Raw genomic sequence first — 60,948 nt, forward strand, 5'->3', positions numbered from 1 at the left:
AGCAGGCCTTTTCATGGTAAAAAGAGATTTACTTGATCTCTAGAGTCATAAATTATATAGTACCTGTTTGGGGTTGTGGGGGGAGGCAATAAGGGCATTCTACATTTGTGGTCTGTGCTCTAAAAGGACTTTGAAAACTCTATTCCATCCATAATCAGCTCTATTCTTGAGGTTTTATTCCAGCCTTTTCAGGCCTTGTGGTCTGAGGGTACTTACTGAAGCAGAAATTGCAGGATGAGACTTTTCAGAGTATCAGATCTATTATAGCTTTTCTGGAATAAAAAGATAGTTTGAAACAATGCAGTTGGTAAAAACCTCCCTCTAATATTTTTTAGACATTTATTTGAGAGAGGAAAAGGAACAGGGGTATCTAATCCACTGGTTCGCTCTCTCAATGCCCACAATAACTAGGCCTTCGCTAGCCTGAAATCAGGATTTGGAGACCCAATCTGAGTGTCCCATGTGGACAACAGGGAGCCAAGTACTTGAGCCTTCATCTGCTGCCTCTCAGGGTGCTGAGAATCAAGATTGGAGCTGGAACTTGAACTCATACACCTTGATACCAGATTGAGTGCCCCAAATGATGTTTTAGCCACTATACCAAGTGCCGCAGACACACATTTAACCTTCATGTGTTCCTCCTCCTCACCAAACAAGGTTTGATAATCTCAGGGACTTCCATGTTAGTTTTAATTGGTCATTAACTTCTGTCCATCCTGGGAGAAGGGAAGAGGTAGCCATCAGTGTACAACGTGGAGGTGTTGCTGCATAGGCAAGGAAATGAACAGGTCTGAGGAGGAAAAAAAAAATGCTGGATTGGATCAGGTGTAAATAACTGGAGGTATTCGATCAGAAATACCACAGTTGATATCTTCACCAGTGGATCCTGCAAGTCTCTATTATTGCGCACAGCTTTTGAGGAAGAGGGGATCGGATAAGGATCAGGGTGCAGACAAGGAGAGGGCGAGGAAGAGACACGGGAATGGGGAGTTAATTAGTTTATGGTCATATTTTACCAGGAAGAAGAGCCCTGCTTTCATCAGGAGTCCATTTTTCCTAAGTGGCCAGGGTAAACTGTAAAAGTCTAATTCAGGTAAATCTCAGATTTATTCAGGGAAACTGTGGAACTCAGGTTTGTAAGGAACAACAATGATGGCAGTAGGTACTTACCAGGCATAATAACTCAGGGAAATGCTTCTGGATGACATTGTCCAAAACAAAGAAAAACAAAATAAAAATGAGGGAAAAGATTGAAGAGTCAGAATTACATAGCTTTTCTCTGTCTGCCCTTTTCTCCCTCTCCTACTCCCTGGGCAGCTTTCACCTAATGATACAATCTCTTTCTTCAAGGTCATAAAAGCCCCATTGGGAACCCAGGTTTCCTACCCCTCACTGTCTCCATTACTTTTCTCAAAGTCCCATCTGAAGGCTTCACAGGAAGTAGGGAATGGGATGGGAACCCCGGATTTGCTACTTTTCTGAATGTTCAGCATTCTGCCTGGCCTGAACACGACCAGCTCCTCCCCCAGGGAAGGCCCAGGAGAATGGGTCAGGAAGTGGAGTGAGGCAGGGCTCTGGTGGCAGGGAGAGAGAGGCATGGTGATGATGAGAGACAGGGTGTAAAGACAGACCAGGGAGAAGCAGGGGAGTCAAGGAGAGTGGAGTAAAGAAGGAGAGGATATAAAAGGAAGGGGAAGAGACTGGGCCATGGTGGTGAGAGTCATGGTGGGAGAGCAAGAAGTGATTCCCCTGCTGCAGCCCTTTCCTTCAGGAGTCCTTGGCTGGGTCTGAGGCCCAAGGTAGGCAGGAAACAGCTACTATTGCGCTGGAGCACCTGGAGACAGAATGAGCCTTTGTCACCTGTTTGAGCTGTCTTGTTGAGCATGGCCACTGGAGCAGCCTCAGGGGCAGGAGACTTTCCTCACAATAAGGGAGGGGTCAGGCATCAGCTCAACATGAGGTTGAGGGTCTGGGACCCCTTTTAGGATCACCACATTCTCTCTTCAGAATCTCCCTGCAGCTGTGTCTATGAGTCATTAGTGTCTTACCTGAGGAATCAGACACATCACAGGCTCCCAGGGATCCTCTGAGAGATGTGGTGAGGAGGAAAGAACATGTGCTTCCCTTTACAGGACTGCCCCTCAATATCTTCAAGCTCTTCCACCATTGGCCTTCCACTCTGCCTGGACAAGCCCTCTCTCACTGCAGGTAGCCAGCCTCTGACCCCTTGCCTCACGGAACCTGGGTTTCTCCTGAAGGATAGCGTTCTTCCCAGCATTGTGGCTGAACAGACAGCATCATGGCAGCCACCCAGGACCTCAGCCCTCAGTGTCAGGAAGGAAAGCTCCCATGTCATCCTGGGACTGGTAGGGGGCTCTTTCGGGTGCAATGGAAAGGGGCCCCTCTCAAAATAGGGACAGGAAGAAGTGAATCAGCTAGAAACCCTGGGCTGGAAGACCCACTTCAGTCCTATCACCAGGAGCTGGGTCAAGACTGAACATTCTATCCTGGGTCAGAGCAGGGAGCCCTGCTTCCTGAAACACACCTACGGGAGGGTGTGCTGGAAGAGGCCAGTATAGGGAGGGAAGAAGCATATTTTCAAGCAGGTGGAAAAGGGAGAAGGTCAGAAGAAGGAAAAGAGACTTCTAAGTGGAGTTGAAAGGCAGAGAGAGGAGAGGGTGGGGTCATGGTCTTCCCAGAGGGCCTGGGCTGCTTCTTCCTGCAGGTGACACTGTCAGGGGCAGCTCAGCCTCCCAGGAATAAGGAAGGTCCCTGGAAAGGTGGCAGCATGGTTAGGAAAAGTGACACACAAGAGGTTTTCTTGTAGGCACAGTTCTTTGAGCATCAGCTCTTTCACATTGTCCAGCTCCCATACTGACCCTCAGCTGAGAAACATACAGAGAAAAATGAAAAAGGAATCCCAGGAAAAGAGATACCCCGCCTCTGCTCCCTTCCTATCCCTGGGGTACCTTTAGTTTGCACATTGTCACTTGATGTGCACCTTCAACCCTGATTTCTTGTAGCTCCCTCTTCTCTCCTCATCGTCAGACAGGTCCAAGGTGTTGACTTTAGGGGGCTTCTTTGTAATGCTAAACAGGCCACCCAGCTGGTACAGTTTGTTCTTGTACATACTCAAGCATAACAGCTTTGGGGGAGGAAGAGTTAAAGAGATGGCAACCAGGACTCAGAAGAAAAAGTCTTTCCTCTGGCTGGTCTCTTCTATCCTTCTGTTTCTATATAATGAGTTTAAGGCTGCACCTCAGGAAAATTCCTTTCAATGATTTGTAGGGCAGCAGTCATGCAGTCTCTTTAATTCAGGATCATGTCAATATCAGGGCTAGCCAGGGCTTTAGGTAGCCAACAGAACAGCATCAGCAAGATGGGAGGGTTCTGACTTTACCAATCCTAGCCCAGTCCCTCGTCAAGTTGTCATCCCCACATCTCCCTAATAGACCCCTCTGTTTTCACCTGCCCTGGCATAACTAGGGTCCAAGCTGAGGATCTGAAGGTTGAGAGCTTCCTGGGAAATATCACATCGTTATTCATGGTCACCTGCAGAGAAAGAGCTCTGTGGCTAAATGTTGGTGGTGACAGGGAAATAAGAGTGTTGAAAAATAGTAAGTGGGTGCCAAATGTACCATAATTTGGCATTACCATTAGCACTTCCATTTGTTCTGGCTTCCAGTTTCTCTGCAGAGAATGAAGTTCAATAGAAGGATTTATATGAATAGGTATCTGCAGGAAGGAGAGGCAGAGTAAGTTTCAAGACTTCTAACCTGAAAGCATGAATCCAACCCTTGGCCAGTCTTCCTGCTTTGGAAATCAATACAAGGAATGACCTCAACCCATACCTTTTGATTTTCCTCATCACAAAGTTTGCAGTTTGTATTCTGCAAGGTGGAAGTAGTGCTGGCATCCTGGACAAAGAACTCTATTTAATTTTTGCTATACTGGAACTATAGGGAGTGAAGACCAAACAACAGTCTCAAGAGTTCACAGCCTCTGCTGACCCATTTCTCTACACCTCCATTCTTCCCACTCATGTGGCTTCACCATTTTTTCTTAAATTGATTAGGGAGAAGGGGACATGGCAGTAGCTCTGGATTGAATTGATTAGCCATATCTTCTCATACTTTATCCCACAAGAAATCTAAGTGTTAAAAGAAAGTCTGGGAAACAACATAAACAGTATGAAATTAGCCTGGAGAGTAGCTCCAACTAAGTGTTTCATTTTGTCCTATTAAGTTTTAGAAACTGGTAAGGTAGGAACATGCTTTCAATTGTCTATTCTTTTTTTTTTTTTTTTGCCAGACATGGATTTCCCAGTTGTCCCTCCTCTCTATTTCATCATGTATGTTTGAAGTAATGAACTTCAGATCTTAAAAATGACCTTTCTCTTTTATGAGATCCTAACTATTGAAGACTGTATCTGCTCCTCTGACAAAGACTAGAAACTGAAAACCCCCACCTGATGCTTGTACTAAACTGAGGCATCTGGTGGGGAAGTGCCTCATCTCCTTTGTTTCCACCTTTACCTTTGATATTCATGCAATAAGCCTGTTCTCTTATATATTTCTTCAGTATCTATACTTAAACGGCATCTTTCTCTGTCTTTTGCAAGTTCCCAGAATCTTTATGTATGATCATCAGAACTCTGGCTGATCTGCCTCTCCTGTAATTTCCCTATACTTTGTTAGGACACTTACCATTATCTTGAACAATATCCCCAGGGCTTCATTACTTGTGTTAGCCTTCATTTTTCTCTGGAGGAATTCTATCTTGGTAGTCATAGTGACATTCCATACTCCTATTGTTGGGTAGGAAGGTAAAGGCCCTGTTGTGATAAAATATAGAAGGAGGTATCTATAAATGTGTAGAAATGCCCCCAAGGTCTTCCACATAATCTCAACTCACTTGTAACAAGGCTTACAACTAGGATAGTCAACCATTACTTCACTTCTAGCATTCTTCAGCTTCCAGTGAGAAAAGAATACAAGACAGTGAGAGTTGCAGGATTCCAGAGGTCACTTCATGCAAACCAGGCTGCCTGGTTACTTATCTCAGTTGGGGAGACCTCATGGACAACCCTTATCACCCTGTTTCCAGTTTCCTGGAGGTGTGAAGACAAACTTGTTCCTAGCATCTTCATAATGAAGGTTCCCCTTGTCAAAATTCTCCTGCAAAGTACCTGCATCTTTACTGTTTCCTTGACACCCACCACCATTAATGGATTCTGAAATTTGGAACAATAATACAAATTTGAGAACACATCAGTAAATACACACTATACACCATGTCTTGGCATAACACCGTGGGGGCAATAAGACTACCGACTTGCCTTAATGAAATAATCATACAAAAGCAAGTAAGCAAACTGTTTTACCTGTCCAGATAGAAATCTTTTATCAGAGAGAGAGAGAGAAAGAGAGAGAGAGAGATCTTGAAGGAGGAAGAGGTAACTATGTGGAAATATTTACAAACAGGAGCAGTATTTATAAAGAAAATAACTACAAGCTGTTTAAGGGTTAGGCTGATTATTTGCCACATAACAGGAAGGCATCGAAATTTTGTCTCTGGGGCCAGCACATGGCACAACAGAATAATCCTTCACATGCAAGCACCAGCATCCCCTATAGGCGTTAAATCCTGTCCTGGCTGCTCCACTTCCAACCCCCTTCTCTGCTTATGACTTGGGAAACAATGGGAGAATAGCTAAGTTGAACTAAACTTTCAACTTAGAAAAAAATCAAAATACATAAGAAACAATTTAAAATTTAAAAAGATCATGTGAAAAAAAGTAGAAACACAAAAGATAATCTCAAGTCTTAAGAACTGCTAAAATGCCAAAATTCCAGTCACAAGTTAAAAGTATAACATTTGAATTTGGGCATCCCAAAGAGAGAAACCTGAAACAAACAAACAAACAAACAACAACAAAAAAAACCCCACTCAAGCTTATGTAAGAGCTACATCAAATATAATGAGAAATAGAAATGAAACCATACCTTCAAGGCACTAAAATCCACATTAATCATCTCAATTATCAGTGAAATTTAAGAGGTTTAGGGTTGTTATCTTGCTAACACACTGAGTAATATATATATGTATAATTCATTCCTGTATGAAAATAACTGCATGTTAAGAATAAAATAAATAAGGCCTGGGACAGTAGCCCAGAGGCTAAAGTTCTCAGCTTACACCAGGATCCCATATGGGCCCCAGTTCTAATCCTGGCAGTCCGTTTCCCATCCAACTCCTGCATGTGGCATGAGAAAGCAGTTGGGGATGTCCCAAAGCCTTGGGAACCTGCACCCTCGTGGGAGACCAAGAGGAGGCTCCAGGCTCCTGGTTTCAGATTGACGCAGCTCTGGCCACTGTGGCCACTTACAGAGTGAATCAATGGATGGAAGATCTTCCTCTCTGTCTCTCCTCCTCTCTGTATATCTTTCCAAGAAAACAAATAAAATTAATCAAAAAAGAATAAAATAAATAAATCTAGACATTACAATGTTTATTTCCCTCAAGAGAAATCAAAGACAGCTAGGTGAAAAGAAACATAAGACTGCAGTGGAAAATTAAGACGTGCTCCAGCCAGCAGAGCCAGTAACGTGGACGGGGAGAGGTTTCATCTGGGGATGAAACACAGGAGACCAATGATGGTAGAAGTCTCTCTGAAGCTTCCCTTTATTACTCCTTCGATACTCTTCCCCACAAGTCCTTTAGCCAAACAATAGGATGCCAATTAGTCTAGGTGCCTTCAGCTGCAAGCCCATTTCTTATTACTGCTCAGCTTAACGAGCACTAATTAACTCCTTAGCTCACAACAAAAAAGAAAACAAAAAATTAAAGACACAAAGAGATAACTATATATCATTCATATAACCCAGATAATGTCATGATTTCTAAAGATATGAACAATTCAAAAGTTAATCTAAAAACTGCAAACTTCAAGATCACAATATAATAGCTGAAATCAAGATCAAATAGGTGATTGGCAACAAACAAAACATATACACGTAAAGAGAGAAGTAAAAGGATTTCAAAAGAAAGGTCTGAAACATGGAAAGCAAATAATGAAGGATGCAAAAACAAAGTAACATCATGGTGAATGCAAACATAAACTATGAGTCCTGGAAAGATGATAGAATAGAGTAATTAACAAGGGTATTTTAAAAGCGTTGCTGAGATAACGAAATCAAAAGATGTTTATTTTGGTTCATAAACATGTTGAAATCTATGCATTATTTTTAGCATACACTTTCCTTGAACTTCATGAATATTCATTCTATGCATAGATTTCAAAATAATTTAGCACCAAAATAAACTTAATACCACTCTCCATAATGTTTGAAGTTCCCTTGTAGATACCAAGCATAGTGTGATATGAAGAAAACCAATTATAGATTCATCATAATAAAGCCATTGAAACCCAGAGGGAGAGGTGTGCTGGCACAGTGGGTTAAGCTGCTGCCTTTAAAGCCCATATCACATATGAGTGCAGGTTCCAGTCCTAGCTGCTCCACTCCTATTCCTTTTCTCTGCTAATGTCCCTGGAAAGACCATGAAAGATGGTCTTATTACTAGGCTTTTGCCACACATGTGGGGGACTCAGATGGAGCTCCCAGCTTTTGGCTTCAGGTCCCTGGGCCTTTGAAATGATTTATAGGAGGGAACCAGAAAGAACAAGTTCTCTCACACACTCTCTGCTTTCTTCCCTCCCTCTTTCTCTTTAAGCCTGCCTTTCAAATGAATAAATAAATCTTTTATCGAAAAGCAAAATATGTTTATGCATTCTCTTCTTAAAAAAGAAAGGTAACAGATTACTTTAATGTGAATCCAAGAAGTAAAGGCTATTAAAAATGACAGCTTAAATTGAAAAGCCAAGATTATAGGGGCGAGTGTTGTGGTACAGAAAGTGAAGCCACCTGCATCCCATATCAGAGTGCCTGGTTCAAATCTCCCCTCCCCTCTCTCCATCATTCTCCTTTCAAATAAATAAACATTTTAAAAAGCAGAGACTATACAACTAGATGGAAGTATCAATCTAGAGAAACGTTCTTTTTTATGATTTTTCATTTTGAATGGAAAGGCAGATCCAATTTGCAGAGAGACAAAGAGGAAGATCTTCCATCTGCTGCTTCATCCCTAAATGGCCACAATGGCTGGAGCTGAGCTGACCCAAAGCCAGGAGCCAGGAGCTTCTTCTGAGTTTCCCATATGGGTCCAAGGTCCCAAGGCTTTGGGCCACTCTCTACTGTTTTCCCAGGCTACAAACAGAAAGATGGATGAGAATCAGAGCAGAAGGGACACGAACTGGCACCCATGCAGGACTCTGGCACTTGCAAGCTAAGGATTTAGCTATAAACATGTAAAACATAATGCTATAAACAATTTGAAAAGAATGCCCAAAATATGCTATTAAAACCCTGACTAGGGTATAGTGCTGTTGCATATCAGGTTAAACCTGTGGCTTGTTTGAGTTCCAGCTGCTCCACAGCCAATCCAGGTCTTAGCTAATGCAATTGGAAAAAGAGTACAAAATTACCCAAGTTTTCAAGATAGCCCAAGTCATTGGATCCCTGCCACCCACGGGGAATAACCAGATCTATCTGGTTTCAGGCCTCTGGCTTTGGCCTGTTCCAGCCTTAGTCACTGTCATTATCTGGGGAGTGAACCAGCAGATGAAAAATTACTTTGTCTCTGTCTCTATAACTCTGCTTTTAAAACATATAAATACATATTTCTGAAAATCACTGACTGTGGGAAGCCATGCAGTTGGGTTGGATGGCATGGGTGTGTGATGAGCAGCGCTCCTCAGTTAGCAAGGCTACGAGGAGTCTCTGGCTGCGTGGCAAGGCCCGGCAGAATGTCTCTGGTCAGCTGATTGCTGCCTCATCCATTGTATGGAACTCAATCACCTCTCTGGTATTTCATAGAATTCTCCCGAGGGTGTTGTTGTTTTTCTGCTAATATGAAATGATTGCTGTAACTGGTATAACACCTCAAACTGATCAATCATGTTATGGTAAAAGCGTCTTTAGCAACTTAAGGCAATGACACACAGCTAAAAGCATACAATAGTGCAATTGAGCCCACATGTCTCCAAACATCCTGTTTTATATGCCCTAATATAAGTAATCTTTTCCTTAAGAAATGCTTGATAACAGATGGCAATCATGGAGTTTGTTTACCATGCACCTCGAATTGTTACAACACATGAAATGACACATTTAAAAGTGAACCCCCTCAAAAATGGCTTAAAATTTCTACCTTATATTGTCACTAATATTTGGGAAAAGAAACAGCTTATAAAAACTTCTACCTTATATTGGCACTCATAGTTAGGGAAAGAAAACAGTTTATAAAGATAAAAAGAAGTTTCTTGTAAACGCCCTCTGTTTGTAGAAAGGCTGAGTTGCCCTGATCCCTTTCACTGCCCTTTCACAAAAGAACAATAAACAATTGAGTCAGCACTAGGTGAAGGTGATGGTAATTAATGCATGATTGATTATAAGATTTAATAAAGAATCTATGTTATATGTTTTTATAAATTTCTTTAATTTATGATCTTTTGTTTTAATTCTGTATTCTTGATATTTTAAGTAATATTAGTTTATGCTTAGTGAAAATTGATTTTGGATGTAAGTAAACCACTTATCACTATGTAACCGCACGTGCTGCCAACCATGGAGTTCCTGGCTTCAGCCAGGTCACTGCAGGTTTGAATGAGTAATAGCTTGGTGAAAATATTTTCTCTGAAGTAAAATAATAATAATGTTTTTTTAGGATTGTTTTTGTAATCATTCTTTCATAATGAAGTAAAAGTGAACCAATTGGATGTTGTGCAAAAACTTAAGATGATTTATGTATAAATAAAGAAGGCAACTTTTATGAGTCGTCCATTATGAGCATCATGCCATAGTGGTCCATGCCTCCTCTGCCTCGTCCTGCTGCCCCTTCTTATCTTCTTGCCGATCGACGTGTCCTTCATAAGCTCTCTAGTCAGTTGGAGCTGTGTCTCTGGTAACTGACCAACCAAAAGCTTGTTTGTCTACCTATCCCCTATCTTGTGTTACAAATAGTACTAAAGGGCCCAGAGCAGTGTCCTAGTGGTTGAGGTCCTCGTCTTGCACACACCAGGATCCCATATGGGCTCTGGTTCATGTCCCGGTGCCCTGCTTCCCATCCAACTGCATGCTTGTGGCTTGGGAAAGCAGTCAAGGATGGCCCAAAGCCTTGGAACCCTGACCCTGTACCTGCATGGGAGACCCAAAGAGGCTCCTGGCTCCTGGCTTCAGATTGGCACAGTTCCGGCCATTGTGGCCACTTGGGTAGTGAATCCTCAATGGAAGAGCTTAGTCTCTGTCTCTCTTCCTCTCTGTATATCTGACTTTCCAAGAAAATGAGATAAACCTTTAAAGAAAGGCAATACTAGAGGAAAATAGGATAGTTCATAAGCATGCAATTCAACATTAAAATGTTGAAACAAATTTGTACCCATGCTTTAATGTACTGAGCCAAAACACGTGCATCAAAAATTAATAGAAATAAGTGAAGAAACTATACATAGTAGAAACTGACAGAAGTAAAATAAAGAAATGGACAAAACCGTGTTTTAGTGGGAGAGTTTGACATACTCCACTGAATGACAGATAAAACAAAAGGACAAAAACCCAGATGAAGGTTTAAACAACATAAGAAACAAAATTTGCTTAACAGAACTCTTTATGTGGCAACACAAGTAATACATTAAAACAAGTCACATGCTTAGCCATAAATAAGTCTCAAGAAACCTAAGCGGTAGAACAGTTTACACTGGCTGCTGTGAAAACTCAAATGTACTGGTGGCTTCTTTGCCCTTCCTTCTCCCTCAGTATAAATCTTTAGATTGTCAGTTTCCAATATTCCCCATCCTAAATGCAGGGTCATACGGTGTCTCCATCTGCCCCCCCACCCCCGCAACTCCTTAAAATCTGGACTTGAGAACACATTATGACCTAGATCTTCTAAGGCAGAAAAACATTCCAGTTCATCCAGCAGCATGGACACAGGAAGCAAGGTTTTTCAGGTAGGACCAGGCTAAATGTATTAAAGCCCCTTTGAGTCCAGTCCCTCAACAGAATAGGAGCAATTAGCCTGGGCCCTCACTATTTCCCATTTAAATGGTGATCTGTTGGGTGTCCTGTAGGCTGGAATGAAGGAGACCAGAATCCCTCTGCTTTGTTAGGGGCCTAACACCAGTGCCTCACACTGATCAACTCACCCATTTTGTTTTCTGAAGGCAGTGACTTATTACCAATGCCCTTACAGGATCTTTTGATGAGACTGTGAGGTCTGGAGCTGCAAGTTAGAGTAGGGTGAAGTATGGTTCTGAGAAAGGGGAGTGCACGGTACAAATTGCCTTTTTAAGGCCACACAAACAGGATGGAGCTCTTACAGGAAATTCTACCCTCCAAGGGCATAGAGAGGGGACCCCTGGAGGCCAGAGCAAACAATTCCTGTACTTGGTCCCCTCTCAATTTGCTACTAGCTGAACTCCCAGGAAGTCTTTTCCAATTAAGCCACTCCTGCAGAGGTAGTTAGAACCAGGAGGTCTGGCACCCATCTAATTGCTACCAATGAACCCAATTCCATCCACCAGGCCCTGGTGTTAAGTTCATTTCACTGCATTCTTTCTTGGAACACAAAAAGACTTTATTTGCAGAATCCTGGATTCCTTGCTCTCCCTGATAATGCCAAGTCTTAGGGAGAGGTAAGGGTTTTTCTAGAGATAATGCCCGTCCAGTGTGCAGAAGGGCACACACTGAAACGAAGAGCTGTTGAAGGGAGATAATTCCTCCATTCATAACTTTTAAAAACTCTCCCTACAATACATGTACATGAAATTTACTTAAAGAAGCATAAAATTACAAAAAAAAAAAATTGAAAATACCCATATGGCAGGAAATAACCATCCATCCCAAGAAGGTTATATGAAGGGCTGACCTTAAATAAGTATCAATAAATAGCAAGCAAAATTTGATGGTCACTTATTGTAACATCTCTGGATTTTTATTCCTTTAGCCAGTGTTGTTTAAACTCTGTGCATATGTTTAGTGGAAAACAATTTTTCTTTTCTAGATAAGCTAATTATTTACTATTTATGTATGAGCATATTAACACAAAGGCTTTTGATACTGTTTGCAAGTACGTTCTCCTAGCTTCTCATGTTTTAATATTTTTTTTTGTTTTGAAAATATATAAAATATGGCCCGGCGTGATAGCGTAGTGGTTAAAGTCCTCGCCTTGAACACACCAGGATCCCATATGGGAGACCATTCTAATCCTGGCAGCCCCGCTTCCCATCCAGCTCCCTGCTTGTGGCCTGGGAAAGCAGTCGAGGACGGCCCAAAGCCTTGGGACCCTGCACCTGTGTGGGAGACCAGGAAGAGTTCCTGGCTCCTGGTTTCAGATTGGCTCAGCTCTGGCCATTGTGGCCGTTTGGGGAGTAACCATCAGACAGAAGATCTTCCTTTTTGTCTCTTCTCCTCTGCATATCCGCCTTTCCAATAAAAATAAATAATTCTTTAAATATATATATATATAATATATATATAATTCTCAGTTCTATTGACTTTGGAATTCTTTGTGAGCAGAGAGCGAGCAGACCCCAGAGGAAATTCATCTCTCCATTTACTGTATGTGCTTGTATGCGTGTCTACCTATATAAATAAATAAGGTACCAAAAAGAACAGGAAAGAAAATGATGGATTTAGAATAAACTCGATGAGTTCTGAGAGGGAGTCCAGCCGAAGGAAGGAGTAGTGGGGCTTTAGGGGAGCAGCACTTACCTCTTGCATACCTCATTGACAGACAAGCAGAACAGTATTTCCTGAAGGGGCAGAACTCAGCTACTAAGTTTCCCCCTCAGCATTCCATCTACATCTGGATTTCTGGGTCTGCAAGTTGGGAGATTCCCAGAAGCTGTCTCTGTGTTATGGAGAATCTGTTTTCTGTCATCACCCTGATGTATATACTACTATTCACCTGCAACTCCAATTTCATCTGACTCTTCCTTCTCCCCTCTTTTTGGAGAGTTTAGAATCTTAATTTTGAGGGCCTCGTTTGTAATGTTAGTATGCCATCCAGTTGTTACAGTTTGTCTGTACACATATTCAAAGATAGCAACTTGTCCCAGGAAGACAGCTGGTATGGCTAATCCTCCTCCTCAAAATGCCGGCATCCCATATGGGTGCTGGAGCGTGTTCTGGCTGCTCCACTTCCCATCAAGTTCCTTGATTATGGACTTGGAAAGCAGTGGAAGAGGGCTCAATGCCTTGAGACCCTGCACTCGTGTGGAAGACCCAGAAGAAATTCCTGGCTCCTGGGTTCAGGTCAGCTCAGCTCTGGCCATTTGAGGATTGCTCACTATAAGGGACAATAATAGTCTTTGTACTCAAGCTGGATGGTTTTTCAGTCTGCTCAAGAACAGTCTATCATTACCCAGTTTACCATCTGTTGGGAAACAACAGAGTTCAATCTTCCTTTTCTAGGGAACATTCTAACTGAAATTTGTTTCCTGCCAATTTTGTGCATGCTATTTGATTGGCTTCTGTGTTGTAGCAGCCAATGATCTCTCAGAGTGGCAATGATGATGTATGGGACAAAGCCATCAGCATTGCCTAGGATTACTCTAGCCCATGAGACAGACACATTAGATGAGACAAGGAGACATTTCCAAAATTGAGATATATAAAATCTATGCCCCTAATCAGTAGAAAGTAGCTACAGAAGATGTGATGAATCTTTGTCATTCAACAACCCTTATAAAAAAAAAGGCCACAATGCACTTAAATAGCAGAATGTTAAACTAGTAACTGTTATTAAAGGACTATACTACCGAGATAATATGGGGGGAAATAACGGGAGGAGAAAATAGGGAGGGAGAAAAAGCAGGGAAAGGGAGAAATCCCTCTATCTACAAAAATGTATCATGGGGCCTGGCATGGTAGCCTAGTGGCTAAAGTCCTTGCCTTACATGTGCTAGAATCCCATATGGGTACTGGTTCCTGTCCCAGCTGCTCCACTTCCCATCCAGCCCCTGCTTGTGGCCTTGGAAACCAGTAGAGGCTAGCCCATGGCCTTGGGACCTTGTACCCACATGGGAGACCCAGAAGAAGCTCCCGGCTCCTGGCTTTGGATTGGTTCAGTTCTGCCCATTGTGGCTGCTTGGGGAATGAACCAGCAGATGGAAGATCTTCCTCTCTGTATCTCCTTCTCTCTGTAAATCTGAATTTCCAAGAAAACTAAAGAAATATTTTTAAAAAAACCTGTATCATGGAAAATAATAACAATAAAGCTTTTTACAAAGAGAAAAACATAATAAGGCTCAGAAATTTCTGATGGTAGAATGAAATGGGATGGGCAGGTAGCTAGGTTACAGTCAAGAATTGGAAGCCATACCTCCCTGATCCTATGTAATAGTGCTGGCCTACCTATTAATTAATTGACCCATTTCCACAGGATGGGAAGACTTTCCAAAGACTATTATTGTCTCTCCCTAATCTGGGACTTGGGGTGGTATAATGTAACCACGCTCCTTCCCAAGAAACCAGACAATGGGGAGAGGCAACATCTCTCTTTCCTCCAACACAAGATGAAAACAGAAACACCTCTCCCACTTTCTTCTTCCCTACCAACCCTATTCCTGAATGTGACTCTCATGTGCCTGTGATTTCCTCATATTTTAAATAAATTTTTACGAAAAATATCATTGATACAACATTACAGATGTATCACTACTTCTCAGTGTCTCCATTGAGGTAGGTAAGTGTGAAGTGTCTTAAGGTGATTCTTTAAAAAAAAATTCCTTATTTTTATTGGAAAAGCAGATTTATAGAGAGAAGGAGAGACAGAGAGATCCTCCATCCACTCGTTCACTCCCCAAGCAGCTACAACAGCCATAACTGAACCACTCCAAAGCCAGGAACCAGGAGTTTCTTCTGGGTCTCCCATGGGGGTACAGAGGCCCAAGGCTTTGGGCCATCCTTCACTGCTTTCCCAGGCCACAAGCAGGGAGCTGAATGGGACATGCATTAGCTGGGACATGAGCTGGCACCTATATGGGATCTTGGTGCTTGCAAGGGGAAGATTAGCCAACTGAGCCATTGCACCATGCCCCAGATGACTTTCTTCATTACACAATGAATGATAATAGATCAGTATTCTACTTCCCTTCTTCCTCTTGATTTTACACAAAGAGGTAAAAATATTCCTAGTACACATCCATTATCTCAAATATTTGCCTTATTTTATTCCTTTGCCAATCCTCATCCTCTTCATAACAGCACACTCCCTGATTACACTGTTTACTGTCAGGTCTGGTATATATTCCTTTTCATTCTTCATCTGATGTTGAATATACGAGTTTCCTCACTTTGTGAATCTTTGAGATGTAATTAAATATGTCCATTTAATATGCCCAAGAGGACTAAAATATGTGTAGTTTTCTATATGTGCATTATAGTGAAGAAAAATGAATAGGAGGGCTTTTGTGGGAACTTCAGATCTGATTCTCAGTAGCACAGGCTATCTTTGTATGATTTTGAGCACAGATATGCTATGATTTGATTTATATATATATTTTAAGATAACTTAGTTTTCCAGTTGAAAATACAAAACTAAAGGGTAATAATAGAAGTACAAAGACCTGCTAAATATTTTTGCAGTTATCCAAATGCTGAGATGTGCTTGGATTGTGGACACATTTTGATATAAAGCTAAAATTATTTTTATAATGGAGTAGATATGTACAAACAGAAAGAGACGAATTGTGTATAACTTCAAGGCTTTTGGCCAAGCAGATTGATTTGCCATCAATCAAGGCAACAGTGTAGAAGGTGCAGATTTTGTAGGAAAAAAGTATGAGTTCCATCTGTGACATTTTGAGTTTGAGATGCCTTTTAGATATCCAACTGTAGGTGTGAGAAGTCAGTTGTATATGTCAGATTGAATTTTTAGAGACAGATCTGGCTTGCAAACATGAATTAGGAAGCTGTCAACATAGGACTTGTTCTATGTTCTGGAACAGACTATCAAAGGAATGTGAATAGAAATGACTAGAACAGAAGCTGAGTCCTGGGATGCTTCTATTTTTAAAGTTCTGTAGGAAGGGGAGCTAGTGAAGGAAACAAGAAGAAGCTGGTGAGACTGCAGGGAACAGGGATATCCTGGGAGGCCAAGGGAAGAAAGCAAACCAACAAAAACGCACCACACGTGCCCGGTGTTGCTGATAGTTAAAATAAGATGAGGGATCACTGGGTTGAACAATTTTCAAGTCGTTTCGTGATCCTGGTGAAAGTAATTTCAGTGGAGTGGAGGAAGTGGATCCGTGAGAGAACTAGAAGAGAAAAATCAGAAACAATGAATAGAGGCAACTCTTAGAAGGGGGTGTGACAGCAAGCTGGGGATCTGGGGAAGACATTTCCTGACAGATGGAAGGGGTATTGCAAAGGCCCCTAGACAACAGTGACCGTGCCTTCTGTGAGGAACAGCAGGATGACTCAGCAAGGAGCAAGTGAGAAAGGAATAGGACAGGCAGGAGAAGCGGAGATGGGGATGGATGGCCATTCGAGGCTCCCTCTTGTTACCAGAGTTATGCAGGTAGAGGACCTAGGGGACTGCAGTCTCAGGCCAGGAACTCTGATTCAAATGGTAACTTAGGTAGTGCAGGGAGATGCAACATCATTAATAAGCTGAAGAGCTATTTGGGAAACTGTGGGGTGCTTGCTAAAGACACAGTACTACCTGCGTTCTTGTGGATATATTTACTTTTATCTGAAAGGCAGATCTTTACAGAGAGAAAAGGGGAAAAAGAGAAAGAGGTCTTCCATCAGCTGGTTCATTCCCGAAATAACTGTAATAGCCAGAGTTAAGCTGATCCAAGGCTGGAAGCCTGTTCCAGATCTCCCTCATCAATGCAGGAGCCAAGGACATGGGTCATCCCTCTGATGAAAGCACCAAAGGGCCTTACTGTGAAAGCTTCAGTACTACTTGCATTTTATATTCATGGTTCTTAGATTCAGGGAAAATATCCAGAAACAGACCTCTAGCATTTAGTTAATTTAAGTAACAGCTGAACCCTCACTTTTGTCTTCCAACAGACTGTTCAAACATTTTCCTCAATCATGGATTCATGATTTCAAGCTATAGACTTTATTCTTATTCAAAGTTTCCTGTGAGGTAAGCAAATGGTAGGCACTGGGAACTTAAAAATGAACAATCACAGTAGATTTCCCTGTGATTATTTTAAGAGGTCTGTTATCACATTCAGTGCTCAAGCACGTAAAATCAGTGCAGCTGTGGGAACGCATGACTAAAGCAGCGGCAGTTCCATGTGCACCATTACTCCATGACCTTCCAAGAATTACTACAAACACCAAAAACTGTGGCTTCCAAAGCCCCATTTGGCCATCACATCTTCCTAAGCACCACAGCCTATACAAACGCCCAGAGTCTAAGCACAGTTCAATCAGCTCAGCTCTCAGAGTTCCAGATGTCCCTGATGACAGAGTACCGTGTGTTCTACTCCTTGCAGAAACCCCTGCTACCCTGGGCAATCAGAAAGGACAGGGACTGGGTACAGGGAGGCTGGTCGGCTGGTCAACCATGTCATCATCACCAAGCCCTGTTCGGTGGACTCAGACCCTGCAAAGCTGAAAGTGCAAGGTAGGGAGCCCGTTTTGTGGCACAAGGGGTTAAGCTGCAATGCAGGCATCTCATTTGGTCTGGGGTTGTTCTGGCTGCTCCATTTCCAATCCAGTTCCCTACTCCTGCATTTGGAAATGCAGCTCAAGATGGTCCCTGCCTCCCACCTGGAGACCCTGATGGAATTCCTGGCTGCAGGCTTCAGCCCGGCTCAGTCCTGGCCACTGGGATCATTTGCAGTGAACCAGCTGATGGTTCACTGTCTCTCTCCCCTCCTCTCCATAACTCTTTCAAATAAACAAGTGAATCTGTAACAATAACAGTAATAATAGAATAATAAAGCGGCGCAGGGTGGGGCAGGGCGGAGCCTGGAGTCCCTCGGCCAATCAGAGAAGGGTGGGGCGGGGTTGGAGGTGGAGCCTGCAGCCGGGCTATAAGTGCAGGGCTCCCGGGGTGGGGAACACCAGCCTGGTCCTGCGTGAGCTGCGGTGCGCTCTTCCCACAGACGTCTGTTCTCGGGTCTTGTGTCCAGGTGAGGGGGGCAGCCCCGCGGGACGAGGATGAGAAGGGCCTCGGGAGGGCGCCGGAGCCGCGCGGCCGTGGGCGAGGGTCGCGCCTTCAGGACCCTCGGGCGAGGCTGTGGTGGCGTTTCGCGGCGACGCCGCCCCGCAGCCTGCGTCTTTGTCTTTTCGTGGCGCCCCTTGGGGCGCCGCCCAGCCCTTGGCGGGGTCGGGCTTTGGGTCCACGGCGCAGGGTGGGCGAGGGGAGCTGGGCAGTCCCAGGGTGGGCGTTCGGAGGCCGCGAGGACGCAGAGGCGCGTTTGGGCCTCCCGGGAGCGCGCCTGGGCGGGGCCCTGGCCTCCCCGCGCGGCGGAGGTCGCGGTTCCTGCAAACAGGAACCCAGCTGCTCCTGGCAGGCTGTGCTATTGTCTAGTTCCTTCTGGCTTCCTGGCCTCGGGTTGGCGTCTTCGTCGCGGCCACCAGGGTCTTTGGGTAGCCTCGACCTAATGGAAGTAGGGGGAAGAGGGGTCCCTCCGACTGCGTGGGGGTCCCTCCGACTGCGTGGGTTCCCTCCGGCTGCAGGGGTCCCTCCGACTGCCTGGGGTCCCTCCGGCTGCGGGGGTGTCCCTCCGACTTCGTGGGTTCCCTCCGACTGCGTGGGTTTCCTCCGGCTGTGTGGGGGTCCCCCCGGCTGCGTGGGTTCCCTCCGACTGCGTCGGGGTCCCCCCGGCTGCGTGGGTTCCCTCAGGTTGCGTGGGTTCTCTCCGGCTGCGTGGGTTCTCTTCGGCTGCGTCGGGGTCCCCCCGGCTGCGTGGGTTCCCTCCGTCTGCGGGGGGTCCCTCCCCATTTCCTTCCGAGCACCCGACAGCTGTTTCCTCGCCTGGGTGGGGCCGGGCACGCACCCGAGCCCCGCCTTCCGGAGTCTGCAATCTCCTTTTGTCCCTTCAGGCAGGCCAGGAAGGGCTCAGCAAACCGGGGTTCCCGGGGTCCCCCGTCTCTGAGCCTCGTCCCTGGCCTCTCCCTTTAGAGAAAACCTGGTGAAGTAAGACCCTCTTCTGCTTGGTTGACTGCATCCTTCTGGAGTCCTGGGTCTGTCCTTATAAAGTGCCCCCAGAGCTCTCAGGAGACATGTAATCAGGACCAGATTGGTTGCCTCCCTTCTGTAGCACCTTAGCTAGCGTCCTTGGGCATTTACCGTGGAAAGAACTTCATACACCCTTCTTTGTCTGTCCCCCTCCCCCCACGCCTAAGCAGAGTAGTTGGATGGAAAGCGAAGATGCTGCAACAGTGCTGTCTGCTGCTAAGGAAGGAGCCTGCTTAACCCAGGCTCTCCTTTATTCATCGCAGTTGGCTCTTGGGCTTCCATCACCTCCATTTTACCTTCGCTGTAATTGAAAGTCAGACATATTGGCTCTGGCTTTCTACTGCTGATACCTTCTGATCCAGGGGCAATTACCACCCGTGAGGAATGACCTAGTGATGCATACTAGGAAGTATTCTTATAAAAACATGATTGCTTAAAGATGTGTTGCTGCTTTCCTGTTGAAACCAGTAGGTGAAGTATACATAGATATAAAAGGAATTGACTGGTAACTTTAATATTTCTGTTAACTGAAATTTATTATTTTTTTTATTTAGCCAAGATGAGTGACAAGCCAGACTTATCAGAAGTAGAGAAGTTTGACAAGTCAAAATTGAAGAAAACTAATACTGAAGAAAAAAATACTCTTCCATCGAAGGAAAGTAAGTCATGGGGAGTTTCTAATGGAGACACAGTGTAAGTTAATAAGCTCAGTAAATAAACCCATCTTCTAGTAAGTATTGGCACAAAATAAACAATAATTAGAGAATGGTTCTGTTTAGTACAATAGTTAGAACATCAAATGTTTATCTTCTTAGCACATTAAGTGGTATTGACATGATAGAGTCGAGTAGTAATGGAGGAAAAAATATGGTTTATAGTAGCAGAATACTAAAAACTGTGTTAAAGCCAATCTTGAAATATTGGGCTTAGTTGTAAAGAAATACCAGTTTTGCCCACTTTATGAATGTTAGACACTTTTTTTTTGCCTCCAACAATTTGAGTCTGTGATTATATCCCTAAAGAACTCGGAACTTTTTGTCATGTCTGCTTTGAGAATTCCAGAGTTACTGAAAATTTTCTGAAAAGATGAAAATCACCAATAGAATCAGTACAGATACATCTAAAGAAAATAATTCATGTGTTTCTCAGTTCTAGAATGACATGGTAAAATTGGTAGTGCATACATCTACCTTTGGATTGGAGTAAAAGTTGACAGGGAAACACAGTTGTTGTACATTCTAGCTATTGTTCAGGTGATTAGTATGCATTCCACATGCCTTTAGTATTCTAAACTTAGACCATGTTGGCCGACTTTATTAATAACTTACTAAAGAGCTCTTTTGGAAGAACTTAACTTTAGAAATACTCTCTTAATGACTGTTATTTTTTTTTCCCCCTAGCTATCCAGCAGGAGAAAGAATCCGTTCAAACATCATAAAATGAAGATGTCATTCCAAAAGCAAATTTTAACATTGTCTGAGAGTTTTGGTTTTGGGCTTCGCTTTTGTAAAAATATTGTTTTCCTAGAGATTGTAGGCATATTCTGATTTCCTATCGCCTGTGTTCCCTTGCAAAGAGTTCGGGAGTATCCCTTGTTTCCTTAAGTTCATTTTTAAACTTCCCACTGATAAATAATTTCTAATGGCACATGCTATCAGTGTCACCACTGCTGACCTCTGTGTGTGCGGCTGGTGTGCCCCTTTAGGATAAGCATCCTTCTACAATGGATGCTTCCATGGCTTTGTAACTTTCAGGAGGTTGCATGGTTTTACAGGTTTTTATGGTTTATTTTTGTTTCTAATGTAAGAATAAAACTGTATTATTTGAAACTTTCGTGGTTTATTCTTGATAGTCTTCTAAGGAATTAAAGATGGATAGGGTGTCCTTTTCAAGCAAGCAAAAGAGGTTCAAGGAAAAACATTATTATCTTTATTCGTGTTTGAGGAAACATTCTCCTTTGTCCAGATACAGAGGTTCCTAACTTAGGGATGCTAGATGCTTTTCTCCTGGAGTTAGAATCACAGAAGTAGGAAACCTTAGGAAAGGCAGTCTGTTTAACAAAGAGATGAAGATGTAGAAATACGGGGCTTGAAGAGACCTACTGAGGTGAGTAAGGGGCTGAGATTCAAGCTGAGCTCCTTTGGTTTCTGGAAATTGTCCTTCTAGTTAAGTAGATAACCTAATGATGAGATTAGATGGGAAGTATGTAGGAGCCATTTGTAAATGTGGACTGTACTGAGCAGATCACATTAAAAAGATTTTTTTTATTGCAAAGTCAGCTGTACAGAGAGGAGAGACAGAGAAGAAGATCTTCTGTCCAATGATTCACTTCTCTAGTGACCATAATGGCTGGTGCTGTACTAATCTGGAGCCTCTTCTTGGTCTCCCACGTGGGTGCAATATCCCAAGGCTTTGAGCCATCCTCGACCGCTTTTCCAGGCCACGGGCAGGGAGCTGGATGGGAAGCAGGGCTGCTAGGACACAAAGCCCTTGTGGGATCTTGCTGTGTTCAAGGCAGAGACATTAGCCGGTAGACCATCATGCTGGGCCCCAGATCACATTTTAAATTGATTTTTAATTAGGATACCCGATACCTGTCAATGTACAGGTATGCAGACAGCTCTCAATATTCTTGGTTTCCATTTCTGTAGATTCAACTTGGATAAAACAGATATTTGTGAAACATTTTCTCTATAATGCAAATGTGCAGGGTGTTGAAAGTCATTATTTGAACAATACAGTATAACTATTTATATAGCATTAATCTGCACTTGGTATGGTGAGTGATGGGTGATTTAAAACATGGGAGGTGGGCCTGGCATGGTAGCCTAGTAGCTAAAGTCTTCCCCTTGTACACATCAGGATCCCATGTGGGCATTGCTTCATGTCCAGGCTGCTCCATTTAGACCTTTCAGTTTCCTGCTTGTGGCCTGGGAAAACAGGATGGCTGAAACCCTTGGGACCATGCACCCATGTGGGAGACCCGGAAGGCTCCTGACTCCTGGCTTCAGATCATCTCAGCTCTGGTGCAGTCACTTGGAGAGTGAACCAGTACATGCAAGATCTTTCTCTCCTCTCTGTAAATCTGGTTTTCCAATAAAAATAATAATAATAAAAAGAGTGTTTGCCTGGGGCTTGGGGCAAAAGGAGCCCTCTGCAGCGTGGCAGCTATGAAGGGTGCCCGGGCCAGGTTGGACACTGTCACCGCATGTGGTGAGCAAGTCCTAGGCTATTGGGCGGTCAGTGCTCCCAGTGGGTGCCAGGCTCTGCCTGCTGGTCTCCCGGCGGCAAGTTCTAGGGTTTTTTATGGTATGCAATTGCTGCCAATGGACATCCATAGATAAAGCCAGTATGAGTGTAGATGAGGGATGAATCCTGTGTGACTCACAGTTACTGAATCACGGAACTTGCTGGCAAGCGTGGGGACTGAGCCTGATGGTTTGGAGGGGAGAGTCCATAAGATTTATTTGGGCCAGACTGATTCACCAGCCCACATGGGAATCTTGAGATGGGCTGTTAGCTTAGAGCATCACTAACTGCCACACACCAGTATCACTAACTCCACATGAAAGCTATGGATGGGGGCCTGTCTGGCAGGGCTAGGTACCAGTACCTGACTGGTAGAACAGGTCACACTTGGCAGGGTCAAGACAACCAGCACATGAAAGAACCAGGTCTGGGGGTAGATTCTGTGGAGGATGTGTGGGTCCAACCCTGTGGAAATACTATTCCCACTGGTTAGTTCAAGAGTTGGGGTGGTGATGGGCTGAGTTAGGTGTGACCATGGAACCTGCTATATTACAACAGTCGGGGCAGGTCAAGGCATCTGTGCATCTTAAACCAGAATGAGGGGTGGGCCAGGCTGCAACTGGAAGGGGGCAGATCAGGCAGGGCTGAGCAAACCTTAACTCAAAAGGAAGAACAGAAATCAGGATGCAGCACAGGTCATGCCAAGCTAGGCTCTTACACTGACTGGTCAACATGAACCAGGGATGCTAGACCACAGCATTGAAGGCAAAGGCTGAGACAGGTGTGGGGCCAAGCCAACTGGGTCAGAGCAACCACTGGCATATGTGTAATCTAGGGCTGGGAATAGACCTGGTTGGGGAGCTGTGAGAGTATACCCTTGCTGGGTTGGGGTTTCTGCTGTTGAGTACGGGGGCTGGAGTGGGGGCTACATTCTGGTCTGGACATGAATGTAATCTCCCTTGGCACAAGTGTGAACTGAGGTTGGGCGGACCTAACCAGGTTAGACTCCAGCACCATCTGGTGCTCTGGAGGACCAGAGTAGATGTAGGACGGACTAGGCTAGGTCTCTGCCCCTACTGAGCCATCTGTTTGGTGTGTCTGGGTATGGGCTAGCCTACACTGGGGGGCTGAAACATCCAACAGTAAGAACCGGAATGGATTGAAGGGCAGTGAGGAAAGGCCACTGTTCCTTCCAAGACAGGAAGTGGAGTAAGTAGTGCTGACCCATGGACTCACCAGTATGCGCAAGACCTGGCATAAGGAGAGATTCTGATGGAGGAGCTTGGGAAACTCCTCTGTCGGGTCACAGTCCCTGCAGGTGAGTGCAAGAACCACCATAAGGAGCAGCCCATACCAGGCCAGAGAAAGACACCCACTGGCATATATTTGGCATAGGTTGGGGGCAGACCAGGCTGAACCAGTTCACATCACCCGCTGGTGAATCCAAGAACCAGAACAGAGTGTGGGCCGGGTCAGGTTTGGTCGCAACACGTAACAGTACACATTATAGCTGGGATTGGATGTCTGCTGGGCTGGGCTAGACTGTAACCCTCACCAGCGTCAGCTGGAATTGTGGGTGGTCTGGGTTGGGCCAGGCTATAACACCCACTGGCAAATGCCAAGATGATGTGGGCCATACCAGACTGGGCCACAGTGCTCAACCAGCACACATGAGAATCAGGGAGGGAGGGGGCAAAACCAGTAGGCAGAATGGGGAGGGCTCCCTTGTTGGGCAGTCACTCCCACTGGAGAGCGTGAGTTGGGATCGGGGTAGACCAGACCAGGCAGGGCTACAACACCTGTGGGCCTCATGTGAGCTAGATCAGGGAAAAGCCATGCTGGGCTGACTGTTCTTACTGGTGCAAGCATAAATTAAAGTGGTTGAGGGTTGTTTGGGCTTTGCTGCAGCATCAGCTGGCAGAGGCTGGCCCTGGGAGCTAATTCTGTCAAGTTACACTGCAGAACCACCTGGAGAGTGCATAATCTGGGAGTGGGAGTGGCCCAGCAGGAAAACAGTGGGCTCCTCCCTCTTGGGTTACCACTCCCTTTGGAGAGCATGAAAACCAGGATAGGGGCAGGGGTGCAGGGGTGACTAGACAGAACGACACCCACCAGCATGTGTGTGGATTGGATAGTAGGGTTGGTTGGGTTGAACTAGGCTTCCATGCCCATTGACATGTACAAGAGCTAAATGGGATGTGGGACAGACTGAACAAGTCTGCGGTACATTGTGGCAAGCATGGGAACCAGGGCAGGGGGAAGGCATGGTGGGGGTTATTGGGAGTCGCCCTGACTAGGCTGCAACTCCCACTGGTTTGCATGAGGACCTAGTATGAAGTAGGCAGGATTGAGCTGGACTGCAATACACATTGGTTTGTGTGGAAGACAGGGCTGGAAACAGAATTGACCCAGCGATTGCAACCACCAGCATATTCATAAGCTGATTGGGGCAACGGATTGTGCAGGACCCTGTACTGGCATTCGCACACAAGAATCTGGTCTGGGATCACCTCACACGAAGTTTCTTTGGAGATCCCTCCAACTGAACTGGTGATCTCAGAACCCCAACCATGAAGAGAGTATGTCAGCCTGTGGATTCTGAAGAGATTTTATTGTGCTTGGAACAGCGAGATTGGCAGCAATTCAGAACTGTTGAACTATCAAAACTGCTTGAGCAGGACCTCCGGAGCATGCCCATCAGGGACCTGGGATGGGTTGGAGTCTTGGTGGGGCTTTTCCCTTTATCTCTCCCTTTACCCCAGATACAGAAAAAAAAATAATAATATTGATGTGGAAGCAATGGTCTTACCCAATTTCCTATAGACCTTGAACCTTTGTGCCCTAATCAGCTATGTAAAGATTATTGAGAAAATCCAGGCCTGCTGAGGTCTTGGCCACACCTTCAGGTGGGCGGCACCAGCATTACCCAGCCATTTCCTAATTAATTAAGAGACCACCAATGGGGAACATCTCACCTGTAGGTTCCCTGCCCAACAAGGAGGGGTCAAGGAAGGCTTAAAACCCCCAAGACCCTTCCTCAAACCTTTGGTGTCTCTCTCCCTCCTCTTTCGAGAGGCACCCCACCTCTCGGCTTTCTCTCAGGAGGTGCTTCCCCTTTCCTCTCCCTTCCCTGCTCACCTGGCCCCTTCGCAAATAAACTTTTCTGTTTGCAACAGATTCCTGGCTGTTTATTTCTATACTACGCTGAGGAAAGAACCCACCGGGCATTTTTGGAAACAATTATCAAAATAAAAAAGTAATACAAAAAAATAATAAAAAGTTGTATGGGAGGTATGACACATAAGTGCCTGTGGTTTGGCTCCCTAACTAGCTTCCTATAATGCTTACCTTGGGAGGCAGTAGTGATAACTCAAGTCGCTGTGTTCCTGCCACCCGTGTTGGGGACTTGGATTGCATTTCTGGCTCCTAGCTTTGCCCCTATCCAAGCCCCACCTCTTTTAAACTTTTGGGAAATAATCCAGTGGGTGGGGATAATTTCTTTTTTTCCCCCCTCTCTGTTACTCAAATGCAGATTTTATAATATATGAAAGTTTTGCACATGTAAATACTATGTCGGTTTATGTTAGAGACTTGGGCACCAGTGGATTTTCCTAACTGTAGAGTTCTGGAAACACTCCCCAAATATAAGGGATAACCCCCAGACTGGGAACTCATTGATATTCTGTAAAAGCAATTATTATTGGGCTTGGTGCAATGGCCTAGTGGGTGAGCTTTAACCTTGCTTTTGCCGGGATCCCATACGGGTCCAGGTTCTTGTCCTGGCTGCTCCACTTCCCATCTAGTTCCCTGCTTGTGGCCTGAGAAGGCAATAGAGGATAGCCCAAAGCTGTGAGACTCTGTACCTGCATGGCAGACCTAGAGGAGGTTCCTGGTTTTGGATCAACTTAACTCCGGCCTTTGTGGCCACTTGGGGAGTGACCCAATACATGGAAGATCTTTTTTCTCTGTCTCTGCTTCTGTCTGTGAGTCTGCCTTTCCAATAAAAATTAAAGTAAATATTTTAAAAAAGAAAAAAAAAGGTATGATGCTTGTGTCTTCTTGTAACCTCAAATGTTATCCTGTCTTCCTTTTCCTAAGGGTTTACATTCTTAAATAATTAGTGGAGTTAGGGAAAATAGAAGCTGTTTTCTACATCATAGTACAGCTTAAAATTCTGCAAGCGAAATGGTAGGTAGGGCAATTTTTATCACTTTTCTTCTTAAGCAGGTGGAGATTTTCCCCCTTATGTCTACTATATATAGCATCTAGTTGGTGGAACAAAAAAAAAAAAAAAAAAAAAACAGGCAAAGACAGGAAAAGAGATGTTTTAAAATGAGGAATAAAGTTTCTACTCATTACATAAAGAATATAATTTAGGATTGTGAACAAAACTTTACTTCAGTGTGATTATTTGTAAATATATCCAAAAGAAGGCATAGCTGCCCTTGGTTATTAGCGTGTATTCCCAGTCCTAGCCCTCTGGAGATACAGATTCAGTGAGCCCAACAGATATTCTCTTGTGAAGTAATATTGCAAAGTTACGATGTGTATATCTCTACTTACCTCATGGACTTAATCTTTTGTTTGCAATATCAATATCCTGAATCCCTTTAATGTAGAATATGTTCTTCCTCAAAATTGGTATTACTGATGCCTCTAGAGGAAAAGGGAGTGATGAGTCGGCAGGACTATAAATGTGGTCCCTAGGAGAGCAGCATGAGCATTGCCGGAAACTGTTTGGAACACAAATCCTCAGGTCTTTCCTCAGGCCAAATGAATCAGAAACTGAGGGAGAAGCTTATCAATTGGTGGTTTAACATTCTTTTCAGGTGATTGTGCTGAACATTCAAGTTTAGAAACTATTGATTTAGAGAAATGTTTCATTTGGAACACATTTTCTGGCCTGCGCTATAAGAGAGCATATTAAGTCACACATGAAGAAAAAGATTGTATAATGACACTCTGAGGGGCATGTCCTGGCAGGTGTACTGGTTTCTTAGTTTATCAAATCTGAAAAAGTTTTTTTTTTTTAATATTTATTTTTATTGGAAAGTCAGATGTACAGATAGGAGGAGAGATAGAGAGAAAGATCTTCCATTTAATGGTTCACTTCAAAGTGGCCACATCAGCTGGAGCTGAGCCAATCCAAAGCCAGGAGCCAGCAGCTTCCTCCAGGTCTCCCACACGGGTGCAGGGTCCCAAAGATTTGAGCCGTCCTTGAGTGCTTTTGCAGGCCGCATGCAGGGAGCTGGATAGGAAGTGGGTCTGCTGGGATTAGAACCGGCGCCCATATGGGATCCCAGCATGTTCCAGGAGAGAACTTCAGCTGCTAGGCTGGACCCCACATGTTTTTTTTTAAAAACGAAATCCTATCTCCTAGAGAGACTGTTTATGACTTTTGGAATCTGGCACCAAGAGAAGCTGGTTGTCATATTCTTTTAGGGCTTTTTGTACCTGACATAAATTGACATCATCAGAGCAGAGAAAGGATTTCCCATAACATATCTTGAAAAGAGAGGTTTTCATGGTTCAGCTCTAATACCTCAGACAGCAATCAACTTAAATTTCCAGGTTAAGCTGGTAGCAGACTGATATAATGTTCCCAAAAGCTACCAACTGAAGGAATATTTAGAAGGCATTAGCTAAAGAGAGGTTAGCAATAGGAACAAGGAAATTGTCTGGGAAAAGAAACCAAGACTCTTAAACAAACACGACGGAAGAGAGAGAGTAGGAAGAAACTCACCAACTGATATCTGGGTGAGAGTCCAGCTCCTGCTTCAGGCTCTTTGCTGACATGCCACCTTACAAGGTAGGCCTCAGTGGATAACACGCTCAATCTGTGGCATGGGCCCCCTGAGGTAACCTTGTATAGCCTAAGGAGCTGTAGTATATCCCTGATCCTGTGGGCCAAGGCCAAAATGGTAAGGATTCTTCCTCCAGGAAGGTACCATCACCATTACTATTCCACCCTTCTGCCCTCAAATTCCAGACATTCTGCAGTGTCAACAAGGGCTTTCAAGTGGTCCACATTAACTCCTGCACTTGACTTGCTTTCTTACTCTTTGGGGATCAGTTGAAAACTTTTGTGTACTCACAGTTGTTTCCACAACCCTACTAGTACTGAATTATTAATCTATTGTGTCAGAATCAACCCCTGTCCTTAGTAAATGTGCTCACATTTGCCTTCTAGGTTACTTTACTAGCCAAGTTTCCTTTGTTATCTTAGTATCTTTTAGTTTTTATATTCCTGCTCTCTGGGCTATTTTTCATGTTGCAGTATCTACTCATTTTCAGCCTTTTCTGTGTTATTAATCACCTGAAATGCTATATCTACTCTGCGGTTCTTGAGAATTTGGGGTCTCATGGCCAGTTACTGAAGCACGGCTTAGGGATGAGTATATGGATATAGAATTACCCGTAGATTTTGTTAACCTGGAGAGAGAAAAGCATGGCTCTATGTGAGCCCAGCTTTGCTCACGCATTAACCTGAACCCTGGCTAATGCCTAATGGTGGGATACGACATTCCAAGGTTTCCTTCTTGTACTTGAGATTACATTTCGACTCTTCCAGTTCTTTCCATCTTTCCAGGGCTTCGCATAGGTTGATTAAGATCTGAGATTACCATTTAACTTCTTAGTTTCCCAGTTATTTCCAGGTTCTCCTCCTCCCCCTTCTTCTTCCCACTACAGCTATGCTCTTGGGCTCTAGGGGGCACTCTACAGTCCCTAGCACTCTAGGACCTTAGCGGCTTCCAGCACTCCTAGGGCTCAACATGAGCCATAAGAGACATATTATATCTGGGTATTATTTGATCATGAAGCTTCAGTGTGCCAGGGGTCTGGATTGCACCCCCAGGGCAGTAATACACGTTTAAGCATCCTCAGATGCTGGCACCGTAGCCTGTGCTTTAGGTTCAGTAGAGCCTTAAAGCTGACGCTGCAGTGGTGGGGGTCGGATCTTGGTGATCACAGGTGCAAAACCCTAGCTGGCTATCAACAACCTGCCACACTAGCTGAGAACCAGGAGCAAAGTAAGGGAGGAACCACAACAACAGCGCCCCTTGTGGTCGATCTGCTTATGTGGCTCCAGAGACTGCAGTCATTCTGGCCTAGAGCAGCCTGTACCGACTGTGGGACTTATATCCACAGCGCCCCTGATAAATTTACTGAACCCGTCACACTGCTCCATGCAGTATGCAAGCAAGCCTTCAAAGTTTGAGGCTGCTGACATGGTAGAGAAAGGTGGCAGCATGACACAGCTCATCAAGCATATTTGCACGTCAAGCAAGCAAACCGACATGCCTGAGGAGTGAGTTGCAGTGAAAGTGCAAGATTTTGCTGGAGATACGGAGTCATGAGCTTTAGTTCAATCAGTTCTAGGAGCCAGACACTGGATGGTGTAAGACCTGCCTGTGGAAACCAGATCTGTTAAATCTGGACCACAACTTGTGAGTACTAGTCATCAGCCAGATCCTTAGACTCTAGCCCGGAACTTCTGGGTGCTTGTATTCATTCGTCTGTCCGAAACCCCCTTCCTTCACCCCTTCTTCCTCTCCCCCCCCCCCGCCCGCCCCCTTCAACCCCCTCCAACCCCTCCCACTTTCTGCCCCCTCCCCCTCCCGCTCCTTCCCCCTTCTTCTCCCCTCCTCCTCCCGCCCCCTTCACTCCTGTCCCTCCCCCTTTCACCCCCTCTGCTCCCTCTCCCACCTCTTGCACCTCCCTTCCCCCACCGCAGCATCACCGGAAGCAGTGGGGAAGAAACCCGTGCTGAAGGCAGGAAAGTGAAAGCCTTTAGGTCGACCACAGGGGGCTCTGCTGCTGTGGCTCCGCCCTAGCAGAAAGAACTAGACAGGCGCTCTACCGCCGTTTGGAAGTCGAGCAAAATGCTGCCGCCAGGGGAACAGAACTCGGTCAGGTGCTGAGCATCCGTGTTCGGAGGCACTAGAACCGACTAGGCGACGAGAAATTGGTAAGCACGGCTCTAATGGAATCAGGGATAAATGTGGGGGAGAAACAGAAAGGGGCTGTGATACTGTTTTTTAAAAGATCTATTTATGTGAAAGGTAGAATTACAGGAATAGGGGAGAGAAGCACAAAGAGAAAATCCTCGATCTGCTGGTTCACTCTCCAATGACCGCAGCCACGGGAGCTGAGTTAAGCTGAGCTGAAGCCAGGAACCTTCCCCGTCTCCCATGCAGGTGCAAGGTCCCAAGGACTTGGTCCCTTCTCCAGCCGGCGGGTGTTGCAGGTGGTGGCTTTATGAGCTGTGCTGCTATGCCCGCACGTAGAGTAATATTATTGTCTTATGGACAAGCACGATATTTGGTCCCTGTTTTACAATTAAATTACGGGGCCCGGCGCGATAGCCTAGCAGCTAAAGTCCTCACCTTGCACGCCCGGGATCCCATATGGGCGCCGGGGTTCTATCCTGGCAGCCCCGCTTCCCTTCCAGCTCCCTGCCCGTGGTCCGGGAAAGCAGTCGAGGACGGCCCAAATCTTTGGGACCCTGCACCCGCGTGGGAGACCTGGAAGAAACTCCTGGTTTCGGATCGGCTCAGCTCCAGCCGTTGCGGCCCCTTGGGGAGTGAATCATCGGACGGAATTTCTTCCTCGCTGTCTCTCCTCTACATATTTGACTTTCCAATAAAAATAAATCTTTTTTTTAAAAAAGAAGAAGTATATTACGGACAGAGAAAAAAATATAATTTTGTCTTCTGAACCAAGCACTGACTGAGCTTTTCCGTGTGCTTCAGAATAACATATTTTCCACCCTAAAGCACGTTTTGTTTGAAGATAACAACTCCTCAGGCTGGTGGCAGAGCTTATTGCCCAAGACGCTGCCTGCAGCGCCGGCCTCCCTAATGGCTGAAGGTTGTTGGACTCCCGGCTGTTTCACTTTCCATCCACTTCCCTGTTTATGACCTGGGAAATCAGCGGAGGATGGCTCAAGTCCTTGGGCCCCTAAACTTACGTTAGAGACCTAGAGGAGGCTCCTGGCTTTGGATCAACTCATCTATGACCCCTGTAAACATTTGGGGCATGAATCAGGGAACGAAAGAGCTCTGTTTATGTGTTGTCTTCTCTCTGTAAATCTATCTTTCCAATAAAAATAAATACATCTTTTTCTTAAAAAAAAGAAGAAGATAATAATTATCTATGGCATAAAAGCATTTTCTGGACTCCTTGCTGGCTCAGTGGTCTGCCCTAATGGGCTCTTGTTCAGTAGCAGTAATGTTAGGTAAATATGTAGTTTTAGTCGTGTTTGTATGATTTGAGAGACAGCATTAGAGCAGTTAGTGGAATCCAATGTCTCCATCCCTCGGCTTTGTAAAAAACAGTTTCCTCTGGCTAAATGATTATAGTGTAATTTGCGTCATTTGTAGAGATAAGTGAGATCCATGGGCACTGGTTTTACACTTTAATCCCACCTGGAAAACTACACGGAGAGAAATGGCCTTAGAACTAGAAGGACAAGTTGTCAGAAAAAGGTTATATGTTGATTAATCAGTTGAGAAAATGCAGTCAAATGGAATTTTCTACCTGCTTAATCTTTGCAAATGATCACTCATATTGTTTGCTGTCATGACAAAATCATTACAAAATGGCACAAGCATGTGAGTTTCATAGATACTACAGAATTTGTTATTTATAGATTATTCTTATTTTTTAGAAAGTTTTTTTTTTCTAATTTAAACAGTAGAGAGAGAGAGAGAGAATGATTTTCAATTTGGGAGTCAGGAGCTTTTTTTCTGTTCCTGCGGGTGAGTGCAAGGGTTTTGCCAGGCACATTAGCAGAGAGCTGGCTGTTGAATAGAGTAAGCTGTGTTAGATCGGATACCCATGTGCCTGTTTGCAGGCAGAGGCTTAATTTGCTATGCCACAATGCCAGCCCTATTGTAGTTTGATTAATAAATCAAAATTTTTAATAGTGTGGAAACTGTTCATTAGCAGCAAAAACATTTGGTCCTTAATACTCAACAGGAAACATTCCAACAATTTAGGCTGTTTGACATAGTCATTCTGACTTCACTTTCATTCTTAGCACTTACATTATTTTATGTTTACAATTGTCATTTTAAATATTTCAGTTTTAGTATTGATATTTGAGATGGATGGTTCCTTTCAATGAAATATATCAAATATAATATTCTTTATTCCTAACAAACATGGTTGCTTAAGGTACTTAATAGAATTTTAACCCATTGGGTCTCATATTTATGCAACAATTCTCAGTGTGAGTATTATCCTAGGAATTGCTGTCAACAAAACATTTTAAAACATTTGTTTTATTTTATCTGAAAGGCAGAGTAAAAAAGAGGTAGAGAGAGAGAAAAGTCTGCTGTATCTGCTGTTTCATTCCTCAAGTGGCTGTAACAGTTGGTACTGGGCCAGGCTTAAGACTAGAATTCGAAATTCCATATTTGTCTCCCACCGGGGTTACAGGTGCCCAAATACTTCAGCCTCCTTTGCAGTATTCCTAGGCACATTAGCAGGGAACTGTATCAGAAGCACATCTAGGATTGAAACCACCAGTCCCATATGGACGCCTGCCTTCTAACTGGTAACTTAACCCACTGTGCCAAAATACTAGCCCCCAAGAAAACAATTTTAAACTTGGTAAATATGTAAAGATGTTTTGACTATTCGTAACTATCCTCATTTTTGTCAGTGTCATGTGCTTGAAGAATGCGGCTTTTCCAATTCTTTTTATTGTTCACCGAAGTTTAATCAGATTTGAAGGCAGCATCTTAACAGCAAATTCCCTTGTTTTCCAGAAGCATTTTTGTCTGCCAAGCCAGAGAATTCCTGCTCTAGCTAGGATGCCACTACTCCTGGACAATGCATGGAATTAATGTCCCTACAATAATTTGTTGTTGCATATGGCATATCCCTGCAGTGCTCTTAGTGAAGGCCTCAGGAAGCTTTTAGACAGTTTGCTATTCCCTGCTTCATTTTGGAAGCAAAGACAGACCATCCAGTCACATTCAAGATGGTGTGGTTTATTGGTGGGCTTTCTGACATTGTATTTTACCTCCTCAGGTACTGAGTTTATCCAAGACTTTGTTGGAAAACAGAGCCTATAGTTGGCTACCCTGTCTACAGCCAGTTTATTATTTTTTTTTCCCCCAAGACACTTGAAAGGTTTTCACAATGCCTGGATCATCTGCTCTATGTTGTGTTTAGCAAGAAGCGTTTCAAAGAAACCTTCTGCCAAACCCTAGAGTAGAAGTAGAAAAGATGCCACTGACGTAGCATCTGCTTTAGTCCAGGGAGCTGGCCAGACACATTGGAAATAGGGGAGCCACGGTCATGACCAAGCGCACAAGCTGCTAGTGAGTTGATCTCATTATCAGAAACCAAAACATTGTTCAGTGCCATTTAAGCTTTTGTAATAAGAACAGTAGCGTGTTACAGTTTTATCTACCTCATTTGTTTGGATTTCTTCTGGCCTTTTTATTCTAGAAGCTTTTTTTTTTTGCAATGAACTAAGCATAAGTTTGATTTATAGCTTGCTCAAAGTAAGTTTATTTGCTAAATAATCATTTACTCAATGCTTAGTTCTGTTCCATTTTTTAGATGAGCTTTTTCAAAGTTGTTCGAATATAAATTATTTATGTCATTAGATGTATTTGCTGTTATCTTTATTAAAACATTTATTTGAGAGGCAAACTTACAGAGAAAGAGAGGGGTGTCTTTGGTCTTCACCCCCTGATTCACTCCCTAAGTGGCCGCAGTGGCTGGGGCTGAGCCAGGTGGAAGCTAGGAACTTTTTTTGGATCTAAAACATGGGCTTAGGGACCCAAATAATTTGGCCATCATTTGCGTAATTTCCAGGCACATTAGTAGGGAGCTACATCAGAATTGCTGCATCAGAAGCCAGTGCTGCAGGCAGCAGCTTAAGTCCACAATACCATAGCTAGTTTATGCCAGTCCCTGTTTTCAAAGATAAAATCAGTGTTTTGTATCTGTACAAAATTGGCCCCAGGAACTCCAACAGATACTGTATGAATATATCATGTACAGGTTTTTGTTTAACTAATGATTTTCAACTGTTGTTGGTATATAGGAGCGTAATTTCTTGATGAAACAGTGATTACAGATTTAACTTTTTGAAAAAGTGCCAAACTGTTTCCTAGTGGCGGTAGCATTCCCGCAGCAATGCATAAAAGTTATATTTTCTTCACATTCTCATCAATAGTCATGTTTTCCACTTTTTTTTAAAGATTTATTTTATTTTTATCGGAAAGTCAGATATACAGAGAGGAGCAGAGACAGAAAGATCTTCCAAACAATGATTGACTCCCCAAGTGGCCTCAACGGCCAGAGCTGAGCTGATCCAGAAGCCAGGAGCCCAGAGCCTCCTCCAGGTTTCTCACACGGGTGCAGGGTTCCAAGGCTTTGGGCCATCCTCAACTGCTTTCCCAAGCCACAAGCAGGGAGCTGGAAGGGAAGCGGGGCTGCTGGGATAGAACCGGCGCCCATATGGGATCCTGGGTGTGCAAGGCGAGGACTTTAGCTGCTAGGCTATCGCGCCGGGCCCTGGGTGGTGCTTTCTAAAAGCCTGTGTGTGTCAGTAACACTGTAAATACAGTTTTCTAAAACTTTATACTTTTTTTTTTTAACAAAGCATTGGTTAAATATATTGTACTGCTATAATTTGAATGATGTGTTATTACTTTAAAATTTACTGTATATTGATGAAATAGTTATTTTCATGTAATTACTGTTAATAGCTATTGGCTGTAGTCCCATTGAAATAATGTTTTTCTGCTTATTAGTTATTAAACTTCTCATTCGATGAAGTATTAAGTATTTTACTGTAATGTAAATCTAAAAGTTAAAAAAAAGAGAAAAGGAAGGAGAATGGGAAGGATGGGGAAGGATATGTTATGTTCTTAGAATTCCTACAAAGCCTGAATCTATTAAGTACTAATTAAAATAAAAATAAAGTTAATTTTTAAATATAGTGTATTTAAGTATAATATATAGCTTAAAATTATATATTTTATAATATAATTTTAGTTATACATTGTATATTATATATTTTAATTATATATAATTAGCAAAAGAAATTTTAAATATTAGACAAACAAAAAGCAAGCAAACAAAATAGGTAGGTATTTCTCATTGTGTTCTTAAATAGTGGAAGGGGTGACACAGCTTTCTCCACACAGTCCCTTTCTTTTATTGTGTTAAGTCTGGTAAGATTTTTTTCTTTCTTACACATTGATTAATCCCCTTTGTAAAAAAATACAGAAGCATGCCGAAAGGTTCTGCACACAGAATGCAAAGTCATCCAAACCAACACATAGTAGGAGAATTGGGGACACCCTCTCACCATAATCCCTACACTGGGCACAGCATGATGTAATCGAGAGGGAACCTCAGGCTTTCTGCTTCTTCATGAGGAAGAAACAGAGGACAGAAGCAGAGCACTAATTTTCCTATGTGCTACCCCAAGGACTGACATCTGTCTCACCTCCCTTGGAGAGATGATGAAGCCTAACTCATATTAGCCCCCGGGTGGTTGCACGAAACAGAGTCAGTTTGAAACAGAGCAAGTGCGTTTGCTGCAGCTCCTCCAGAGTGGCTCAGCCCCAGTTTTTCCTGTCCCACCATCTTGTCACCGTTCCTTGATAACTGTGTATTCTGTTTGCATTTCATTTTATTCGTATACTTTGGGTGTAGACAGCATGAATTTTTTTTTTACTAGGTATGAGCTGATATCTTATTATGCTTTTGATTTGCATTCATGTGAAAACTAGCGATGTTCAACAATTTTATGTAATAGGTGGCCATTTTTTTTAAAAAGAAGCATGCATCTATCTGTTTGAAATGTGTAGTGACAGTGAGAGACACAGAGAGACCGAAATCTTTCATACGTTGTTTCACAGCTTAAGTGACTTCAATGACCAAGGCTGATCCAGGTCAGACCCAAGAGCCTGGAGTGCCATCTGAGTCTCCCACCTGAATGGCAAGGTCCCAGTTATTTGCACTACCTCCCATTGCCTTCTCAGACATGTTATCAAGGGTCTATCTTGGCAACAGAGCAGCCTGAAACTGAACTATTGCTCTTAAAAAAATAAATAAGATTTATTTGTTTTCGTTGCATGCCAAGTTTATTGACGCACTATTCACAGTGTACAAGACATGAAATCAACCAAGGCATCTATTAATGCATGCGTGGATAAAGAAATTGCGGCAAATATATTTTTATTACATAATAAAATGTTATTGAGTCTAAAAAGAATGAACCTGTGATTTGTAGGAAAATGGATTTAAATGGAAGACTTTTAAAATATTTATTTATTTATTTGAAAGGTAGATTTACAGGGAGGAGAGATAGAGACCGTCTATCTGCTGATTTTACTCCTCAGATGGCTGCAACAATCAGGGCTGCAGCAGGTGGAAGCCAGCAGCGTGAAACTCCAGGCAGGTTTTCCATGAAGGCAGCAGGGGCTCAGACACTTGGGCCAACTTTTGCTTCTTTCCCAGATGTGTTAGCCGGGAGCACAATAGGAAGCAGAGCAGCTTGGGATTTGAATCATCGCTCATTTGGCATGCTGGCCATGCAAGTGGCAGTTACACTTGCTGTACCACAGTGCCAGCTCTGGAAGATTTTTAGTGAGATAAAACAGGTGCAGGAAGATCAATGCTACATAGTCTCTTTATTTTATGAAAGCTTAAAAGTTCATCTCACAGAGAAAAAGAGTAAAATAGTGATTTATTAGAGGCTAGAAATAGGAGATGGGGGAATAGAGGGAGATTGGAAAGGGGTACCAAAACACACACTGCAGTAATGAGTTCTGGTGTTCACAAAATGGTGATTATATAGTAACCTGTTATATATTTGAGAAGAACTAGAATAGAGGAGCTCAAAGACTGAGTATATGAAGAACTGAGAGACAAAAGTGCTTCTTATCTCAGTTTAATCACTACACATTATATACATTTATTGAAACATTACACTGTGACACACACATTTGTTCAATTATTTTGTGTTAAATACGGTTAAAAAAGCAACCTTTTCATCTTTATGCTGTGGCTTCTTATATGGCATCTTGCATGCAAGTGAGTCAGGGAGTGACAGAGCACGAGCGGGAGTGATTTTTTTTACACAAGAACAGGCTTCACTTCTGAGTTGCTTCTAAGATGCTACTACTGTTCTCTGCTGGTGAAATACTTATGTCACACCACTCAAAATGCTCCCTTTTTTTTCAAGCTGATACTCCTTATTTGTCAGTTTTGCTAGTGCAGAAATAAAGATTAATCAAATGAGAACAAGCAGAAACTGCTTAGAGCTTGCTATAGCAAAGGGCCATCAGCAGCGTCACTTGTGTTTTGACAGAAACTCAAAGGTAGAAGAAGACTAAGGAAGCTTCTTAGTGGAAAAAAGAGAAGGTTCTGGGTAAGCCCTGATTGGAGACAATTGCCCTAGGGAAACTGTAGGTGAGCTAACTGGAAGTGTGACATTCCATGGGGGTTGTTACAGGAGCATATTTGGTTTGTTCTGGTTGATTCTAAGGTGGAAGGTAAAACAACAACTAGGGAAGCTGTTGTTATTAATCAAGTCCTGACTGATTGTGTCCAGTTTCAGAATTTACTGCTTAACCCCTTGCGTTATTGCTACAGATAGACGATGGCTCCCTGGAAGTTTTATTTTTAGCAGGATGATTTTCTGGATCATTTATTACAGAAAATCAAATGGCTTTTCTGGAAAGGTTGTGGATCATATTTCTATTTTCTACAAAGATGATTGTTTGAAAACGTTTATTTACTTATTTGAAAGTCAAAGTCAGAGCTGAGAGACAGAGAGATCGATCTTCTGGTTCACTCCTTAGATGATCCCAACAGTCATGGCTGAGCCAGACTGAAGCTAGCAGCTAGGAACTTTTTCTAGGTCTCCTATGAGGATGGCAAGGGTCCAAACACTTGTACCGTATCCTGCTGCTTTTCATAGGCCATTAGCAGGGAGCTGGGTTCAAAGTGGATCAGCTTGGTCGCTGGAGAACATGGAATCCCCAGAGGAACTGCATCAAAGAACTGAAAAACCTGATATGCTTTTAATATCCTTTTTATTCACAATAGGTCGGAAGGGCAGAAAAATCTGCCACCTTCTTAGAATGTGTGAGGCAGATTTTAAGAATAAATCTATTAAGATTCTAACAGGTGACTTATAGATAACAAATTTTTAACTGCATTCGACATGAGCAAAAGCTATAGAGACTTACAGTGGGATCCAAGAGCAACCCTGACAGACTCTTAACAGGAGGTCATATGCACAGAGCACGAGGGGACGGCAGAGTCAAGCAGGAGGTTAAGAGGAGGTCTGTATCCTAGTCCCGGAGACCCCCGGAGGCCTCCCAAGTGCTTTCCCCACAGAAGCAGTGGATACCTCATCAAGAACTGTCAGTATGGGCACCAAGGATCGTAACCTGACTGCCAAGCAGATCACAGGGAATTTGAGTGTCCTTGTAGACTGAGAACTCTGAGGTCAGTCATTTCTTATCTGATCTCCCACATGGGATTGCAGCAGCTCAGAACCCTCCTCATAGAGTCTGGTGACAGAAACTACAGCCAGGAGCCCCAGGAGGTTCTCAGAGATAAAAGAATTTTAAGTTTCCTCCTAGACTCAGGAGAGAAGCTTTCTCTGCTCCTTACTTAGTTCCAGCTTTGGCTCCCCATCGTCTCTTGTACTGACCATCAGGGTAGCTCAGGAGCCCCCAAAATTAACTCAGACACAGAGAAACTAATATAGAAAGCTTTGAACAGACAAGAACAAAACAAAACTGCCCAGCCTGTACCTTACTGGTCAGGCTCCCGACCTGGCTTTTCCTAGTCCTCACTGGGTAGGATGCAGAGTTCAGTTATTCCTCACTTGCTAAGTTACTGGGGCTTTCTGTGCTCACCCGCCTTAAGACTGTACTACTCTTCAACTGTTAATATATGACTTGTTAGAGTTATAAGTCTGTTTTGATTATCCTAAAATTCACAAAGTTCTGTAAAATCTTGTTTGAGTACTATAAACTGCTAAGTTTAAATATAATAAAAAAGAAAAAAAATGACATCTCATAAAATGCAAAAAAAAAAATCAGTGAAATAATGCTCAGTTATCACAATTGTGAGATAAACTAGACCATCAAGCTGTATGCTTAATTACAAACCAGCAAATAAAACCGCAATCTTAAAAACAAAAACAAAGTGGATCAGGTTGGACATGAACTGGTGCCTGTGTGGGACGCTGGCTCAGAGGTGGCAGCTTTACACTCTGGGCCACAACACATGCTCTTGTAGAGATGCTTTTTTTTTTTTAACTTGGGGTTACATCCCATAAACCCATCATAAATTGAAAATGCCACGAAGTTGAAAATGCATATTATCCACCTAACACAGCCAGTGTCATAACTCATTACTTTTCTTAAATGTGATCAGAACACTTACAATTTGCTTAAGTTGGGAATAATCCTATAACACAAAATTTACATTATAGTAAAGTGTTAATATCGAGTGCAATGTGTTGAATATTTTACTGAAACCGAAAACCAGAATCGTTGAGTGGGTAAACTTGAACACCATTGTAAATTTAAAAAAATGTATATGTTGAATCATCATAAGATGCAGACAGTCTGTATGGTCTAACCTTTAAACATTGGTATATTCAGTTTCTCATTGGAAGCCAAGAACCAAAAGGGAGAGAGGAATTGTGCTTAGGAGACAAAGCAAGAAGGGTTGACTTCACTAAGATGGGTACAGCCAGTTTGGCATGAAGAATGTGGCCTATTTTATGTCATTTCTCTAGTACTGCTGTTTTTCTTTGTGGCTAAGGCATTTATGCATATTAATTCATGCTACTTGACGTTTATTGAGTACTATGTTATAGGCACAGCAAAGCAAAATGCACATGGCTTCTCGGCTCAGAAATCTTGGCCTCGTAGCAGAACTCAGTATTCACTAGATATCATTTATGCAAGTACAACTATGAACTGTATCAATGTCTGCCTTTAAACAATGCTAAGTGAGAAGCTAACAGGGAACTCTCCCTAGACGATTCTCTGAGAAAGTTAAGATTTAAAGGTTGTGACTGGAACAGTAGTAAGCCAATTTGAGGAAGAAGAAAGAATAGCATGTGTAACTCTGAGGCAGTGAGGCAGACGGGCTGTTAAAGGTAATAAAAGTGTCAGTGCAAGTGCCAGTGGCAAAGAATAGAGTGACTGGTCAAAGGGGAGGTGGACACTTAATGCTGCTGGCAGAAGCTTCATCTTCCACTGCCTTGCAACTCCTTTTCCTAAAGATTTCAAGTGGTTTCTCCTTCCATGATGCCTATTTTCTAGGTTCAAACGTTCACTTCACTTCCAGGTTGTCCCATATTGTTCAGAAACTTCTCATATTCCTCTTGGATTTTGAAGAAAACAAATTGACAAGCAGGCAGAGCAAATCATGCTTTTAGGTTTGTACCTCAAAGAAGACAGTAATAAATCTGGTTTTTACTGTTATTCATTTTAAATATTTCATTTATTTGAAAGACAGTACAGGAGAGGCGCATACACACACACACACACACACACACACACACACACACACACACACACACACACACCTATCTTCCATCTAGTGGTTCACTTCCGAAATGGCCATAGCCGCCAGCCTGGGCCAGGCCAAAGCCGTATATTAAAAAAGCCAAAGCCAGGGCTCCAACCCCATAGATTACGGCCACAGGCAGTTGGGGTGTGTCCTTTTGCTTTCTTAGGCACATTACCAATGAGTTAAATCTGAAGGGAAGCAGCTGGGACTGGAACTGTCAGGGACTGTCAGGGTTCTGATATGGGATGTTGACGTTAGAAGCAGTGAGTTATTAAATTGCGCCACAATGTTAACATTATCCCTGGTTTGTTTTAAAGATCCCAATACTATATTTACATATTCCCTACACCTTAGCTAGCTGCGTAGGTCCTATTACACTATATTGGTGTGATCACTGGCCCTATTTAACTACGCCTCTTTCAGGTTTTCATTTCATAAACTATCCTTTACATTTACATTTATCAAATGTGTATCCTTATGTAAATGATCAACTTTTGCCCCTCAATGCTTTATATATTGTAGAATAAATGGGCTAAAATGTGGGTTACAGTCCTAATTTTTTAGTAAACCAGTGATGACTCTAGATAAGTCATTTACGGGCCCAGCACGATAGCCTAGCAGCTAAAAGTCCTCCTTTTGAGCTCATCGGGATCCCATATGGGCGCTGGTTCTAATCCCAGCAGCCCTGCTTTCCATCCAGCTCCATACTTCTGGTCTGGGAAGGCAGTCAAGGATGGCCCAAATCCTTGGGATCCTGTACCCACGTGGGAGGCTCAGGGGAGGTTCCTGGCTCTTGGCTTCGGATTGGCACGGCACTGGCTATTGTGGTCAGTTGGGGAGTGAATTGTCAGACGGAAGAGCATCCTCTTTGTCCTCCTATCTGTGTATCTGACTTTGCAATTAAAAATAAATAAATCTTTAAAAAAACTAAAATAAAAGATAAGTCATTTGCATTCTCTGAGCCTTAAACAATTCTTTGCAAAATGGAATGCTTGATTTTATCCTATGCTAACAAGATTGCCCTTAGCTGAGATTCCCTTCAAGATCCTTGTCACAAAAGCCTGAAATTTTTTGAAACAGTTTTCCAAACAGTGCTGTATATACCAAGAAAGAGCAACCACAGTGCTTGCTTCGGCAGCACACATAATAAGAGCAACCACAAATGTGCCAATGAGTAAAGGTAGATAATGGATATAAATGGTCCTTCCTCCTGGAGCAGAATTTTCTCAAAGATGTGGGACTGATTTTATGTCAAAACTAACCATAGGTGTTTCATTAATAATTACCATAAATCAGTATTATAGAAAAAGAAAAGATTTGAGACACATTTAGAGATTAGAGGTATTTCGTCCATGGAATAAATTGAAAATAGTTGTCCTTAAGATAATGTGCACATTAACGAGATTTTTTTTAAAATGAAAATGGGAGCAATACTGTTTTTAAATGATAGAGCATAGCTGATAATGTTTCCACATGTTATGAAGATTTCAAAAATGTCTTATATTTGAAAGGAGAGCCAGTCTGAGACCAACTCGGTGTTGCGTGTTCAGATGGTCCTGTATAATCTTGCCTAGCTCCTTAATTTAAGACTAGTGTTTGATTTGAAATATCTCCAAGATATCTCTCCCTCTTTCTCATCATTGTACACTTTTTTGTATTTATATATGCCATTTCTAGTACCTACCACACCAATGCAAATTAAATTTTCCTGAGTTTTGGTATATAGCTTCTCAAATAAGATAGCATTATTAAAAAGAAAAAAAAGTCATCAGTCTTAATATTTTGATACTTATCTCCTTTGCTTGTTGTACAATCATTAACAATGAACCTGAACTCTGCTAATATTCAGTTTGGTTATCTAATACGTGGGTAGAAAATAAGATATTTCTTCCTTATTATGCAAATATTATTGTAGGTAGAGCATATGGATTTGGGACATGAAAGTTTTGTATAGTTATATAAAATCATAGATTATTAACAGAGAAGAGGAGGATGTATTTCTCACTTCATATATCTATTTGTCTATTTCTAACTTGTCTAGTTGGTTTTTGCTAAGTATGAATGATACAGATCATTAAATATATTATCTGGGTATATCCTTAGCCAAATATAATTTGCCATTTTCTTCCATTTTACTTCCACTATTCATCCTGTATTTCAGCTTTCCCCAAATTGCCTCTTAGGGAATTTTTGTATTTGTAGAGATTTCTTAGCTTGCTGAATTAATAACAGAATTCTGGGCATCACTGTGGATAGTTTTTTGAAATCTCTTTTTTCTCTTTTAAAGAGCGATTTCTTTAATAAAGGAGGAGTGACAAATGAGAGGGAGAGGCAGAGAAAGGGAGAGAAAGAGAGAATATGAAAATGAGAGTAGTGTCTTCCATCCCTTGATTCCCTCCCCAAATGGCTGGAATAGCTTCAGTGAGCCAGACTTCAACGGGGAGCCAGGAACTCAGTTTGGCTCTTGAGTGAGCAACATAAGTCCCTTAGAGTCATCCATTTGAGTATCTTTCGATTACAGATGCTCTGTAAGTCTCATATTTTCATTGTTTTAAGAGCATCACAAGAACTCAGCTGGATACACCCAAACCAAAACAATTTTGCCTCAGACTTATGGCCTGTTCCTTCATTATCTAGCTTCGATGACCAGCCCTAAATGATTTTTGTCTAATCTATTTGTAAAACGAAAGTTTCACAGGGGAAGATAGTTCACACGTCTCTCCTTTGTGTGGCGGGTTCACTTACAAATAAGTAAAACAAACAAACAAACAAACAAACAATACTACAGTGTTGTAAACCTGGTCTTCATTACAAACAAAAACATGGGGGTACTTCAAAACTTCATATACAATAGAGCTAAAAATACATTTCTTGGGCCCAGCGCAGTAGTGTACTGGCTAACGTCCTTGCCTTGCACATGCTGGGATCCTATACGAATTCCAGTTTGTATCCTGGCTACTCCACTTCCCATCCAGCTCCTGTTTTTGGCCTGGGAAAGCACTAGAGGGCGTCCAAAGCCCTGAGACCCTAGATCCCATGTGGGATACCCAGAAGAAATTCCTGCTCATGGTTTCAGATCAGCTCAGCTCTGACGGTTGCGGCTAGTTGGGGAGTGAATCAGTAGACAGAAGATCTTCCTCTCTGTCTCTCCTCCTCTCTGCATATCTGACTTTCCAATAAAAATAAATAAGTATTTTAAAAATACACATTATTTTTGGCTCAAAGGTGTTTCCAATCTAGACCTACCTACTCACAATGCTCCCTTTCCTTCCCACATGGGATCCTGGCGTGTGTGCTCTGGTCCCAGTGAGACCCTGGGGGCCTCCCAAGTACTTTCACTGTGAAAGCACTGTACTAAGGATTTTGAGGACAGCTGGGCCTGTGTCCCTCTTGCCAAGGAGATCCTGGAGAATTTGACTGCCCTCAAAGGCCAAGAACTTTGGGGGCAGTTTGTTATTTTAACATTTTATTGTTATAACCTAAAAGTTTTATTTACATTTTTTAAGATTTATTTTTTGTTAGACAGATACAGAGAGGAGGAGAGACAGAGAGGAAGATCTTCCATCTATTGATTCACTCCCCAAATGGCTGCAATCGCCAAAGCTGAGCCCATTCAGGATCCAGGAACCTCTTCCAGGTCTCCCACAAGGATGCAGTGTCCCAAAGCTTTGGGCTATCCTCGATTATTCTCTCAGGCCACAAGCAGGGAGCTGGATGGGAAGGGTGCCTGTATGGGATCCTGGCTCGTGTGAGGTGAGGACTTTGGCTGCTAGGCTATCACGCCGGGCCCTCATTTACATCTTAACAGTATTTTACATGTAAGTTATTACCTTTATCAAAAGAAAGATGTAGCCACTGACACACATTTTTTCTGATTTTGAAAACACAAGGGACCCATTTGGAAATTTCAAAATTAGAAGAATTAAACCTATTAATATGCCAACAGACCTTAAAGGATCTGATTGAAGATTTCTCAGCATTATAAAGTAATTAAACATCCTTTAAAACCCCAGCTCTTTTACCAAACCATGAGAATTTAGCAAAGACAATAGAGAACCCAAGAGGTTACCTTGTTGCAAGGCAAAATATATATTCCTTTAGTTGGTCACTAAAAGGAGAATAAAACCTTACATAGAGGAATTAATATGTAAAATTATCTCATAACTTTTAAGAATTTAGCAAACTTAAAGGCTGGGACAAGTCACCAACTAATCAGAAACTAGCTAAAGGAGATGTTTCGATGTTTTGTTTTTTATTCTCTTAACAGATTTCAAAATCAGAGATTTCCTATTTTTACATATCAATTCTAATGTCAGGATGCATTAGATATTAATGCTATACAATTTAAATAATGGTATAGCAGTATCTTCAAAATTATAGCCAAGGATATTACACATAAAACAAGATTTATGTCTCTCAAATTCTGACTTTCCAACCCTTTCTTAAGCCTTTAAATATTCTGTCTTAGTTTTCCCTTTTTCATTTTATGATAGCCATTCTCTTGTACGAAAAAATATTCTATAAGCAATGCTCTTCCTTTAATAAAATAATTTTCCTTTTATAACTTTTCTCACCAAGAACACATTTCGGGCCCGGCGGCATGGCCTAGCGGTTAAAGTCCTTGCCTTGAACACGCAGGGATCCCATATGGGCGCCGGTTCTAATCCCGGCAGCTCCACTTCCCATCCAGCTTCCTGCTTGTGGCCTGGGAAAACACTCGAGTACGGCCCAAAGCCTTGGGACCCTGCACCCGTGTGGGAGACCCGGAAGAAGCTCCTGGCTCCTGGCTAAGGATCGGCATAGCATCGGCCGTTGTGCTCACTTGGGGAGTGAATCATCGGAGGGAAGATCTTTCTCTCTGTCTCTCCTCCTCTCTGTATATCTGACTTTGTAATAAATAAATAAATCTTTTTAAAAATAGTTTTTAAAAAAAGAACACATTTTTAGACTTGTGATCATATTCCTTTTAATTCCCTTGGTTTACATTTTGGAACAATTATTTAAAGCTCCAAATTAAGACATTTTTATAATAAAAGCCTATCAAATGTTAAACATAATTGCTTCAAGTAGTCTTTAATCATTTCTCATATATATATGCAACTTATGGGAAATTTTTTTAAACAAACCTGAGTTGTCTTTCAAACAAACAAACCTAGAATTTAAGAGGCCAGGAATTATTTGCCTCCATTTACCTTTGTCCAGTTTATACTTAGTAACATTTCATGACTGGAAAACACCGAGATTAATACATTCACAATTTAAAAACTTTCATAAAGCCAACCCTAGCTGGACAAGAGTGACATAAAGCTCAGGTCTGCTACAAGATCACCCCCCATTCAGACTCAAGGAGCACTGAGGACGAGGAGTGTCACTGTAAATAGCACATTGTAGAGCTCTGATTACCAGTTGTTAGATTGGCACTGGACCTATAGAGCCAAGTAATTTTAAGATGGTTAACATAAAGACAGATAGGTGAATGCCACATAAAATTATAGCAGGGACAGGACGACAATTAACACAGACACTAGATTAGTGGCCACCAATAACTAGAACCAGAATAAAACATCTTGCCAATGGCCTGGCTTTGGGAAGTAGTACTGTCCTCCCCAAATCCAAATTTATCCCTAGAGGATTTCCAGGACCTAGGGAGAGCTCTCCACTCCAGGTGACTCTGCTAGCGTTGGTTTCGTTGAACTATTGTTCCCACTTGGTGTTTAGACACACCAAGGCGGAAGAACCAAGGAGAAGGAGGAGGCAGATATTTCTTTCTTTTTTTTAAATTATTTATTTTTTATTGCAAAGTCAGATATATAGAGAGGAGGAGAGATAGAGAGGAAGATCTTCCATCTGATGATTGATTCCCCAAGTGACCACAATGACTGGAGCTACACCAATCTGAAGCCAGGAGCCAGGAGCTTCTTCTGGGTCTCCCACATGGGTGCAGGGTCGCAAGGCTTTGGGCCATCCTCAATTGCTTTCCCAGGCCACAAGCAGGGAGCTGGATGGGAAGCAGGTATGCTGGGACTAGAACCTGCGCCATATGGGATACTGCTTCATACAAGTTGAGGACTTTGGCTGCTAGGCTACTGTGCCGGGCCCAAAGCAGACATTTTTTAACCAGTGAGGGGACCAGTGAACCTGAAAAGAGGGCCACTACACAGAATAAAAAGTTGTTAATTTCCCTTTAAAAAACAAAAACAAAAACAGAATCTCCAGATTCCGCTGCTTTTTCTTTGAAGTCCTTGAAGTGTAATTTGACCAGGTCAGTAGGGCTAGGAGTGGAATTATTTTAACCCGTGATATTGAAGGCAATAAAACAACACAGACAGATAATACAAGAAACACACAAATCACAGGTGAACTAGAGATCTCGAGGCCAGCAGGCCTTGGCAGCTGCTTAAAGGTGGGATCCCTGCCAGATGAAACCAGACCAGATGGCATCCCCTGGCAGCCCAGTAGGAACCCTGACTCAGGATCTGCAGCTGTGTCCATCAGACTCTCTTGAGTCCAGATGGTGCACCCCCAGCCCTTACTTCTCCAGTCTGGGCAAAGTGCCCTGTTTCAGGCCTTTATCTTTCCTGGCTAATGCACCAAATGTTGCATCCACTCAACCTCAAAAACAAAATGTAAACGTACCACAAATTTTACCACGGTGTCCGACGCAATAGCCTAGATGCTAAGGTCCTCTACTTGTATGTGCCGGGATCCCTCCCATATGGGCACCAGTCCTAGTCCCGGCTGTCCCGCTTCCCATCCAGCTCCCTGCTTGTGGCCCGGGAAAGCAGTGTAATAAGGCCCAAAGCCTTGGGGCCCTGACCCCATGTGGGAGACCCAAAAGAGGCTCCAGGCTCCTGGCTTCAGGTTGGCTCAGCTTTGGCCATTGCGGTCGCTTGGGGAGTGAATCATTGGATGGAAGATCTTCCTCTCTGTCTCTCCTCTCTGTATATTTGCTTTTCCAATACAAATAAATGAATCTTTGAAAAACAAATTATTGCAATGAGAGGTAAGACAACTGACCGACCAACTGGGACCCACACCCCTTAACACAGTGCGACCCTGCACAGCACATTCATAGAGTTTTCATATGGGCACTTTACAAAAGCTTATTGTGGCTGGACAGCCTGTGCCTGGCTCTTCTCCGGTCTAGTAGTCAAGATAACCAGAATTAGGCCTTGAAACCACCGGTGAGATAACCAGACTCAGACCTTGATTCCTGGGAACTGAGAACTATCTGTACTGAAGGTCATGTAGGCGGCTCAGCCTGCGAGCTCACACAGCCTCACATAGTTTCTTAGCCAAGCAAGCAAAGCAGAAGTTACAGAACAAAAAGTATTGCAGTTAGCAATGAGCCATGTTAACTCCATTTTGTTTCCAACTCTACAGATTTCTGTTCTGCTTCACTGATGCTGGACTTCTTCAGTTTCGTTGAAGCTAGTCTCACTAGTCCTGTATTCCTTGGTCCCACCTGGCACCTGTTTGAGACTTTGCTGTTCTTCTTAAAGACTCTTGAAATTTTCCGTAATACACTGAAATTCAGAACAGTAGGTTCAGCCATCAGAGATCTCAGTGGCCATTGAAGAGCCTTCTTCCTTCTTTTGCCTTGGACATAGATTTTAATACACTTTATTTTTTTTCTCTCCCAATTGCAGATAACATCAAGATGCCAAAAATAAAAGAAGATTCTGTGCTCCAGAATGACTCCAGTGAAGCAGAGAGTAAGGCCTCTGAAGCATCTGGAAAGACTCAGGAAAACAAAAGTGGCTCTACAGATGACCATCCTCCTGGTAGGCACAGAATAATCTCATCATTTCCTCAGGCTGCCCTTCAAAGTAGTTAGGTTAAAGGAATAAACAGAAAGCCTGTTCAGGATAGTAGTTAGGAATAAACAGAAAGCTTGTGGTTTAAGTGGTTTAAGAGGTTAGGAGTCCCAGCTGTTCTGTTTCTGCCCAACACCCTGCTAAAGCTCCCGGGGGAGCTGTGGAACATGGCTCAGGTTCTCTTGTCTCTCTCCTAGTCTCTCTATGCCACACAGGCAGCCCCAGTGAAGTTCTGGGTTTCTGGCTTCTCCTGCAATTTGGAGGACTGGAGCAGTGGATGGAAGATTCTCGCTCTTACTTCTCACTTTATCACTCTGCATTGTAGACTAAAAAATTTTTTTTCGAAGAAGCTTTTATAGCCTTGCATCTGCAGTTTTACTTTCTCTTGTGCTAGTTCACTGGGATTATTATTTTGCTTGTCTTTTTAAAAAAATATCTTTAGATCTAAAGCCTGTAACCTTTATTAATAAGAGAAAGAGATTAAATGATAGTTCCTTGTGTTTTACAAGACTTGACAGCGGTTGAGGAAACATGGGACATAGACAACGTTTTTTTTTTTTTTTTAGTATATGTGGATATGAGGACTTGGATCAATCATAAATAATTCAAATGATCTGATATACAGATTGTGTTTTCTTCTTTTCCAGCGCTTCTTTGCTGACGTAAGAGTTATCACTATTCTAAGATAAAATCTTTAGATCTGTAATAACAGAGCTTTTATGTAGACTTTTTCACATGGTAGGCATTTAAAAAAAATTTTTACTGATTCAACTTTATAGGAACTCAAATTTTATTCCTCCTAATATTAATTTCTAATGACTTTTTTCCAGCTTGTCCAAATGTAGTGCATTTTAAATCTTAGTTTGGGGTGGCTTTCAAATGTCTTATTGAACTGATGAGATGATATATTTTAAATTATTTAGTGAATTTTATTTATTTGAAAGATTCCTAGCCCATTGTTTGTTGGTTCTGTCTCTCTCTCACACAGAAATACACACACACACACAGAATAGTGCTTGCTTGCTCACTGCCCAAATGCTCTAAACAGCCAGGGCTGGATCAGGCTAATGCCAGGAACCTGAAACTCAGTTTGGATCTCTCATGTGGGTAACATGGAGCCAAGTACTAGAGCTGGCATCTGCTGCCTCTTAGGATGTGCATTTATAGGAAAATGGAATCAGTAGTGCAGCTGGGGAATGACCTGATGTCTTGTCATATGGAATTAGGAGCATCCCAAGTGGTATCTTAACTGCAAGACCAAACACTCACCCCTTGATGCTATGTTGACATATGTAACTTGTTAATTAGGGTAGAAAATGCCCTATACGTGGGTCCAGCATAGTGGCATAGCAGCAAGTGAGACTGCCATTTGCCATGCTGCATCCCATTTGAGTGCCTGCTTAAGTTCCAACTGCTCCGCTTCTGTGTTAGCTCCCTGCTAATGGCCTGCGAAAGCAGCAGAATATCAATCCAGTAGTTGGAATCCTGCCACCCACCCATATAGAGTTCCAGGTGCCTGACCTTGGTCTGGCAATTGGGGCCATTTGAGGAGTGAAGCAACAGATGGAAAATCTCTCTCATTCGTCCACTCTCTCTTCTACTCTCTTTGTAACTTTGTGCTTTTTAAAATTAAAAAAAAAAATCTTGAAAGAATATCATATTGAAGGACAAATGCAAGTTGATAAAATTTTTGTTGAATGACTTCTTAAAATGAAAACTAACTAAAACATCTTCCTGGAGTTTTTGGATTCTTAACATGTGAATTTTATTATATTTTTGAGACAAGTAGTTCTCATAAGTATTATAAAAATATATTGAGAGAATAGTTTCATTGCATGTTTTATTTCTCAGAAATACCAAGCAATTATTGTAACTACCCCATATGCTTATTATGTATTACTGCTGCAGACTGCTTGTAGGCTGAAGGTAGAACATTGGTTCCAAAATTTCAGTGCTGGTCTGTGATATAATTCTTGCCAATGCTGAATACAATTAAATAATAAAGTTTCTATAATGAATTTTGAGATAAAACTTAGTTGATTTTATTTAAAAGACTATTCTTAGTGCTCACTTTATTTCCTTTGTGTTTTTTGGAATGTTAACATATACTTTGTTTATGAAATGTTTTGATGATGGTAAGGTTGGATTTTTGTTTGTTTACTTAATTTTATATATGAAAAATTTGGCAAATCATGGTCAGTCACTCGATTCCTCTCAAAAATTTATTTCTGTTGAATACCTAGAACTAAAGAAAACTTGAGAGGTATGATTCAGCTTTAGAACCATAAACTAAAATTTGTGGTGTTATCTGCAAGGAGACTGTAGCTGTCATTTGTATCTTCTCAGGGGTAGGAAGAAGATAGTGAGAACTCAATAATTTATAGGCAAATGTCTATTTGGTGAAGCACAACTTGTTTCTTGATTCTTTTATGCATTTTCCTTACTTTTCTGACATTTCAAATGGAAGATTTTGAAATCTCTTTCAGTTTTTCATAAAGTAGCTTTTTCCCATGCCTGACATCTGAGCTTTTCCAATACTGTTAAAGGGCAAAAAAACATCAAAATAATTCAGTGAGTATGCATAAGGTGTGTTTGATGAATCTAAATGTGAGGGTCTTACTTGACTAAATACTTAAATAAAATCGAAATTCTGCTTGTGGGGGTTCCTTGCTAATGATTGTTATGCTTTTTTTTTTTTTTCCAGAGAGCCGTTGTGCATCACTTTCTATCAAAGAGCTGATAGAAACAATTAACAAAGTTTCCAAGATGAGTATTGCTCATGAAATTGTGGTCAACCAGAATTTCTATATTGAAGAGAAAATGTTACCTCCAGATAGGTAGACTCTACTATTTTTTTTCTATTTTACGCTTCCTTGCTGAAGATACTGCACAAGTAGATTTGATTAATTTTAAACATTTTGTTAATAAATTTAATGATCAGGTCTATTTGAAATTATACCAATAAATAAAATGCAAGGATATTCAGTGCATTTTCCAGTATAAAGGAGTCAGTGTAGCAGACTGTATTTAAAGAAGGCATAAACTGATGCAACTGTTATCAAAATAATAAACCAATGCATCTATTGTCAAAATGATCATTTTAACATTTCCGTTATAGTAAAACATAGGGTTGATTTCATGAGATCTTTTCAGAAAGACTTGAATGAAGTAGCTCTTTGCAGTTACTCTTTTAACTGTGTAAATTAAAGCAGGTACAGATGAATAGCTCACATCATTATCAAATCTGCACCTTAGAAAAATTTATTTTAGCTAGATTATGTGTCATAATGGGAGATAAAACTTTGGGACATGGTGGCCACTTGACTATTGCAGCAATCTAGGTAGGAGATGATGGCTCATTGGTTTATATTCCAGAGATGTTTAGCAAACAAAATCTCTGGAATCTCATGATCCACATGGATAAAAAGCAAGAAGGGAAAGGAATTAAAGAGGACTTCAGTAAACACCAGATAATTGGTGAACTCTCACAATTTAGATTGGTGTGGTGGGAGAGCAGCTTTGGCTTGTTTTTATAATATTTTTGTACATTTCATGTTGATTTTATATTTTATATTCTTTTATATTTGTAAATGTTTATATATATTTAACATATACATACATTTAATCAGAAAAGATGCATTGCTGTTATATATTTCAAAAAAAAAGGCTGCTCTTTCCACTTTTCAGGACCAAATATGGACAAGAAACAGGTTTAAAGGGGAAAGAAAGAGAATCCTGTTCTGGGTTGGCTGAATTTGAAACATTTTAAAGACTTTCAACTATTAGCAAGAAGAAAAGTGACCCTCTAGATTTCAGGGTTGTGTCTGTGGACATGGAAACTCAAACATCTGGGCTAGGTACAGAACAGGATTATTAGACTAGAAGTCTTAGTTCTAAACACATGATTCTTTCTTCTGCAGGAAATAGTTTCTTTGGAACTACCAAAGACCTTCTGAAAGGATTTGACCAGTGCTTTTGTATCCAACTATAGTTTTTTAAGTCTTTTTTTTAGGTCTAAGCATAACTTCTGCTGTCCTGTCAGTGTTCATGCTCTCTCATGAGTTTAAATGCTCTTTGTAAGATTGTGATCCTATATTAAATCTAGGTAAAGAGTCATTTTCTCATTTCATCTTCATATAGTGTGCAAGGCAGATTTGTGGAGACAATGTACAATGTTTTGTGGGACCATCTGAAAGAGCAGCTGTCACGTACTCCATCCAACTTTTCATGTGCTCTTGATCTACTAAAGGAAATTAAGGATGTGAGTAACCAATCTTCCATTTGTTGATGTGAAGTTTCTGGGCATTCCAGCCTCCGTTAGATTGTGATCGTCCCTGGTATTACTGATTAGTAGGACTCTGTACACATGATCCACTATTTACGCAGCTTTCATTTTACCTGGATGAGATGAAGTTTAACAGTTCAATATGTCGTTCATTTAAACATATTTTCACTGAACCTCTGCTGTGTTTAATTGTTTCAGAAACATAGGGATGAATAAAAGCTTTTTGGTAACAAAGAGCTTATACTATGAGTCAAAAGCTATGTCAGAAGACCTGTATGTGACTGCTGATTTCATCCTCACCCTTTGAGTCAAAGTAAAAATGTTCTCCTTTATTAAGAATGCCTCATCACCTTGTTGTGGTGTGTACTTTATACCTCTGAAGTCCTGCACTCTTTTCTTCACATTTTTGGTTTGAGTCCTGTGTCATTCTGTCCTGAAAATAATGACAACTACTATAAATGATCCCAATGGAACCTTAAATTATAATTGTCCCTGAAATAGAATAATAATACATTCTAGGATATTTAGAGTCACAATTTCCTGACCTTCAGAAGACATGACCTGGGGTGCCTTTGGCCTAAGAAGATTGTTTTTGGAGAAAGTTCAGGGTTCAAAGCAGGATTTATTTCTTTTGATTTCCTTTTTCTGGTCAGATCTTGCTGTCACTGCTATTGCCACATCAGAGCCCCATACAATGTGAGATTGAAGAAGTCCTGGACATGGATCGCCTCAAAAAGGACGTAGAGCAGGGGACTTTGGATGTGCATCATCTCTCTAGCTGCATTCTCAACTTTATGATCATGCTGTGTGCACCAATTAGAGATGAAGCAGTGCATAAACTGGGGAGTATAACAGATCCAATAGAATTACTGAGGTGAGACTCCACATGCTGTTCCTTAAATCTACTTTCCGTGCTATGCAGACGGCGGTAGGTGTCATGACACAGCTTGTGTGTTACCTATCTGTGGTGTGCTGAGAAGCGAACACCTCTTTCCTCCCCGAGTTACTGAGTTTAATTTTCCAAGGACAGTTACTCAAGATTTGTGTGATGATCTTTAGATCCATGGGGCCCCTTTATGTCCTGGTAACTTCCCAAATGTTTTCGTGTTTGTCCTAAATCAACCTTTTTTTTCAGGGGATAGAACAGTGCTTACCCCTCTCCCAAGAATAATAAATGTAAAATGATTTGTTCAGTGAGTTTGAAATACACTTACATACTAAGTACCCACAGATAGATAGAACCTTAGTGTTTTGCTGCGTTTTTTCTTTCTTTTTGAACATTTATTTTATTTTTATTGGAAAGTCAGAAATATATAGAAAGGAGGAGAGACAGAGAGAAATATCTTCTGTCCGATGATTCACTCCCCAAGTGGCTGCAACGGCCGGTGCTGTGCCGATCCGAAGCCAGGAGCCAGGAGCGTGTTTCATGTCTCCCACATGGGTGCAGTGTCCCAAGGCTTCAGGATGTCCTCGACTGCTTTCCCAGGCCACAGGCAGGGAGCTGGATGGGAAGCGGAGCTGCTGGGATTAGAACCGGAGACCATATGGGATCCCAGTGTGTTCAAGGCGAGGACTAGCCGCTAGGTCACGCCACCGGGCCCCCTTTCTTTAAAATTTATTATTTACGCTTTTAAATAATATTTGAAAGAGAAAGAAGGGAGAGAAATCTCTTGTTTTCTTGTTTACTCCTGAAATGTTCATAACAATTGGAGGTGTTTGCCAGAAACTCAGTGGCAGTTACCCATGTACTTCAGGCATTGCTCGCTGCTTTCCAAATTATATGTTAGCAGAAAACTAGGAGGGAGTTATATTAAGGAGTTTAACTAGGACTGGAACCCGGAGCTGTAACATGGATGTGAGGCATCCAATGTGATGTCTTAATCACTGTGCCAAATGCCTGCCTTCATTGTATAAATAAATTTTTCTCCCTGTGGCAGGGGTGTTTTTCACGTTTTGGGCCTGATGAAAATGGACATGGTGAACTATACTATCCAGAGCCTTCGACCTTACCTGAAGGAGTATTCTGTTCTCTACGAACGAGCTAAATTCCAGGAGCTCCTTGACCGGCAGCCCCGTATGTATACATTTTAAGCGCATGAAAGGGGAGGTTTGACTTTGGGCCTACCTTCTTACCATAAGTGGGAATATTTTCTCTATTTTGAATAGAAAGTTTCTTCTTTACATAAAGAGTAGGGAAAAACTTACCAAAAATCACTTATTTATTAACCAAGAGCATATATTAAAGCAGGAGTGGGAAACATTTTTATGCCAGGGGCCATTTATATATTTTATCATTCATGGAACTTGTAGCCTTGCACACTTAAAAATGATCCTGATGTTGATTTATTTAATTTTGAGTCCTATCTCTGGTTATTTTGGCAGGACCAAACCAACTGATTGCATAGACTTAATGTGACCTGCAGGCTGGAGGTTCCCCACCCCTCTCTTAAAACCCTTAGTTTGAAAATACATATTTCTTTCTTTCTTTCTACTAGATCTTCTTTTTTACACCAAAAAATGGCTAGCAAAAGCAGCTGCAGACCTCACTATACCATTTCCAAATTCTCCTGACTCTGCAAGGATGGTGGCATATTCCCAACAAAATCAGGAAGCTACCAACTCAGACATCCCCAGTCCCACAATGGTGTTGTACCAGGGTTACCTGAACCTTCTTCATTGGGATCACAAGAATGAAGAATTCCCTGAGGTAAGAATATGTGATGGGACATTGTTCTCTTGATTTATTATTATTATTTTTATTTTTCATTATACAGTTTTATAGGTGTAGGGATTCCTCCCTTTCTCTCTTCTTCCTCTCTCCCTGTTTTCTCCTCATGCCATTCCCCCCCATATTATCACAGTAGTATATTCTCTGAGTAACAGTCACAAGTTTGTATTGATTGCATCCATAATAATCCTCCTTTCCTGACACCCTGTTATTCCATGCCTCACCAGACTCTACTGATGGACAGAATGCGGCTCCAGGAGATGGCATCAACAGTATGTCAGCTAAGTATCCTGACTTCAGTCTTGCTGGTGGCCAGGAGTTTCTCTGGTGGTGTTTTATTCAGGTTTCCTGGATTTGTGGATAGGCTGAAAGACATAATCAACACCCTGATGGAAGAATATAACACCAGGTGAGATATGCACATCTTTCTTAGAATGGAAAATAATGCATTGTGTTTTGGACATAAGCATGTAACACAGTATTGTTTATTCTTTTAAAAAATATTTAAATACTTATTTGAAAGGAAGTTGTAGAAAGAGAGGAGAGTCAGAGAAAGAAAGAGATCTTTTTTTAAAAAGATTTATTTATTTATTGGAAAGTCAGATATACAGAGAGGAAGATCTTCCCTCCGATGATTCACTCCCCAAGTGAGCGCAATGGCCAATGCTATACCGATCCGAAGCCAGGAGCCAGGAACTTCTTCCAGGTCTCCCACTTGGGTGCAGGGTCCCAAGGCTTTGGGCTGTCCTCAACTGCTTTCCCAGGCCACAAGCAGGGAGCTGGATGGGAAGTGAAGCTGTCGGGATTAGAACTGGCGCCCATATGGGATCCGGGTGCGTTCAAGGTGAGGCCATGCCGCCGGGCCGAGAAAGAGATCTTATATCTGCTGTTTCAGTCTCCAAATGACTGTAATTGGCTGCGGCTGGGAAAGGTTGAATGCAGAAGGCAGGAGCTTCACCTGGGTCTCCCAAGTGGATGACATGGGTCTAGTATTTGGATCACCTTCCACTTTCCTTCCAAGGGTACTAGCCGGAAACTGGATCAGAAGTGGAACAACTGTGACATGAACCTGTGCCCATATGGGATACTGGTTTTACAGGCAATGCCATAAGCTGCTGTGCCACAATGCCAACTCCTGGGCTTACTCTTTACCACAAATTACCATCTCCAAAGACTGCAGGCATCTTTAATGAGCTGCATTGAGGCTTGAAAAAAAAAGATGAAGTCTGTCCCAAGAGGAGGATGGGAAGCTTAGTTTGCTATGAATATTTATCATATTTACTAAAACGAGTCTTTGTGTTCTCTATTAGATGATGGTTGGCCTGTGTTCTGTATATTCAGAAGTTGCTCATTTGATCAGTACTATTTATTGATTATTAACTACATGTAGGGATACCATACCAAAGTAAAAAGAGAAATTAGATGTCTAAGTTTCTTTTACAACTTATTTGATAATAGGAGAGAAAAAAAAATCAGGAAAATTATCCAAGAAAATCTTAGAATAATAAATAAAATTATGAAACTAAAGGCTACTAAGGGCATCCATGAATGAAACCAAACCATTGTCTAATGTAACCTTTTTGATCATGTCATATGGTGTTATGTAGGGGTTAGTAGGTACCTTAAGGGTAACGATGAAAGTATTTCATCTGAATACTATTTCCTGGTGTTAGGGGGCTTTAATCCTCCCTTAAATGATTTAATGTCTGGTATGGGGTTCTTTAGCCCTTGATCCTGTACTAGGGCAATTCTGATTTTTATCCTTTGTTATCTAGTCCTGAGGAGGCTATGCTGAGTGTGAATGAACAAGTGTCTCAGGAAATCCACCAGGGCCTCAAGAACATAGGTCTTGATGCGTTGAGCCATGAAAATAAGAACTCTCTTAAAGGTCAGCTCCAGAACATTGCCAAGAAAGAGAACTGCATACGTGTCATCATAGGTAAGAGTCTATTACCATATAGTAATGGTAGGGAAGAGTGGCAAGAATGTGGGGGATATAGAAAGGTAGACCTTACGTTAGGAACAAGTTACAAACTACCTTGAAAATAAAAAAATGTGTTCATTTGGAAAGTGTTTTAACTTTTATTTCTTCATTTATTTAATATGGACTTCTTAGATGTGAAGAGTGAATGGATGGTTTTAAGTTAGATCTGCACCCAGACTAAGTAACTCATCGATTACTACTAACCCACTTAATCATCCTTACTGTTATCTAGCAATGTTCTAAGATCTATGGTGCAAAACATTTTCTTTACTTTGTGATTTAAATTACCATGTATGCCCTTATTCCCCTTCATGAAATTGATTGGGTTAGGTTGTAGGACATGTTTCATGCTGTAATGGAAGCAGTAATTTCATCAGTTTACTTTTATTGTTAGCAGTTTCTCATATTCTGGTATTGATGTATGACTCTAAGTTTGGTGCACTGGTTGCAACATGGGATGTTAGAATTTCTGGTAGTTTCTATGATCCTTTTGTTAGATCAACTGCACACTTGGATCTCATGTACAGCTATGCAAAACAATCATGAGCTCTTAAAAATTTGATAGTTTATTTTGATTATTTAGTATCTTTAGGAGCTTGGTAAAATTCTCTCTTCCAAATAAAAATAAACAGTTATATCATTTACATGATTTACTCAAATAAGTAGTAGTCAGTGAATAACTGTTAACTCAAACTGGTGACTAGAGAGTGCAATGGTGTTGTGAATTTCTTCTGAATATCTTTCCCTTTCCAACATTTTTCCTGCTCACAGATCAACGGATCCATATGTTTCTCAAATGCTGTTTGGTTCGTGGAATGCAAGAGTCTTTATTAGATATCCCTGGAGGCCTTAATTTCATTGAACGAGAATTGGCAGACCTGGGCTTGAAATTTGTCAATCTGATGCATCACAATCAACAAGTGTTTGGTCCATTTTATACCAAGATCTTAAAAAATATCTTCCCTTCACTCCAGGTCCAAGAAGAGGAGTCTAATTAGATTAGAGCCCAGTCATGGCAACAAGCACCCAGGAAACAGTGTTCACTAAGCTCCTGGGATAACATCACTTGTAGCTGTCAGAATATAGGGCTGCATGTAAATGTCAACTGACCCTCTTCCTTTCATTAATAAACCTTTAAGTTGCAACAAAGCCTTGGTTTCTTCTGTGTTGTAGCTGAAGCCATAATCATGTACCTTTATCTTCTGACTAGTTGAGAAACCAATGTGCCCTCTGTTTCTCCTTCACCTCAGTGTTCTGGATTGGTAAGCATTAGTGCATCAGTTGCTAACGTTAGTTTTTTTCAGTGTAAAATCATTTCTTTTAGGGCTATAAAAACTCTTTGGACTTATCTGAGCAAGTGTTGGCCTTTTTGCAATTAAAAAAAAAATCTCTGAATTGCACACAACCTCATTTAGAGTACCAAATCTCCCTATGATTTTAAAGTATAGATAGTATATTAGTAAGCATCTTCATCTCATGTTTTGGAGTGTGGCTTAAAGCAGTTTGAAAACGGGACTAATTTAAAATTGAGTGTCCTCCAACAAGCATTCAGCTGAGGTCAAACCTCATTCTCCATGGGATTTTCATTTAGTGATCCTAGAGGTCAAGCTCCAGAGTTAAGGATCTCAATATCAAGATAAGTAGCTAAGTTCTTCAGAGGGTCAACCTTTGTGGAAGTATGGGAACATTCTAGTGGAATATAGCCCTACCTCAGGATCTCGAATCCTAAGGCTTAAGAACCTTGATAACTGAGATCTGTGCATCTCTTACAAACTTGTAGTAAAGCATTGATTTGGAAGATTTTGTTTTAGTTTGCCAGCTGCAGAGTTTCCAGTTGGTCTGGACTTCTAGGATGTTTGGGTGAGCAAATAGGCCAACTTAAATGCCTACCCTTGAGGCCCGGCGGCATGGCCTAGTGGCTAAAGTCCTCGCCTTGAATACACTGGGATCCCATATGGGCACCGGTTCTAATCCCAGTAGCTCCACTTCCAATCCAGCTCCCTGCTTGTGGCCTGGGAAAGCAGTTGAGAACAGCCCAATGCTTTGGGACCCTGCACCTGTGTGGGAGACCTGGAGGAGGTTCCTGGCTCCTGGCTCAGGACTGGCACAGCACCGGCTGTTGCGCTCACTTGGGGAGTGAATCATCGGACGGAAGATCTTCCTCTCTGTCTCTCCTCCTCTCTGTATATCTGACTTTGTAATAAAAATAAATAAATCTTTAAAAAAAAAAAGCCTACCCTGAAATCAATGGTTTCCCATGTCAGATCCTAGGAGGAAGCAGATTGCCACCAAGAGTCTAGGATTCAGGAGTTGATCTTTCAATTTCCAATACCTGTCCTGTCACCTTATGCAGAGTATAGACACATTATCTGTAAGAGAGATTCTGTAATTTAAGCCTTTGAAACTACCCCACAAAATCAGTGGTATTATATCATTTGTTCACACATGAGGAACTAGCCCAGGAGCAGGGTAAGTTGTACAACATTATAACAGCTAGTTAGTGGTGGAGCCCAGAATCAAATAGTCTGCATTCCTAAGTACCTTGCTGGTATGAGGCAGGTGGTAAGATTTAACACATTCAAGATTCCAATAATACTAGGTTGGGAAGAGTGTCAGGAATTTTGGAACTGTTATGGAAATTGACCACCAGAGAGCCTATAGCCATTTGTGAATCAGGAAGAACCTTTATTTTCCTGGAGGGCATCATTCCGGATCACTCCAAAATGACTGAGTTCCTGTCTTCTTTTGTCTCAAGCTTTGATAGGACATAGGCTTTTATGCCAGTGGGAACAAACAGGAAGAGGGAAAAGCAAATATGTGGTATTTAGCCTTGAACTATCACAATTCTCTCTCTACCAGCTCCAATTTTATTCCTACTAGCTCTTACTTCTTTTGCTACCTGTGTAGGACTGCTGTCTATGTACCTCCGTAATCCCTTCTGGATCATCCATTTCATGTAGTGGGATTCTCTGATATTCTTGCATTACCAGTTCTAGCTGACTGCCTCAGTCATAGATTGAACTATAAACTTTCT

The 60,948-nt window shown here is 42.1% G+C and overlaps 2 protein-coding genes across 2 annotated transcripts; both read left to right on the forward strand.

Annotated features, from left to right (window-relative positions):
• Window positions 1-18,090: 18,090 nt before the first annotated feature.
• Window positions 18,091-21,098, forward strand: TMSB15A (thymosin beta 15A). Its single transcript, XM_040999874.1, has 3 exons — window positions 18,091-18,217; window positions 19,824-19,928; window positions 20,670-21,098. Exons 2-3 carry the CDS (start codon window positions 19,829-19,831, stop codon window positions 20,705-20,707), a joined length of 138 nt encoding a protein of 45 aa, XP_040855808.1. The 5' UTR covers window positions 18,091-18,217; window positions 19,824-19,828; the 3' UTR covers window positions 20,708-21,098.
• Window positions 21,099-48,760: 27,662 nt separating this feature from the next.
• LOC121169075 (T-complex protein 11 X-linked protein 1-like) lies at window positions 48,761-58,767 on the forward strand. The gene is made up of 9 exons (XM_040999543.1): window positions 48,761-48,884; window positions 51,652-51,754; window positions 53,058-53,178; window positions 53,856-54,076; window positions 55,140-55,276; window positions 55,698-55,909; window positions 56,158-56,339; window positions 57,706-57,869; window positions 58,673-58,767. The coding sequence occupies exons 1-9, from the start codon at window positions 48,761-48,763 to the stop codon at window positions 58,765-58,767; spliced, it is 1,359 nt and encodes a 452-aa protein (XP_040855477.1).
• The last annotated feature ends 2,181 nt before the right edge of the window (window positions 58,768-60,948 follow it).

Source organism: Ochotona curzoniae, unplaced genomic scaffold, assembly GCF_017591425.1.
Source record: "Ochotona curzoniae isolate NIBS_2020 unplaced genomic scaffold, NIBS_Ocur_1.0 scaffold_1852, whole genome shotgun sequence".
Lineage (NCBI taxonomy): Eukaryota > Metazoa > Chordata > Mammalia > Lagomorpha > Ochotonidae > Ochotona > Ochotona curzoniae.

What these genes read in the sequence shown, in the direction of transcription:
- TMSB15A (XM_040999874.1), top strand. Translation starts at nt 19,829, where the DNA reads ATGAGTGACAAGCCAGACTTATCAGAAGTAGAGAAGTTTGACAAGTCA. An exon ending in TACTCTTCCATCGAAGGAAA is followed by an intron (nt 19,929 to 20,669) that starts GTAAGTCATGGG and finishes TTTTCCCCCTAG; the next exon opens with CTATCCAGCAGGAGAAAGAA.
- LOC121169075 (XM_040999543.1), top strand. Translation starts at nt 48,761, where the DNA reads ATGCCAAAAATAAAAGAAGATTCTGTGCTCCAGAATGACTCCAGTGAA. An exon ending in TACTAAAGGAAATTAAGGAT is followed by an intron (nt 53,179 to 53,855) that starts GTGAGTAACCAA and finishes TTTTCTGGTCAG; the next exon opens with ATCTTGCTGTCACTGCTATT. An exon ending in ATGGAAGAATATAACACCAG is followed by an intron (nt 56,340 to 57,705) that starts GTGAGATATGCA and finishes TTTGTTATCTAG; the next exon opens with TCCTGAGGAGGCTATGCTGA.